Source organism: Hypanus sabinus, chromosome 19 (genome assembly GCF_030144855.1).
Source record: "Hypanus sabinus isolate sHypSab1 chromosome 19, sHypSab1.hap1, whole genome shotgun sequence".
Lineage (NCBI taxonomy): Eukaryota > Metazoa > Chordata > Chondrichthyes > Myliobatiformes > Dasyatidae > Hypanus > Hypanus sabinus.
This window is the reverse complement of record NC_082724.1, coordinates 30,562,893-30,634,981: the sequence shown is the minus strand read 5'-3', so window position 1 is coordinate 30,634,981 and position 72,089 is coordinate 30,562,893. Positions and strand designations below refer to the sequence as shown.

Below are 72,089 nucleotides of genomic sequence, written 5' to 3'. Positions count from 1 at the left end.
GAAAAAGAACTTCGATATAATATATCAAGATAAATGGGAAAAAATTTTGCAAATGGTTAATTCCTCTTCTATATGTGCTAAACATGCTTTATTACAATTTAAAATTGTACATAGAGCTCATATGTCTAAAGATAAACTTGCTCGATTCTATTCTCATATTAACCCTCAATGTGACAGATGTCATTCAGAAGAGGCCTCATTGACCCATATGTTTTGGTCATGTCCCACTTTACATAACTATTGGAAGGGCATATTTACTACTATTTCCTCAATTTGGAATATAGATTTACAACCTCATTTTATTACTGCAATTTTTGGCATACCTAATGAAGATGGTAATCAGTTTTCCCCTTCAATCAGATGAATGATTGCTTTTGTAACATTAATGGCCAGAAGGTCTATATTACAAAATTGGAAAGAAGTAAATCCTCCTACCACGTTTCAGTGGCTTTCTCAAACTATTTCTTATCTGAGCCTGGAAAAAATTAGAAGCACTATTTTTGACTCATCAATTAAATTTGAAGAAACTTGGAGACATTTTCATATGAATTAATTTGGCCTTTTCCAGACCTTTTTTCTGCTTATTCATGTTCAGGTATGGAGTTCTGGAGTTTTTTTGACACTATCATATACTTGTAAGCTATTACTATTGCCCATGTTAGTTTAGTTTAGTGTTTTATTTTTCTTAATATATACTTTTTTCACATATTTTCAAATTTTTTCTTCTTTTAATGGTTATTTTTGTTTTTTTTTCATATATAATCATATGGACTTGATTGATTAAGGTATTTTTTTCTGCTGATGTTTAATAGGATATTGTTATCTTATTATCAACGTGACTTCAAGTCTATTGTATTCATAATTTACTCATTATTATGTTATTTTTTTTATATGTATATATGAAAATCAATAAAAAAATTGAAAAAGAAAGAAAGAAAAAAAAAATTGAAGTCTACAAGACTTTAGTACGGTACGTGATGTTAAGATATTAAAGAAAGGGACACTGTAATCGTTAACTGTTTAGATACTGACTTGAATGTATAACGGTAGTACTCTGTGAAAAGAAAAGCTTGTGTATTGTGTTAGATTCAAAAATCCTGTAAGACTCTGTACGAATCCGTTTTCTTTTACCGCTGGTAAAAACCTTTAAGAAGGGAGGTTTTATGTCCGCAGCCCCCTCCTTTGTGAGAATCGCAAGAGCACTAGTTGAGGGGGGGGGGTGTCAGTAGACCCAGGAAGTGGGAGAGAGAGAGAGACGTGCCGAATACCGCGTTTCACCGGGATGCAAAATAAGGCGACGTTGACTATTGTCTCATGGAGACCACGTGTAAAGCCCTCGGGCAAAGTGGGCTGGTTGAGAGAGAGATTAAATCGTCCCAACCTGATTGACACCTGCGACCCCGTGAGGAAGTATAAAGGAGAGTCTGGGGGGGCAACCCCTTTAAACGCACCAAGAAGACACGCTAGCCATCCCGTCGTAGCGGGAAGCCATTTTGAAGGAAGCCATGTCCGTTAGATTCTGGGCCTGGAATCTGTGGCTGGAATCATGGAAAACTGCTTTTAGCTAACAACAGGGAAGCCCGCTCCCCTGATTCAATGGATTTGCTTCATAAAGACCTGGGCAAGTTTTTCTTCTCTCACCAATCTCTCTCTCTCTCTCCAACAAGTGAAAACCCAGCGGCCCACTCCCCCCCCCCCCGAAAGCCAGAAGCCTGCAGGAATTTGAGTGACTTTTAATTTTCCCTCAGACACTAATTTATCCCCTAGACAAACGATCGAGCTGTTTTCTTATTGATGGTTATTATTAGACCCGCGCTTTTAGATTAAGTAGTGACTACGTATATTTGAGTGTTTGTATTAATCTTACATTTGTGCCCCTTTCATAAATAAAGACTTTTAAAAATAGTACCATCAGACTTCAACGGACCTCTCTATCTTTGCTGGTAAGTGATCCCGTTATGGGATTTCATAACAAGAGTCAGTCTTAACTGCGGAGTGCTAGTGAGACCTGAACCCCAGAGATCATCTGCCTATTCTAACAGGTTAACAGTGATAGACAAGAACACCTCAGGAAGAGATAACACCATCAAACATGGCATACCGATTGCCCATCTCTTTCCTGTCACTGTAGTTTCCAGTTTTCCAGTGGAGAAAAGGAAAGAGAAGCGGTCTCCTGTATTGAAAAAGTTGACATTAAAGTCATTTAACTTTGATGACTCACCAATACCTGGAGGACAGGTAAAAGAGACAAGCTGAAAAGATGTCTTTTCTACTGACGAGTTTGACGCAGGTTGCTCCAAGAGAACTCACCACTCTATCTGAGTGACACATCTTTCTGAGACAGGTCTCACCGGTTAGCACCAGCGGAGGTTGAAGATGTTAGGCAGCTTCTGTTGAAACTTAAGGAAGTTGGAATTATCACTGAGTTGAGGAATACCTTAGTGTCACCTACAGTGGCTATGAGAAAAACAAATGGGAAAATACAAATGTGTGTTGATTTTAGAACACTGATAAGATGACGTACAATTCCAGACCAATATACAGTCCCACAGATCAAGGAAGCTCTGGCCTGCTTAAGTGGAAGCAAGTGGTTCAGTGTGGATGTAAGAAGTAGGTATTACCAAATACCATTGAGAGGCTCTGATAAAGAAGCACAGCATTCGTATGTTCTCTTGAATTTTTTTTTCAGTTTGAAAGGATGTCCTGGGGCTTATCAGGAGCACTGGCTACTTTCCAGTGTGTCTTGGAACAGACTGTGGGATTCATGAATCTGCTTGATATACTTGTGTACTTGGATGACCTCATAGTTTCTGGGAGAACACCTGAGGAGCAAGAGACAACACTGATGAAGATGTTAGACCACCTGAAAGCTGAAGGGTTGAAACTGTCAATGGACAAGTTCCAGTTCTGTAAAACATCAGCCAACTATGTAGGGCACGTAGTCTCTCCGATTGGAGTGGCCACAGATCTTTCTAAGATAGAGGCAGTAACCACATGCCCTAGACCCAGAACTGTGAGTGTTTGTGAATTCTGTGGTTACTACCAGAGATTTGTGAAGAACTATTCCAGAGTGAGTCACCCTTTGAATTAACTCCTGTGAGGTCAATTTCCCTCGGCGAGAAAGGCAGGAAGCCAAGGGGAAATGAAGCTAAGGCTCATCTTAACCCTCTGGAGCCTTTTGGGGAAAGATGGGATACAAAATGTGAAGATGCATTTCAGACCCTTAAAGAGTTAGTGGCTAAAGCACCCTCACTTGCCTTTGCAAACCCCCAATTACTAAATGTATTACACACAGATGCTAGCCATGAAGGGTTAGATGGTATTTTATATTAAGACCGCCTGAGACCTTTCAGCTTTCATTAGCTGAAGTTTGTTGCCATCTGAGTGAAACTACCTTGATCACAAACTGGAGTTTCCAATATTGAAATGAGAAGTAGTAGACAAACTCAATGACTATCTATAGGATGCCAAGTTCAGAGTGAGAACTGACGACAACCCACTAACTTATATTTTAACCTCAGCAAAATTAGATGCTACAGGGCATAAGCTGTTTGTGGCATTGTCTGTCTATGATTTCAGCCTTAAGTATAGACTGGGGAGTCAGAACATTAACACGGATGCATTATCACAGCACTCTTGAGAGATGCAGGTAACTGAAAAAGAGTGTGAGGACATTCCTGTTTTAATGTGCCAGTTTTCCACAGTTGGCAAATCAGAGCAAAGACAATGGCCCAATAGAGCAGTTGATTATTTGGGTGCTCCTAGCCATGCAATTCCCCAAGCATTTTGCAACCTGACCATGCGGAAAACGAGCAAACACCTGCCTTGAGCCCAGCTGAATTGTCAGGAGCCCATCAAGATGACAGGTGAAACTTAGTCAGCTGTTTTCAGGGTTGATATTCCAATAGTTGAGCAGATGAAACATCCTGCTATACCCCTACTGATGAGAGAATGGGATAAAGCTGGAGTTGAGGAACAAAGTCTTATACACGGTTACTTCTCCTCCACACAGAACTCAATGTTCTCAATTGATTTTGCCTGACAGGAATATTGTACTGAGGTCACCTCATGATGACTCGGGTCATCTGGGATTTGACAAGACTTGAGGATAATTCAGAGATTGTTCTTATTGTCCATGAATGAAGCCTGAAGTTGGAGATGACTGTAAGTCATGCATTTGTTATATTCAGAGAAAGACACTACCTAAAGGAGTTGCTTCTTTGTCCATAAGACCAGAAAACCATAAAACATAGGAACAAAATTAGGTCATCTGGCCCATCGAGTCTGCTCCGTCATTCAATCATGGCTGATCCTTTTTCTCTATCTCCTCCTCAATCCCAGTCCCCGGCCTTCTCTCTGTAACCTTTGATGCCATTTCCAATCAAGAACCTATCAAACTCTGCCTTAAATATACCCAAGGACTTGCCTCCACAGCTGCAAGTGGCAACAAATTCCACTAATTCACCACACTTTGGCTAAAGAAATTTCTCCGTATCTGTTCTGAAAGGGTGCCACTCTATCCTGAGGCTGTGTCCTCTTGTCCTGGACTCTCCCACCATGGGAATCATCCTTTCCACATCTACTCTGTCTAGGCCCTTCAGTATTTGAAAGCTTTCAATGAGATCCTTCCTCATACTTCTGAATTCCAGTGAGAACAGACCCAGAGCCATCAAATGTTCCTCGTATGATAACCCATTCATTCCTGGAATCATCCTTGTGAACCTCCTCTGGAATCTCTCCAGTGCCAGCACATCTTTTCTAAGATGAGGGGCCCAAAACTGTTCACAATACTCAAGGTGAGGCCTCACCAGTGTCTTATAAAGCCTCAGCGTCACATCCTTGCTCTTGTATTCTGGACCTCTTGAAATGAATGCTAACATGGCATTTACCTTCCTCACCACCAACTTGGCCTGCAAATTAACGTTCAGGTTGTTCTGCACAAGGACTCCCAAGTCCCTCTGCACCTCAGATTCCTGTATATTCTGCCCGTTTAGAAAATACTCCGCACATTTATTTATACTACCAAAGTGCATGACCATGCATTTTCCAACATTATATTTCATTTGCCATTTAATTGCCCATTCTCCTAACCTGTCTAAGTCCTTCTGTATCTTACTTGTTCCCTCAATACTACCTGCCCCTCCACCAATCTTCGTATCATCTGCAAACTTGGCAACAAAGCCATCTATTTCATCATCAGAATCATTTATATACAGCATAAAAAGAAGTGGTCCCAACACCAACCCCTGTGGAACACCACTAGTCACTGGCAGCCAATCAGAAAGGATCCTTTTATTCCTTCTTGCTGCCTCCTACCAATCAGCCAATGCTCTAACCATGGTAGTAACTTTCCTGTAATACAATGGGCTCTTAACTTGGTAAGCAAAGGCCAAGGCCTTCTGAAGTCCAAATATACAACATCTTCTGCATTCCCTTTATCTATCCTACTTGTAATCTCCTCAAAGAATTCAAACAGGTTCATCAGGCAGGATTTTCCCTGAAGGAAACCGTGCTGACTTTGTACTATCTTGTTCTGTATCACCAAGTACTCATCACCTCATCCTTAATAACTGACTCTAACAACTTCCCAACCACTGAGTTCAGGCTAACTGGTCTATAATTTCCCTTCTGCTGCCTTCCTCTTTTTTTAAGGAGTGGAGTAAGATTTGCAATTTTCCAGTCCTCTGACATTATGCCAGAGTCCAATGATTTTTGAAAGATCATTTCTAATGCCACCACAATTTCTAATGTTACCTCTTTCAGAACCCTAGGATGCAGTTCCTCTGGTTCAGATGAGTTATGTACCTTTTGGTCTTTCAGCTTTTTGAGCACCTTCTCTCTTGTACCCACTTCTCTTCCTTCACACATTACAACATCAGGCATAATGTTAGTGTCTTCCACAGTGCAGAATGATGCAAAATACTCATTTAGTTCATCAGCCATTTCCTTGTCCCCTGATATTATTTCTCCTGCCTAATTTTCTAGTGGTCCTATATCCACTCTCACCTCTCTTTTATTTTTTACACACTTGAAATAGGTTTTACTACCCACTTTGATATTATTTGCAAGCTTGCTTTCATATTTCATGTTTTCCCTTCTAATAATTCTCTCTGTAGGTTTTTAAAAACTTCCCAGTCCTCTGTCTTCCCACTTATTTTTGCTTTGTTGTATGCTCTCTCTTTTGTTTTTACATTAGCTTTGACTTCTCTTGTCAGCCACAGTTGTACTATTTTCCCATTTGAGTATTTCTTCAGTTTTGGAATATACACGTCCTGCACCTTCCTCACTTCTCCCAGAAAAGCACGGCATTCGTGCTCTGCTGACATCCCTACCGGCAGCTCCTTCCAATTTACTTTGGCCAACTCTTCTCTCATACCACCGTAATTTCCCTTACTCCACTGAAATACTGCTACATCAGACTTTACTTTCTCCCTATCAAATTTCAAATTGAACACAATCATATTGTGATCACTGGTTCCTAAGCGTTCTTTTACCTTAAGCTCCTTAATTGCCTCTGGTTCATTACGTAACACCCAGTCCAGTAAAGCTGATCCCCGGTAGGCTCAATAACAAACTGCTTAAAAAAGCTATCTCTTAAGCACTCAAAACACTCACTCTCTTGAGATCCATTACCAACCTGATGTTCCCAATTGATCTGTTAAAATCTCCCATGACTACCACAACGCTGCCCTTTTGACTTGCCTTTTATACTTCCTGTTGTAACCTGTGGTCCACCTCCCAGCAGCTGTTGGGAGGCCTGTATATAACTGCCATCAACATCCCTTTACCCTTGCAGTTTCTTAACTCAACCCACAAGGATTCAACATTCTATGTCACATCTTTCTACTGATTTGATGCCATTCTTTACCAATAGACCCAGACCACCTCCTCTGCCTACCTTCCCATTCCTCTGATATAATATGTAACCTTGAACATTCAGCTCCCAACTACAATCATCCTTCAGCCACAATTCAGTGATGGTCACAACGTTGCCATCTGTAATATTGCAACAAGATTATCCACTTTATTTCTTATACTATGCACACTTCGATACAACATCTTGAGTACTGTATTTACTTTCCTTTCTGACTCTGCATCCCTAATGATTTGATACTCAGCCTACTGGTTGCAACTAAGGGCTATCATCTGCCTGCCCTCCCTGACAATCTGACTGCACGTTATCTTTACCTTTTTACCATCCATCCTTTCCTGAATCCCTTCACTACCCCCCTGCCAAGTTAGTCTAAACCCTCCCCAAGAGCTCTAACAAACCTGCCCACGAGAATATTGGACCCCCTCCGGTTCAGGTGCAACCTGTCACTTTTGAACAGGTCACACCTCCCCCAGAAGAGATCCCAATTATCCAAGGAACTGAAGTCCTGCCCCCTGCACCAGCTTCTCAGCCACTCATTTATCTGCCATGCATTATCTTTGTCTCACATGCAAAGCACTGGACTACTTGATCTAGTGTGTATGGTTTTCTGTCCATAGAGCCTTGTTCAAATAAAAGTTTCAAAGGTTTCAAAGGTACAATTTAATGTCAGAGAAATGTATACAATATACATCCTGAAATACTTTTTCTTCGCAACCATCCATGAAAACAGAGGAGTGCCCCAAAGAATGAATGACAGTTAAATGTTAGAACCCTAAGACCTCCCCAGCTCCCCTCCCTCACTTGCATTAAATTGGACCTTTGAACCTTTGAACCTTAATATGAAGAAAGAACTGCAAAAGGCTTATAAAATAGTAGCAGCTTCAGCAAGAAACCAGAAATCAAGAAAACAAGAAGAGACACGATTAAAAGATTAAATGTTCTCAACTGACGCCTGGAGATAGCATTCTAATAAGAAATTGAGGAATCAAGGGAAGCATAATTTGACAGACCATTCTGCACCTTATCTAATGGACAGTCAAATGCCAAACTTGCCAGTTTTTCAGTTGAAACCAAAGGATGGAAAAGGTTCTGTCAAAATTCTCCAATGGAACCATCTTTTACCTTTAGAGCAGGGAGTACATATTGACCCAGAGTCTGGCATAGAACCTACGCCTAGTAAAAGAACTCTGCAAAGAAAAGGAAAAATTGAAAAGATACAAGCTGAATATAAGCCAGACAATAATGTGGTTTTGGTAGAAAGACATGAACAGAAACTGTAAAAGAGAACCCAAACAAATGTATTGAATACAGTACAGACTCAGTGGATGGGGAAACTGGAATGTGGTATGACTTGCCTTATTCAAACCTCCCAAGAGAAGTTGATAAGGAAATGCCTGAACCTTTCGGTCTAGACCTGGGTAAAGTGGGGAATACAACCACTGGACAACCAGAGGTGATATTAGATAGTGAGAGGGAAACAGCATCCAATGTAATTGAAGATAAAACCAAGTCTGGTCAGAGGGCAAGAGGAATTGAGTTGCAGGAAAGATTGAATGGAAGACAGGATGAGACATCTTGAAGTAAACATGAAAAGTCACACAAAAAGACTCAAACGATGAAATAGTGGCTGAGAATCAAGGCAACTGGAAATGAAGAAGCTGAAACTGAGATAAGATTTCAGTGAGTCAGGAAACCTCCTGGCATATGGTGCATCTGGAAATCAGAATGTTGTGTCAATCCCAATAATGAGATTTTACTTCCGTTTACAAATGGATTAGAGGTCTTGCAATCACTTCATTTATTTGAATGCTGTAAGCCATATTACTGAATACCATCAGAACATTAGAGTGAACATAACTCTTATTGTTGCTGAGAATAATTGTTGTGTTATTAATAATAAGTTGATAAGTTGCAAAGGTTCACCAAGTCATGAGGGCTTGCCCAATTTGGTGGGGGGAGGGGAATGTAATACCCTGGTTTAAGTCAATGATTTATATCATTAGTAATTGTTCCTTTAATTAAATTGTACACGTGATAGTACACCATTTCAAATGGGTATTTCATTTTTCTGTTTAAAATATAAATTCAGTTTATTAAGTTAGGCTTGTTGTAATTAGCCAATAAGATTTGTCTTGTTAACATTTTGGCTAATAAGACGTCCTGGAGAGAAAAATAAACAGGAAGGAGATCCATGTTCTGGAGTGAAGACAGGTTCAAAGAAGGAGAAAAATGGAGAATGGAGACGGATAATGAACATAGTAGAAGAACATGGCAAACCACTCACAGAATCCTATTTGGAAGGACAGATACGGGCGTCAGAAAATCCTCATGCATGCAATGATCTCATGGAGAATGTGCAGATAACTTTCAGTTAGCCCGCTAACACATGACATTGGAGAAAGTTCGACACCTTTTCCTTGGATGTTGCATGGATATCTTTTCGCTTTGACTGGGTTTGCAGTGCAAAACTGTTTTGGTACCATAGGTAAACAAAATGATACAAACTGGATTTTTTACACAACAATGAGCTCCAACGATTACATGCACATTATAAACATAAATATGATGATCCTTCCCTTCATTTTTGTATTGTATAGTATTATTGTGTGTTATAGTTCAAAATATTTTGTCAGTACAATTTTGATTTATAATGATGTGAGCTAAATTATTCCTTCCTGGTCAACAGTAAATTTGTAAGCTGTTTCAGTATTCATACAGGTAATTGTCTTATTTTCCCTAGAAGAAACATTTAAATTTTTATGTTTTGTGGGTAACCAAATCATATCCATTTTATTTACTGGTAAGTTGATTTACTGGAAATGACCCTTTCATTGTTATTCCCCATGCATTGTAGAGCTATGTTGCCGGTAGCTTTTATTTACAGTAATAACTAACTCATTGCGAACCTACGGTGAAACTTTTACAAAAGGTACTGGAACATTCAGAGGAGTCTCGTACTGCAGATATGCAATTCAAAGGAAATATTGTCAACCCAAAATACTGAAGTAAACAATGTCATTGTGATTATTGAAACTGTATTGAATCACCAACTGTTACCATTGATCTTAAGGGTATAAAAAATATGATGTACTTTGAGCTTGGGAGACTCTATTGTGAGTGTCTTCAAAATGATACCGGCATGTTGTGCTGAATGAAGACCTATATCACCAGTGTCTCTCTCTGGTGAATTTGACCACAATCACAATATTTGGGGGCTCGTCCAGGATACCTTCATGGACAGTGACTTAAATAGTTTAAGGAGTAGTTCCTAACACTTAGATCTGTTCAGGTCAATGACCATGGGATCACAAAGTTTCAATGAATATGGCAGAGAGCTGAACTAGTAGACATAGAAGTGTGTGTATGTGTGTGTAAGGAACCAGCTATCAGACGGTATTGGGCAGATTGGTGAGACAGGGCTACCAGTTCTGAAAGATGGTTACTGACTGACTGGGTTGCCAGAGGGGTGTGTGTATACCCATTAAGGAGAACTGTGTAGTAGCATACTTTTTTGTGAGTATGTTTGTGTATTTGTAAGAATATGTTTGAATTTTTGAGGTAATAAATTTCTTTATGGGAGGAAATATAACAGGTATCATGAGTTTAGTAGCACATAAGTGGAAGATTGCAGAATACATATTCTCTGTGGTTGTATGTATTTACAGTTTAATTTTTATTCATCACTTTTATTTTGTTTGCTATGGGAATTTGTGTGGAGATATTTGAGTGAGAGGTTATACCCAGGTATATCTCTGGAAGTCAAATAATGCAGTTCAAGAATTCTGACAACTCCAGCCAACCCTTGATCCTGACTATCACTATTTGCAGACTTTTTACCCCCCAGAGAGAAGTAGAACATTTTGTCTGCATTGTCCTCACCTAAAGATGTTTGTGGGAATTCAGGATTCTAGTAGAAGGTTGAGAAAATGATTTGAGTTCACCAGGTGCACCCCAAAGAGATACATGCCCTCACAGAACAGGCAGAATCCAGAGCAGTACCCTCTCTGTCTGGTCTGACTGCTGACCAGATTATAGAGCCGGTGATGACAGACTAACGGCTGGTGGCAGTCTCCATTGCCGCTATTGCTCACTAATGAATGTGCACACGGTGTTTATTAGGGGCCCAGCAATATGAAATGTTGTGGACACAGGGCCACCAGTGATTTGCCCTTGGCCACAACTGGAGAAGTGATTTACACTACCTGTGTGGGGAGATGAGTCAATGAGGGCAGAGAGAAGTGAGCCTCAGGATCTTGAGACAGAGGGCGTGAATCTTCCTGCAGATTTTTGGGCGTGCCCGAACAATGAGGGTACTGTCCTGGGGATAGATACATTGAGCAAGGCAAGTCTATCATAGACTCAGGAAAGGGAAAAATAACATGGGCAAAATAATGACAGCGAAGGTAATGCCTGTAGGGGCAGGAGCAATTAAAGGCTCACCGGAAAGGGGAGAGTAATTAACGGAAAGAAAATGAGTTTGCAGATCATGGAGCAAAGAGAACAACAGAAGACCCATTAGTTGACAGAAATTGTAGATATAGAAGAAGATGAGTGAGGACTCTGTTGGTCATGGTCAGGACTTAGCTGTCTAGATATGCAAGCCAGGGCAGTATGAAATAGAGAACAAGCTGTTGCCCATGTAGCAAGCTTCCCCTCTCCACACATCTGAGGATCCTAAAGGAATGGCAGAGACCGATGCTGTCTGGTACCAGCAGCGTCACAGGAATTTCCTGTCAGCAATGAACTAAATGTGGAGTTGCTTTAGGGACTCCAGCTCTGGATTTCCCCCTTGGGGTTTACTCCTGATGCCTTCCCCACAAGTGGGTACAGCCGCAAGGCAGTGGAGTTTTGAGATCAGAACTTTCCTTCTCCTGGATGAGCTTCCAGCCATGGCTGATGAGCCCCATCTGTCCTAAGCAAGTGGTTTTAAGGCATCAGTAACCCGCCTTTACCCCTTGTCCTGTCAGTAGAAATGGTTCCACTGGGCTTAGTAGCTAAGCCACACGAGAAGGCCAAGAGCTGGGCTTGGCTGTCAGAGGCTATTGGAGGTGCACGCCATTGGGAGCATTTAATATGTAGTGGGAGCTTGTCCCATTTACTACCCCTGACTATAACAACCTTAAGAACCTGAGGAAGAAAATACAACTTCCAACTCAGTAAGATTACGTGGAGATGTGAAGGACCATTGTAAGCAAGTTAACACACTGGGGAACAGAGCAACTCAGACAGTGCTTGAGGGAGAGAAAATAGTCCTCCCACAGCCCGGTGACCAAGTCAGGTAAGGGAGATGCCTGAAAAATCAGGTTTCACTCCCAGGCAGATGGGACCACAAGCGATACTTCAGACAAATGATACCCGTGTCTGTGTGCAGACCCAGCAAGGCAGCCAGTGGAAGTTCAAAGTAAATTTATTATCAAATTGCATCTATGTACCATATACAACACTGAGATTCATTTTCTTGTGGGCATACTCAATAAACCCAGAATAGAATAAAAACCATAATAGAATCAATAACAGACCATACCAACTTGTATGCAAAAGACAACAAACTGTGCAAATATAAAAAGAAAAAAAAATAGAAAAAAAGCACCAGAGACCACTGGAAAATGACACTTGAGAGGGAGTATTGGGGAAATGGTGGATGAATTGAATGTGTTTTGTGTTATGTCTTCAATGTAGAATACCCTAGCACTATACCAGAAATTTGAGAGAGTCAGGGAAGAAGTAAGTGTAGATGTTATTACCAAGGAGAAGGTGCTTGGGAAGTTGAAAGGTGTGAAGGTAAACAGGTGGCCTGGACCCAATGGAATATACCCCAGGATTCTGAAAGAGGAGGCTGAAGAGATTGTGGAGGCATAAGTAATGATCTTTCATGAAACACTATATTCTGGAAAGGTTCCGGAGGACTGGAAAATTGTAAATGTCACTCCACTCTGTTAGAAGAGACGGAAGCAGAAGAAAAGAAATTATTGGCCAGTTAACCTGAATTCAGTGGCTAGGACGATGCTGGAGCCCATTATTAAGGATGAGGTTGCGGGCTACTTGAAGGCTAGATGTTAAAATAGGCCAAAGTCAGCATGGTTTCCTTAAGGGAATATCTTGCCTGACAAATCATGGAATTCTTTGAGGAAACAAAGTTCAAAGCAAATTTATTTCCAAATTTATCACCATATATACAACCCTGAGATTCATTTTCCTGTGGTCAACTCAGTAAATCCAAGAACCACAATAGAATCAATGAAAGGCCACATCCAACAGAGTGGACAACTAATGTGCAAGTACAAAAGAAAATAAATAAATAGATAAACAATAAATATCGAGAATATGAGATGAAGATTCCTTGAGAGTGAGCACATGGGTTGTGGGAACAGATCAGTGTTGGGGCAAGGGAAGCTGAGTAAAGTTATCCCCTTTGTTTCAAATCCATGATGATTGAGGGGTAATAACTGTTGCTGAACCTGATGCTGGGAGTCCTGAGGCTTTTGTACATTCGTCCTGAGGTAGCAGTGAGAAGAGAGCATCACATGAGCAGTGGGATCCCTGGTGATGGATTCTGCTTTCCTGCAACACTGCTTCATGTATCTGTGCTCAATAGTAGGGAGGGCTTTACCTGCGATGGACTGGGCCCTATCCACTTCTCTTTGTGGGATTTTCTGTTCAAGGTCATTGGTGTTTCCATACCAGGCTGTGATGTAGCCAGTCAATATACTCTTCACTACACATCTATAAAAAATTGTCAGAGTTTTAGACGTCATGGAGATTGTGGAGGAGACGTTGTTGCCAATCTGAACTGACTGGGCTCTGCAAGTGAGGAAATCAAGTACCCAAATACACAAAGATCTATTGCGGCCAAGGTCTTGAAGCTTATTGACTAGTTTTATCCGGATGATAGTATTGAATGTTGAGCTGCAGCCAATGAAGAGCATCCTGATGTGTATGCACCTTCACTGTCCAGATGTTCCAGGGTTGAATGAAGAGCCAAAGAGATGGACTCAGGTTAAACTGTGTGACTCACCTCCTTGTCACCCTGAAAGTGTACCTAGTAAGAACGTCATTACAGAGAAAATACGTGACAAACACAAACCTGCTGGTTCACAAATGACCGCTTCTGGTGGAAGATGACCTATGGATGAAAGGGAGAAAAGAGAAAACCTGCAGATGCTGGAAATCCGAACAACACCCACAAAATACTGGAGGAACTCAGCAGGCCGGACAGCATCTATGGAAGGGTTTCGGCCCGAAATGTCGACTGTACTTTTTTCCGTAGATAAAGGGATTGGGAACGCGAATGCAGAAGACACAGGGATCGCACCAGCAAACCATAAACTGTGTATTAAAGTGTACTGGCGACTGTAAATTGTAAGGAAGACAGGTTCTGGGCTTTGTGGGAGGTAGGTGATTAGTTATTTAGATAAGAAAAGAAAGATATTGGGAAAATAGGTGGAAAGGAATCTGAGTTATTGCAGACATCAAGTTTCTTAATGTCAATGGCAAGGCAGATCAAGACACAAAAGAAATTGCACAAAATGTCTGAAGGCAAACACCCCAGCCCGAATGGGAGTGGACAGAAATGATATCTGCCTTTTCAGTGGTTGGGCTAGTGGTCGAAGAGACAGTCCATGAGAGGGTGCCACTGGGCTGAGGTCCTTGGAGCCATTCAAATAGAAACCATCCCAAACCATCCAGAAGATCGATCAAAGGGACTGGGGATTTGTCAGGTCATTCTGACAATCTTTTGTCATGGCATGCTGTGTGAACTGCTGCCTGTGAATCTGAAACAAAGGTACCTTGCTGGTGCCTCTGCGCGCAGAATAACTATTGATAGTCACTGCTGAGTTTTAGCTGTCAGAGAATAAAGAGTGAAGATAAGGATGTCATTAAACTGCAATGGAAGGAGGCAACAAGCACACAAACAACAAAACTACATTTTAAAGACTGGTTGACATTGAGAGGACAAAGCATCCAAGAAGAGGATGTAATGAAATTTCAGGAAAATTTGATTGCCACCTCTGTTAATGTCTTGCAGATAGCCAGTCAGGAATGATAGTGTACATGTACCTGTCGGTGCACATAGGGACATTTTAGGTTGGTAACTGGGGAAGGAATCTGAAGTGAAGGGTATTTTCTGCTCTATTTTATTAGATCCTCCTTAAAGTTTGGCCTTCTTGGGACAGATTTCTATCCAGGGCCCAGGTGAAGGGTATGTTAGGTAGTATTCTGGAGTTTGGTGAATATTGCATATGTTAATTCAAGCAAGAACCAATCTTCAGTCTTTATTGTAAATTGCAAGCAGTACTTTGAAATTAAGCACAGACTATAAAATACAGTTTGCAAAATGATGGCCATGCAACATTTGCATATGCATCAGCCAAACGTTAACATACAGGCAGTCCCTGGGTTACGAACGCGTTCCATTCCTGAGTCCGTCTTTAAGTCCGATTTGTACTTAAGTTGGAACAAGTACATCTGGGATTATTTAGCATCAATTAGTCAAACGTTTGTCTTAGTATATAGTACATATTTTACCTTTCTATGCATATAAAACACTTAAGAAACATATGTATTCCAATAATTAAACCACTGCGTTGCTTCATAATAATTATAGCTATCATCGGGTCAGGGCCTTTCACATACTCCATTATTCTTACTTAATCCATTATCATTTAAAATTGTTCCAATTGTTGACCGACTGTAGCCTAATGCTTTTCCAATGACCGATGGCGTTTCACCTCTTTCCAAACGCTTTATTATTTCCACTTTATTTTCAGTCGTGATCGCTTCCCGTCAATGGAACAGAAACACTGCGGGCAGTGTGACCCAAGCTCTGCTGGGTCTTAAGGACGGCTGCACTGAAATCCCCAGGTCCTAAGGTCCACTGCATTGAGACAGGTTAAATGGGACAAGTGGGGGCTGTGCTGGGTTTGAGTATTTGATCCACCACATTATTCCGCGTGGGAATTTAAACTGGAGGTGGCAGTGTTTTTTGTTATGAGGTCGAGTTGTGAGCTCGACATCAACCCGGCACAGACGGAAAGCGTGCTCGGGAGCAGTCTGTCACTGGATCAAACTCGGGAACCTCCATTTCTTGAGCCAGGCGCTGATCTCACTGTGCCACCAGCCAACCGGAAAAAGGGGGGGCAGGGTCAGGGTGAATCTTGCTGAGAAAAATTTAAGCCATATACGAAGTTACATACTTGTCAATGGCAATGACTTAAAATGGCGGATGGCATCGTGATCTGACTTAAAATGGTGGATGGCATTCTCCTTCCTCGGTTCATAAATACGAGTTGTTCGTAAGTCGGACGTTTGTAACTCGGGGACTACCTGTAATGGGGTTATGTTAATTGCCCTGCATCAACCATGTGTTTAAGGAATTTACATCATTATAACATTGTGAACATTGTGTAAATTCAGGGAAATTTGCAATTTGTTTCAGTAAAGGTATTTGAATATTCAGAGGAGAGTCCCACTGTAGATATGCAATTCAAAGGAAGCATTGTCAAACCATAGTACGTCATTGTAACTATTGAAACTGTTACACTGGGCAACAAAGATTTTGCTTCCTGAATACCTTTAGGTGTATCTTATAAATTTTGGGCTACTGTTCATGAAAATCACTGTGAAATTTCCCTATCATGCGCAATTGTTTATATAAACTTATGTTTATTATTTCAATTCATAATTCAAGTCAATTAAAATGTTGCTTACAATGTAAGCTGTAAAGTTTCCTATCTTGTGCAGGCATGCTTGGGCATGCTTAGGCAGTGTGGCTGCTGCATGGCAGGACAGGTTTTAGTAATAATTATTGGGTTCAGGACTGTAAGGATGGAATTTGCTATCACCAGGCACAAACATTTCTATGAAAAATTTTGATATTTGAGACAGATGCTTCCCAGAATAACTGATGCCAAGATTAAGGAAAGCATTTTTGTTGGTCCACAAATCAAATAGGTCACCAATGACAGGCAATTTGAAGAACTTCCAGTGGGACCGGAGAAAATCACATGGAAGGCATTCCAGGAAGTTGTTGAAATTCTTCTCGGTATCTACAGAGCGCCAAGCTACATATAGCTGGTTGAAAGCATGCTTCAAGCATATAAAACCATGAAATGCAACATGTCACTAAAGATTCATTTTCTGCATTCCCATTTAGACTTCTTCCCTGCAAATCTTGGTGCTGTTAGTGACAAACATTGTGAAAGATTTCACCAGGACATTGCGGTCATGAAGAAAAGATACCAGGGCAACTGGAATCCATCAATGTTGGCGAATTATTGTTGGACACTTAAGTGAGAAGCCTCAGACACTGAGTACAAATGAATATCAATAATAAAATATAAAACTTAGTTGAAACATTGCAAAGCATCAGCACCATTATGCAATTAAACACATTATATTCAATAAAAGTTAATTTGTTGTTTCTCCAAATTCCTATGTGATACAAGTAGTTTTATTTGTGTTCATCTTCAAGCAGTCTATCATATATAAAAAAAATTTTGAGGAAACACTTCTGAAAAAATTTGCTGTCCAGTGTTATCATTGATCTTAAGGGTGTAAAAATCTGATGTAATTTGAAGCAACACATGCAAAATGCTAGAGGAACTCTGCAGGTCAGCAGCATCTATGGAAAAGAGTAAGCAGTTGATATCTTGAGCCAAAATAGTTGTTCAGGACTGGAAAGGAAGGGTAAAGATGCCAGAATGAAAAAGTGAGGGTAGGGGAAGGAGGCTAGCTAGAAGGTGATAGTTGAAGCTAGCAGGATAGGAAAGGTAAAGAACTGGAGAGGAGAGTGGACTATATGAGAAAGGGATGTGGGAGAAGGTCCAGGGGGAGGTGATAGGCAGGTGAGAAGTGGTAAGATGCCAGAGTGGGGAATAGAAGAAGAGGGTAGGGAAAAATAATTTTTTACCAGAAGCAGAAACTGATATTCATGCCATCAGGTTGGAAACTACCCAGACAGAATATCAGGTGTTGCTCCTTCACCCCGTGGCCTTATTGAGGCCCAAGAGGAGGCCATGGACCGACATGTCAGAACAGGAATGGGAATAAATTTTTGCGCGTGCACATAAAAAAATCAAAAATGACTCTGGAAGCTGGAATGGAATCATTGGGTATCATGTTTTCTAGAAAATAAAAAATACTTCTCCGTGAGCCAGAGCCAAAACTTCTCAATCAATGAATGTTAGGGTGGAAAGCACCATTGCACTTTAAACTGAGATCTGCCAGTAGAAAATTACTGAGATATAAATAGAAACAACACTTTAGCTGACAATGTCAACAATGAAGATGCTGAATGATGCCTTAGTGATTTTTGTATCATTCTGATAACATTTTTGACAACTTAAAGGTCATTTGTTAAGCAGTATCCCTTCAGTGATTTGTGTTACATTGTCAGATCTTGAGGGCAGTGTCCTGTGTAAAGGAAAAGAAACATGAGCTGTGATCTTCAGCCTTTGTATTTGTACAACATATGATCTCTTGCTAAAAACGGCATATATGAATGCCAAGAAGCAAAGGGATTGTTGAACTGTGATGTTCACCAAGGTGTAGTAGTTTAGTATTGGCTCTGTCTCTTTCCCTAAAAGCATATTTCTCAGAATTGAATGTAATCTTTCAGTTGTAATCTGCCAATGTCTTTTATGACATCTCACCTTTGAATTAGGAGACTGAGAGCTAAAATCCTTCTCCAAATATTTTAGACCAAGATCCGATGTTGGCATCTGGATAGGTTTTGAATGCAGGCTAGATCTACTATTTCAAGTCTGGCGTAAAAGCCTTGATTCTATTGACCTCGGGAGTTCCCCTCAATGTTCAGTTTTCAATTCTTGTCAATCACCTTAACACTAGTAAAGGTTATGGGATGTGGCAGGGTTCACTTTCTGTTCATAACCTATACAGTTCATAAGCTCTCTCTCTCTTTTACTGCAGACAGAGGAAGATGTTAGGTATGCCCCCCCCCCCCCCCCCAAATTCTAAGAACTTTCTACAGGGGCAGAATTGAGAACATTCTGACTGGCTACATCACTGCCTGGTATCGGAACTGTACTTCCCTCAAGAAGGTGGTGCAGACAGCCCAGTGCATCCGTGGATGTGACCTTCCAACTATTCAAGTTATTTATAAAGACAGGTACGTAAAGAGGGCCCAAAGGATCATAGGGGACCTGAGTCACCCCAACCATGTACTGTTCCAGCTGCTACCATCCAGAAAACTGTACCGCAGCATAAAAGCCATGACCTACAGGCTCCAGGACAGCTTCTTCCACCAGGCCATCAGACAGCTTAGTTCATGCTGATGCAGCTGTATTTCTATGTTATATTGACTATTCTGGTCTACATAATATTTATTATAAATTACTATAATTGCACATTTGAACAGAGACGTAACATAAAGCTTTTTACTCCTTATGTATATGAAGGATGTAAGTAATAACGTCAATTCAATTCAATTCAAAGTCAAAAATGCATTTGTCAACTGAGTTCCCAGGTGGCAGTAAGTACCTTTAGCTCCACATCAGCTGGGAAACCAAACACAAGGAAATCTGCAGATGCTGGACACAAGCAACACACACAAAATGCTGGTGGAATGCAGCAGGCCAGGCAGCATCTATAGGAAGATGTATAGTCGAGGTTTATAGGAAGATGTATAGTCGAGACCCTTCGTTAGGAAACCATCCTGCTGATCTTTCAAATGCTTATTCATATACACAGGTATACATAAATTGGGTGTCTGTAAAGTGGGAAGGACTTGTATCAGACTCCTACAAGTTTTTAATGATTCTGAGAGCTGTTGTGTGCACATTAGCTGTAAGATTTTCGAGTACTGCAACAAGCACACTTCAAAGCGTATTTTCTTAGCTGTCGAGTACTCTGGGACGTCTGATTTGTAAATGGTACTGTATTAATGCAAATTGTTCTTTCTGGTTCAACATCACTTCCTTGATGATTACTTAGGCAATGAAAGATAGATTTTTGTTCAGTGTGTTTGGAAGACTATTATGTAACGTGCTTGAGACTGTTAACATTTTGTTGAATAGATATGAAGCAAAAGACTCCCACTTAATTACATTTTGCTTTTTATGACTTGTTGATAATAAACTCTAATGATGTATTTTTCAATTATGGGTGTTATCGTACTCCTGGTGTTGCAGCTAGTTTCCACACACTGCCCCACAAACAGAAATGAGAGAATGACCTGAAAATGGCTTGAGTAGTGTTCAGCGAAGGATAAACATTGGTCAGTTTTTCAGGGAGATCTCTTCTGCTCAATATCAAGAAGTCCGTGTGATACTTTAAGTCCACTGTAAAGGGGGTTTAACTGTGCAGTAATACAATAAATATTTGTGAATAATTGTTTGACTTTCAGTTTTAAATTCATTTCTCAATATAGGACAAATGTGTCATGGTCGACAGATGACAACAATGTGCGATGATATATCAATTTACACACTCTATGCAAACTTTCCTTCTACCTCAGGTCCCCAAGTTCAGACAACCTTATGGTAGATCTTCTTTGCATCTTTCAAGTTTAATAAATTCTTCTCTATAACAGGGTGACCAGAACTGTATACAATACTCCAAGCTCACCCTCATCAATATCTACAAGATATAACTACAAGATATCTCCTTCTCTGTACTTAATGCCCTGATTGATGAAGGCCAGTGTCCCAAATGTGGAGAATGGATTGTATTACATTTGTGCTAAAACTGTTCATGGAAACTGATGATAATTGATATACTTGGAAATGCAGATTTGCAGTTTCCAAAGTGTGATCATTTCTTTCAGTAATGTTTGATCAAATACAATATTTCCCCCACAAATTTATTCTATGTTTCTTGTGTATCTGACTGGAAAATGCTAATGTACAATTGCAGCATTTACAATGAAATAAATTCATCGTAATGTTTTATTTATCCTGAGATCCTATATATATTTCATACTGTACAAATCATATTTTTCAGAATAACCCTGTCATTTGTAGGGTACTGGAACATTCATAGTGAAACGCAGGCAGGATATCGAGTCAAAGAGTCATACATTCTTCAGCCCAACTGTTCCATGCTGACAGTGTTGCCTGGCAAGTTCACCCTGTCCGCCTTCATTTTGCCTTTAGCCTGCTAAACCTCTCCTATCCATGAACTCACCTGAATGGTTTTTAAATATTGTGAATACTTCTGGCAACTCATTCCAAATATGCATAACCATTTGCACAAATGGTGTCCCTTTTAATGCTCTTGCTTCTGATCCTAATGCCCCTTGTTTTTAACACCCCCTCCCTGGTAAAGGACTATGTGCTTTCACCCTGTCCAGGATCTTGTATACCTCTATTAGGTGGCTTCTCAATCTCCAACATTCCACAGAATAAAGTCTTACTCTATACAAGCTCTCCTTCGAGCTCAGATTCCCAATTTCAGGCACCATCCTGATAAATATTCTTTGAGTCTTTCAAGTTTAATAACTTCTTTCCTATAACAGGGTGACCAAAACTTTCTACAATATTCCATCTGCAGCCTCAACAGTCTCTTGTATGGTATAACTACAATATATCTCCTTATTCCTGTACTTAAAGCCTTGAATTTGCCAAATTGTAGAATGGATTGTACTAAACTAGCATATATAAGTCAGCACTCTGAGGAGATAACACCCTCAACTGCACACTCATGTTAGCATCTTGATTGGAGACAAAACGTCTGCACACATTTTGCCCAGCTTGGCGAATAACCAGTCTTCCAGATTGTACCAAGATTCTGTCAAAACTGTTCAGTTATTGAGAAATCATGTTTTGTATTTTGGTTCTATCTTCTGGTAAGATGAAGGTGTGCTCAGATGTAGTAACCTCTTGGGGATGAACCAAAGGTGTTTTCATCTTTTTAAAATGTCATTTTTACGATTGCAGGACAATGCTGGACATTAATAACCAGATAACTGCAGGTCTAACCCATCAGCAAGTTCAAGTCAAGTCACTTTTTTTTGTCATTTTAACCATAACTGTGTTCAGTTATGTACTGTACTGTGTACAGTACACAGTAAAAATGAGGCAACATTTTTCAGGACCAGGGCACTACATGAAACAATACAAAAACTACACTGAAACTATGTAAAACAACACAAAAACTACACTAGACTACAGACCTACACAGGACTGCATAAAGTGCACAAAACAGTGCAGGCAATACAATAAAGACAATAGGCACAGCAGAGTGTGGTAAGTTGGTGTCAGTCCAGGCTCTGGGTAGTGAGGAGTCTGATAGCTTGGGGGAAGAAACTGTTACACATTCTGGTCATGAGAGCCCAAATACTTTGATGCCTTTTGCCAGATGGCGGGAGGGAGAAGCGTTTATATGAGGGGTGTGTGGGGTCCTTCATATTGCTGTTTGCTTTGCGGATGCAGCGTGTGGTGTAAATGTCTGTAATGGCGGAAAGAGAGACCCTGATGATCTTCTCAGCTGACCTCACAATCCACTGCAGGGTCTTGCGATCTGAGATGATGCAATTTCCAAACCAGGCAGTGATGCAGCTGCTCAGGATGCTCTCAATGCAACCTCTGTAGAACGTGATGAGGATGGGGGGTGGGAGATGGACTTTCCTCAGCCTTCGCAAAAAGTGGAGACGCTGCTGGGCTTTCTTTGCTATGAAGCTGGTGTCGAGGGACCAGGTGAGATTCTCCACCAGGTGAACACGAGGAAATTTATGCTCTTAACGATCTCTATGGAGGAGCCGTCGATGTTCAGCAGAGAGTGGTCACTCCGTGCCCTCCTGAAGTCAACAACCATCTCTTTTGTTTTGTTCACATTCAGAGACAGGTTGTTGGCTCTGCACCAGTCCATTAGCCACTGCACCTCCTCTCTGTAAGCTGACTCGTCGTTCTTGCTGATGAGACCCACCACAGTGTTATCATCGGTGAACTTGATGATGTGATTTGAGCTGTGTATTGCAGCACAGTCGTGGGTCAGCAGAGTGAACGGTAGTGGACAGAGCACTCAGCCCTGGGGAGCCCCCGTGCTCAGTGTGATGGTGTTGGAGATGCTGCTCCCGATCTGGACTGACTGAGGTCTCCCAGTCAGGAAGTCTAGGATCCAGTTGCAGAGGGAGATGTTCAGGCCCAGTAGGCTCAGCTTTCCAATCAGATGCCGAGGAGTGATTGTGTTGAATGCTGAACTGAAGTCTATGAGCAGCATCCGAACGTATGTGTCTTTTTTATCCAGGTGGGTTAGGGCCAGTTGGAGGGTGGTGGTGATGGCGTAGCCTGTTGAACGGTTGGGACGGTACGTGAACTGCAGGGGGTCCAGTGAGGGGGGCAGCAGGGTCTTGATGTGCTTCATGATGAGCCTTTCAAAACACTTCATGATGATGGATGTGAGTGCAACAGGACAGCAGTCATTGAGGCAGAACAGTGAAGACTTCTTCGGCATGGGGATGATGGTGGTGGCCTTGAAGCACGTTGGAACGGTGGCACTGCTCAGGGAGATGTTGAAGATGTCAGTGAGAGCATCTGCCAACCGGTCTGCACATCCTCTGAGCACTCTACCAGGAATATTGTCCAGCAGCCTTCTGTGGGTTGCTCATTGGTGGAGAAACTGAAGAAGCTGGACTTGGTCCAGACTGTGTTACTGCCTGCTACAGGAAGGCATTGGAGTCAGTGTGCAGAAGTGGTATGCAGTCTAACTGCGAGCAATTGTCTTGGATGTTTCTCTTGCGATTGCAAGATCCTGTTAGACATTGATAATGTAAAATGCTGTAAGTCTGTTTCCCTTGTTTACTGGCAAGACAAACGGTGGGGGTTGCAGCGTGGCCTCGGTGATAGGCCTGAAGCTGTGGGCTTGCTTGTTGCAGCAGAGCAGGAGAGGAGATGCCAGATACTTCCATGCTGGGTTGGCGGCTGGTCCCGCTCTTTGGTACTGCCCTCCAGGGGTCAACTGGTGGAATGACAAGCTTCAATGCGTGCGTGCATGCGTACATTCGTCTGTGGCCCACTAAGAATTGTTTGTTATGGCCAATAACACTTCTGCACCATCAGTTTACAGGAGACTCAAGCTATAATACTGTATATTTTTCAGTGTGACTGTATGCTTCACTGCTGTCTTACATGTGCTATGAGGGCCTTGCGCTGTGTTTTGCCCCTTTGTCCCAGAGGAACTCTGTTTCGTTTGCCTATCTATGGTAGAATGACAATTAAACTTGAACTTGAACTTCTAGTTAACTATTTCTTTGCTTTTATCTCTGCACATGAAATTGATGTACCATAGTACCTGATGCACCATCAATAACTCACACTGAGACGTAGGCGAGATATCGGCTTTTATTGACTGGAAGAAGGAACCAGGAGTGAGTGTCTATCATACAAGGTCCTGGAGACTGAGGCCGATCTTCAGGCCGCAGGTCTCCTTTATACAGGGGCCTGTGGGAGGAGCCACAGGAGCAGTCAGCAGGGGCGTGTCCCGACAGGCACATAGTTCACCACATTCACCCCCCCTTCGTTTGAAAAAGTCCTCATGTAGCGAAGGTTCTTACAAGTCAAGCCGATCAGGCGGTCGAATCTGTCGCTGCGATCTACGTAGCACCGGCTGTGACCGCATAGGTGCCGGCAACATTGGCGATTGCACAGGGGACGGGGGTTGCGCGTGTTCTTGCTCACTAGGCGCCGGTGATCCCTCATGCATGTGCGAGGCGCCTGGTATAAATGCGTACGAAACGCCCGGTATACAAGTGTCGTGAGGAGTCTGTGTAGGGCCTGGTGAGTACGGTGTCACCTCTGGTGCAGGGTTCACAGTTACCGGAGAGCCTTCAGGGTAGTGGTCTGCTGCACCTGCGGGTGCCAGGTCGCGGATGGAGACCGTGTCCTCCCGCCCATCAGGTAAGACCACGTAAGCATACTGGGGGTTCGCATGGAGAAGGTGAACCCTCTCCACCAGCGGGGAGTATTTATTGCTCCTCACATGTTTCCGGAGCAGCATTGGCCCCGGGGACGTCAGCCAAACTGGTAGGGTGGTCCCAGTGACAGACTTCCTGGGAAAAGAGAATAGGCGTTCGTGAGGGGTGGCATTGGTGGACGTACATAACAGAGAGCGGATAGAGTGCAGTGCCTCAGGGAGGACCTCCTGCCATCGAGAGACCGGCAACCCTTTGGACTTGAGGGCTAAAAGTGTGGCCTTCCACACTGTGGCATTCTCCCGCTCTACCTGGCCATTACCCCGGGGATTATAACTCGTGGTCCGACTGGTAGCAATGCCCCTAGCTAGCAAGTACTGGCGCAGCTCTTCACTCATAAAGGAGGACCCTCTATCACTGTGGATATAGCAGGGATACCCGAACAGAGTGAAGAGCTGGCGCAGGGCTTTTATGACGGACGTGGCAGTGGTGTCGGGGCAGGGGATGGCAAAGGGGAACCGTGAGAACTCGTCAATAACACTGAGAAAATAGACATTGCGGTCAGTGGAGGGAAGGGGGCCCTTAAAGTCAACACTCAGGCGTTCAAAAGGGCGGGTGGCCTTGACAAGTTGTGCCGTGTCAGGACAGTAGAAGTGCGGTTTGCACTCGGCACAAATTTGGCAGTCCCTGGTCATCGTCCTGATGTCCTCCAGGGAGTACGGCAGGTTCCGAGCTTTCACAAAATGGTAAAATCGGGTGACCCCCGGATGGCAAAGTTGTGCATGAAGGGCGTACAGCTGGTCGAGCTGTGTGCTAGCACATGTTCCCCGGGATAGGGCATCAGGGGGCTCATTGAGTTTGCCAGGCCGGTACAGGATATCATAGGTGTAGGTGGAGAGTTCTATCCTCCACCGCAAAATCTTATCATTTTTGATCTTGCCCCGCTGTTGGTTGCTGAACAGGAACGCAACCGAGCGCTGGTCGGTCAGCACAGTGAATCTTTTGCCAGCAAGATAGTGCCTCCAGTGCCTAACAGCCTCCACTATGGCCTGGGCTTCTTTCTCCACCGCGGAGTGCCGAATTTCAGAGCCTTGGAGGGTGCGAGAAAAGAAAGCTACTGGTCTGCCTTCCTGATTAAGGGTAGCAGCCAGAGCGAAATCGGAGGCATCACACTCCACTTGGAAGGGAGCGGTCTCGTCCACTGCATGCATCGTAGCTTTGGCAATGTCCGCTTTAATGCAGTTGAAGGCCGCGCAGGCCTCAGCAGAGAGGGGAAACGAGGTAGACTTGACCAGGGGGCGAGCCTTGTCTGCGTAATGGGGGACCCATTGGGCGTAATAGGAAAAAAACCCCAGGCACCGTCTGAGGGCCTTGAGAGTGGTGGGAAGAGGGAGCTCTAACAGGGGGCGCATACGTTCGGGATCAGGCCCAATAACCCCGTTTTCCACGACATACCCAAGTATAGCAAGGCGGGTGGTACCAAAAACACACTTGTCCCTGTTATAAGTAAGGTTCAGAGCTGCGGCCACTTGGAGAAACCGTTGGAGGTTGGCGTCGTGATCTGGCCTGTCATGACCACAGATGGTGATGTTATCCAGATAGGGAAATGTGGCCTGCAGTTGGTACTGGTCCACCATCCGGTCCATTTCCCTCTGGAAGACAGAGACACCATTCGTGACACCGAAAGGGACGCGCAGGAAGTGATAGAGCCGGCCGCCCGCCTCGAAGGCGGCGTAGGGGCGGTCCTCTGGGCAGATGGGGAGCTGGTGATAAGCGGATTTCAGATCTATTGTCGAGTACACCTTATACTGAGCAATCTGGTTGACCATATCCGCGATGCGGGGTAGGGGGTATGCGTCAAGCTGCGTAAACCTATTGATGGTTTGACTATAGTCCACCACCATCCTATTTTTCTGCCCAGTCCGAACAACAACCACCTGGGCCCTCCAAGGGCTTGTGCTCGGCTCAATGATCCCCTCCCTGAGCAGCCGCTGCACCTCCGACCGAATGAAGGCCCGGTCCCCCGCGCTGTACCTCCTGCTTTTGGTTGCCACAGGTTTACAGTCGGGGGTCAGGTTGGCGAACAGCGGTGGGGGAGGGATCTTGAGAGTGGAGAGGCTGCAAGTGTCGGTAGCGCAGCTGTTGGCCTGGTTCTGGATGGGATGTGTGTGTCCGTGTGTGTGTGTGGTCAGTAGCGGGGTATGTGAAGAAGTCCCACAAAACTGAGGATTCTTGACAGTGAGTGGTGGGAGGGGCCCGTCGTATACCATAGTCACACTTTCGAGATGGCTCTGGAAGTCCAGCCCCAATAGCACAGGTGCACACAGATTAGGCATGACCAGCAGTTCAAAGTCCCGATATACTGTGCCTTGCACCACCAAAGTCGCTACACAACCCGCCCGGATGTCTGCGGACTGCGACCCAGAGGCCAAATGGAACCTCCGACTGACCGGCCGCGTTGCAAGTCCGCAGTGTTGCACTGTGTCCGGGTGAATAAAACTCCCAGTGCTGCCCGTGTCAAACAGGCATCCAGTCCAATGCCCCTCCACCTGGATGTCCATCATGGATCTTGCAAGCTGGTGTGGGGCGCTTTGGTCGAGAGTCACAGTGGCCAGAGTTGGATCGCCGTCGGGGTACCCGGTCAGCATCGGAGGGTCGGGGGCGGGGCGTGCTGACGTCGACAAAGATGGCCGCTCACATCCGGGGTACCCGGTCAGCATCCGAGGATCGGGGGCGGGGCATGCTGACGCCGACAAAGATGGCCGCTCACATCCGGGGTACCCGGTCAGCATCCGAGGATCGGGGGCGGGGCGTGCTGACGTCGACAAAGATGGCCGCCCACATCCCGGCATGCAAGATGGCGGCCCCCACGTTTCACCCGCAGCGCTGCACTCCGCTCGAGGTTGAGACTTACAGACCTTGGCGAAGTGGCCCCGCTTTCCGCAGCTGGAGCAGGTCGCTTCTCGCGCTGGACAGCGTTGTCGAGGATGTTTCTTTTGGCCACAGAAATAACAAAGCACGAGTTTCTTACGGGCCACAGCCGTGGTCTGGGTCGGGGAGCTCGTGGAATGGCGACTGGCGGCGGCGTTGGCGAATTCGCTCCCGGGAGCCGGCGGTGGCGGGGTCTGAGGCGTCCACGAAACCGGCGGGGAATCGCGCGACTGGACAGCGTCGGCGTTATGCCGCGCAGCTTCTAGAGCATTGGCCGTCTCTATCGCCGAGCTTAAGGTAAGATCCGAGTTCTCCAGCAGTCGCTGGCGCATGTACACTGACCTCAGTCCCGTCACAAAGGCGTCTCGCACCAGCAGCTCCGCATGCTGTTCTGCCGTGAGCGTCTTGCAGTCACAAGCTCGGACGAGTGTCTGTAGTGCTCGGAGAAACTCAGCGCACGATTCGCCAGGCCGCTGTTGCCGGGTAGCTAAGCGATGTCTTGCGTAGACGGTGTTCACCGGCCGCAGGTACTGTCGTTTGAGGGCGTCCAGTGCCCCTTCGTAGGTCGGCAGGTCCCGGATAAAGGAGTAAACTTTGGAGGAGACCCTCGAGAGTAGGATTCTGTGCATAACGGCGGGTTCAGTCGCACGAAGCTCCGCCAAGTACGATTGGAAGCATGCAAGCCAGTGTTCAAAAGCGAGAGCTGCGTCAGGGTCTTGAGGGTCCAAATCCAACCGGTCCGGACGCAAAACGGGTTCCATGTTTTAAAACTTCCAGTCAATAAAATTGATGCACCATCAATAACTCACACTGAGACGTAGGCGAGATATCGGCTTTTATTGACTGGAAGAAGGAACCAGGAGTGAGTGTCTATCATACAAGGTCCTGGAGACTGAGGCCGATCTTCAGGCCGCAGGTCTCCTTTATACAGGGGCCTGTGGGAGGAGCCACAGGAGCAGTCAGCAGGGGCGTGTCCCGACAGGCACATAGTTCACCACAGTACCATCTGAGCTTAAAACTGGATACAAATCAAATGAATTGCATTCTTGGATCTGGACAACTTTATTCTTATCTATGTTAACACTCATCTTTGACTACATGGGACTATTTTGGGATGTCTTATCACCTTCCCTTCCTGTTCTCAGTAGAAGTAATTGCACTTGTGTCACGAAATAGGTTAAAAAGTTACAATTGCAGATGCAAGTTACCTGCTAAAAAATGCTGGGAACGTTTTTGTCCGTATCCAGGCATTTTGGATTATCCTGGGATTTCATTTGGTAAATGATGCTGCTGAAGCTGGGGTGCACTTTCCCATCCTTTCTGGTGCAAGTTGGATTTGAGGCTCCAGCAAAAATAAAAATACATTCATGCATGCAAACACGAACAGCATTGCTTATGTGAAATGAGTCAGTGAACACACAGCAATGCTAGCACGTGTTTCACATCCGGAATGTGTTATTATATGAAGATGGCCAATTCAGAAGGGTTTAGAGAGCCTTTTTCCTCCAAAGTGAAGTAAATGTAGGCATTAAAAATAATACAAAATCAATCAATTAAAATCCAGTTTGTTAGAATTTGAAAATTAAGGGTGGATTTTAAATTCTGGTTGCATATTAAAAGAAGTTCAAAATAAACAGCTTGATAAATGGAGGGATTAATTAATCCCCCTTTGAGAAATGGAGAGATTAATTAGGACTTTCCTCCCAAACATCCCTGGCCACATATCACTCTTTGACAAAGAACTGTAATCCTCTCATCCTCATTTATACCTTTCATATTTGGCTTCCTTTTGGTGGAGGTTCACTCAGGTCATGGCACAAGCTGGGGAATACTACACAGGAGCAGTGAATTTGAATCTGCACGCAGGAGAAACACGTTGGATCATCAGCGCTGAACTGTTTGCATTATCGGAGTGGATTCATTAAGTGCAGGAAATTCACAATAGTCAAGAAGCAGTCATGGAATTGGCCAATTGGTAAAGGGCAGTACAGATCTGGGTAATTGCGTCTCTCTAGTTCCAGTGGTGTCACCAATTCTCTGCAGTATTGTAAGTTCTGCAATTTGCTAGGCTATTTTGGTAAATCACTGTATCCGCTTATAGTAAGCAATGATATGGTAAAAGCTGGAAGAAGAGTATATTCCCAATTTGCCATTTCCAGTCACTTGGGAGCTGCTGTATACATAGGAACATACTTGTGCAAAGCAACTAGAGTGTAAAATTGAAAGGGACCAAAATGATGATTGTAAATTATTCAGACATTCCAAATTAATGTTATGTTGCCATTCACTTATTTCATTTTATTAGGTTTCTACATATTCTAAAAATATGTTGGATTGTTGAATAGAAATGCAGAAATAACTGAACAGCATTGGCTTCTTGATAACGTTCACTCCAAACTAAGAGGACAATCTATCAACTTAAATGAACAAAATGTTAATGCATTTGTCCCATATCGCCCCAATATGAAATTCACATACAGTCTTTTATTTAAACAAAACTGTGATAATTTGCTAAGTATTTATTTGTCCATTGTGCTCAATGGTTCAAAAATGTATGGGAAGAATAGGAGTATCAATGCTAAATGTATGGCGTTGACACGAGGTGTGCTGTTGCAGCTGAGAAAGAGGGACAACAGTAGTAGATCAACAGTTCACTGACTTTAATAGGAGCTGTACAGCAATAAAGCAAAAACAATAAACTCGAGGTCAACTGGCTATTAATGATAACTTTCAAACTAAAGCCAACACCGATACAGGGGCTCGTCAGTAGTAGCTTAATATTAAGTAAATGCTGCTACTTAGCAGTGACAGTCTGAATGGCAGCCCCCGAACCAGGACTACAGTAAGCAGGGAGGATCAACACTGCTGTGCTTGTGGTCAAGTCTTGAGAAGATGGGAAAAAGAGGAAGGGTGTTAAATACCCACTCCCTAGGCACAATCCCCAAAGAAGTCCCAGATGAGGGGCATCCAGGATGCCTTAGACCAGAACCCAAGAACATTCCCCTCTCAGTCCACCAAGTACTGGGCTCCATTCTACACCCGGTGAGATGCCGGGAGGCTCTGCACAGAACAGACTACTGAACCATGCACCTAGCGATGGTGGGGAGGAGTGGGGTTGGGGCTGGGGGGAGGTGACATGAGCCAAGGGGGAGGATGTCACTGGCTTGAGCTGGGAAACATGGAACACTGGGTGAATCTTCATTGATGATGGTAGACGCAATTTGTACGAGGCTTTCTTGATAGCCTTCTCACTACGAATGGTCTCACAAAGCACAGGGTCAACTTGCAGCTCTCAACTTTCAAGGGAAGATCCTTAGACCCCAGCCAGACTCTCTCCCCTGACATGAGAGATCTCACCTGTTGGCAAAGCCAGTCAGCCTGCCAGGCATGTTGTTTCTGAGCACACAGCAGAGAAGCCCAGGCCTATCCCCACGTGTGTTGGATCAACAGTTCCGCCCCAGGAGCTCCCATGTCAGTCTCTTCATCAGGGAAGAGTGCTGGCTGGAATCCCTTCTGGCATTCAAAGGGGGACATGTCGTGGAGGTTATTGTAGGCAATTTCTGCCCAAACCAACTGGGAGCTCTAGGAGCAACATGAGGAAATCTGCAGATGCTGGAAATTCAAACAACAACACACACAAAATACTGGTAGAACACAGCAGACTAGTCAGCATCTATAGGGAGAAGCGCTGTCAATGTTTTGGGCCGAGACCCTTCGTCAGGAGGGTTGTTGGGAGCTCTAGGTTGTGGGGTTGGAAGAGTCAAGGTAGTATAGGGTTGTCTCAAGCTCCTGAATCACCCTCTCAATTTGGCTGGCTGTGGCTCCAAGAGAACAGAAGGTCTTCAGAATCAGGACATGAACTGGGGTCCCTTGATCAGACAGTACGTCCTGAGGGAAACCGTGCAGCCTGAGCACCAGCTGAACCTTGAGGATGGCTGTCCCACGAGCAGACAGGAACTTTGGGAGAGCAATGACATGGGCAGCCTTGGAGAATAAGTTCATAACCTCCAGAATGGTAGTATTTCCATCAGAAAAGGGCAGACCATTGATGAAATCTACTGAGAGGTGAGGCCAGGGACATAGCAGAATGCTGGAATGATGCCTTGTTCTGGGCACAAGTAGGACATGCAGAGATGAAGTCATGGATGTTCTGGAACATAGACAGCCACCAAAATCATCTCTTGATAAATTCCAGGGTCCAATGAATTCCTGGATGTCCAACCAGACAGGAGGAGTGTCTACGTTCTGACACAGGCGCTCCAGGGTAGGAAGAAACAGCTGGGGGGGAGGTCTTCCACCTAGGCCTGGATCAGCCCTCACCTCCGGCTCTATTCTCCAAATCACAGAAACAGCAATGCATGAGAGATGAAGGATGGGCTCTAGATTGAGATTGTCCTCAGACACGTCAAACTGCTGGGAGAGAGGACTGGAATTCGTATTCTTACTGCTGTGTTGGCAGGTGAGGGTGAAATTAAACCTGGTGGAGACAAGAGCCCAACAAGCTTCATAGGATCTGAGTCTCTTGGCATCCTGAATGCAGGAAAGGTTCTTGTGATTGGTTGATACCAAAAAAGGGTTGCTAAGCTCTCTCCAGCCAGTATCCCCACACTTCCAAGGCCCTCCTTGACAGCCAGAAGTTCGTGGTTCCCAGCATCACAGTTATATTCGGCACGAGTCAAGTGACAGGAAAGAAAGGCACAAGAGATGCAGCAGGTTATCTGTAAAAGAGCGCTATGAGAGTACAGCTCCAATGCCAAAATCTGATGCATGCTCTTGACAATAAATGGTTGGCATGCAGTGCCCGGGCAGTGGAAAAGTGTCACTTTAGTTCTGAGAATCCTTGGAGAGATTCAGTTGACCAAAGGAATCCAGACTCTTCCTGGTGAGCGCATTCAGGAGGACTGCAATGGAACTGAAGTGTCTAATGAATTGTGAAAAAAGTTAGCAAACCCCATGAAGCGCTGCACCTGTTTGATCGTAGATGGTTTGGGCACTCTGTTTCTGCCTGGACCTCACACTGGTCCACTTGAACACTGCAAAGAGTGAGTACTCTTTAGTTCAAAAACGACTCTGCTCTTTACAAAACTCACACTTCTCTGGCTTAGCTTAAAGATTATTCTCATTCAAACAGATGAAAACAAATTGAATCAATGTGTCCCTGAGCACACCGTTGACCAGGGCCTGAAAAGCAGCGGGGGTTATTGTCCAGACTGAAGGGAACCACAAGGTACTCATGGTGGCCAGTGGAAGTGTTGAAGGCTGTCTTCCACTTACCCTTGCCTCAAATATGAGCCAGGTTGTAAGCATTGTACAGACCTTCTTTGGAAAATATGGCTGCTCCCTAGAGCTGTTCAAATGCAGAGGTGAGCAGGGGAAGAGGGTAGCAGTTCTTCACTATGATGTTGTTGAGTGAGCAGTAATCAGTGCCGTGACAGAGCTTTTCATCCTTCTTGCTCACAAAAAAAGAAGGCCCACCCCTACCAGATGGATAAGACCCCAAGGCCAGTGCCTCCTTGATACACTCATCCATGGCGGCTGTTTCTAGAGAGAAAAGAGCCGACACCCAGCGAGGATTAGTACCAGTTATGCGGTCAATGGTGCAGTTGTATGGCCAGTGTGGAGGCAGAGAGAATGCCTCCTTTTTACTGAACACCTCAAGAGGAACAGAATATTCAGCTGGAATGCCAGACAGGTCCACACTGGCAGCTGGTACAGGAGGGCAACACTGACAGGACCCAGACAGGTGGACAGGCATGCAGGTCCCCATTCTTCATAGCACCTTTAGGGACTAATCAATCCATGGGTCATGTCAAGATAAGAAGGGAAGGCCAAGCACCAGCAGCAGTTCAGGTGAATCAAACAGGTAGGAGAGCTGTTCCCTATATCTGCCTTCTAGCACAAGTTGAATGGTATTGTGTATTTAATATTGCAGTAATATTTGAGTGATCCTGTGTGTGTAGTTTGATTAAGCATTCTCGTTCATTTAAATAACTCATTATGGGTTATATGTAAAAATATGTTAATTGCACACATCATCACGCTGCCGTGTGATATGTGTGCGCCTTGCTTAAAGTAAACTCAAACTACACCCGTATTTCAGGCTCCCCGCATCTTCTTTGAATTAGTTTAATGTTTTGAAGTTACAAAACAAAACATAGGGGTTCTGCGGAAAGGTGCATCTTGCTAGTGCCCGGGGCTGACCACCCAGGGCCTTGATGGTGATATATTCCTTCAAATGCCAAGTCAGAACTCTCCATCTTTGAGCCAGGCAGATATCCATGAGGTTCCCAGCTGCCCCAGAGACATTAAATGCCTGAAGCTCTGAGACACCCACGACAAGGAAGCTGGGAGCACTACACTTTCAGGGAAAGAGGCTTGCAGGGAGAACCAACCCATGAGAATTCCCCTTCCTGCTGCTGGTTATCCTCTTTTACTAGGCGCTTGGGACATGAAGCACAGAAGTGACCCGGATCGCCACAATGAAGGCAGTAACCTGTTCTGCTGCGCTGATCTCGTTCCTCCTGCGAAAGGTGCATGCGCCCCATCTGCACAGCCTCCTCCGTGAACTGTGTACAGGGTAATGTGAGAAAGGGTACGGATAAATGGTGATCTAAGGAATAAGAAGCTTCTAGCATTCTTTCTCTGTGTCACTCATTTGCCCGGTTGTCAATCTGAATGGCCAGAGTAATCAGGTTGGCCAGGCTGTCCAACTTGTCACACACTTTGATCTCTTTCCAGACACCTGCGCTCAGTCCCGCTGGAAGGCAATGATTTGGACCTCCTATTCCAAACCATCTCCACCACAAGCATTCAGGACTTTACTGTGTAGTCCCTCGCTCCCCACTCTACCCTGCCACAGGTCCAGGAGTCAGTGGGCACCCTCCTGACCCCGATCAAAAACACTCTTGAACTCAGCAACAAATTGCTGAAATGACCTGGCTGCAGGGGAACCTTGTTCCCGTAGAGCATCGAACAGGCTCAGATTCACCACGTACGCCGGATTACGCGCATCATCACTGAACTGACCAGGCTGGGCTTGGAAAGTCAGCTTACACTGGGCAATAAAATTCCTGCAGCTGTCGGGATCACTGGAGCATCAGCCTGGTGGAAGAATACAAGATTCTGGTTCAGATGGGGCAATGGGAGTCGGGGCATTAGTGGCCAAAGTCAATGAGGCTATTGAACAGGAGATGCTGGGAATGGGACTACCCTGGCTAAAGGCCGTTAAATTGTGGCAGCGAGTGTGGTAATGGATGCAACAGCCATAAACCAGGTGCCAAGAGGGACTCGCTGAAGCAGATGAACAGTTCGGCGGCTTTAGTAGTAACTGAGCAGAAACAAAGGAAAAACAATAAACACAAGGCCAACAGGCCATTAACTAGAACTTTCAAACTAAAGCTGATGTTGATACAGTGGCTTGGCAATGGTAGCTTAACAATAAATAACTACTGCCACTTAACAGAGTCAGTCTGAAAAGAAATCCTTTTACCCAGAACCAGGACAACGGTGAGCAGAGAGCATTGACATTGCTCAGCTTTTGGTCACGTCTCAACAAGACTGGAATGAAAGGAAAGGAGTTAAATACCACCACAATTAGCTGGGACGCACATTCTCACGAGCGTGATTGCCAAACCCATTTCACAGCCCACCTGTGAGGGCACACAAACCCCATGGCAGAGTCTGTGGTTGAGACAGATGTATGCATACAGCTTTAAGGATCCCATTGGCCTTGACTGTGGAAGGATCTGTAAATTGGCTCATTTGAAAATAACATTGATTATCCAACCACTCATGAGCTTCCATTCTAATGGCAGACTTTTATTATCTCAGGCATAAACCCAGATTTGAAACACTGCTCTGCTCATATCTTTTTGTCAGATTGTACAATGACACTAAATGGTTTTAACAAGAGCATATTGGCAACAAGAGAATATCCAGCTGTTGCAGTAATAAAATGAATTGTCTGCTATACTTTAAGGCTTTCATCAAAATCATACTTGAATTCATAATGGTTAATGATAGCAGCTTTTTCTTAGAACGGTCATCAGTAATGGAATAACATTGAACACTGCCAATTCCCAGACAAAGCTAAATTCATGGGTCCTCTAGTAATCTCCACAGCTTCAGTAATGTCCAGCATTTGACTAATTCCGATGAACAGAAAGACGTTTGTCCCTTAACAGTGTGTCACAAAATAAATAAATCTTTTGAAAGCCATTGAACAGCAATGATGGTTGCATAGATTCTATCAAGAGCCTATTTGCATTGGGTGATATAAGATGTGAAGTACATCACAGGTCAATGATTTAAGATAGCAATGGATAGTGGTTATGAGAGAACTGAGGATCGTCCAGAACATTTGTTAGTAATTTTGATCACTTTTGTGGAATAGCTTCAGTGATTTCCATTCCTGCATATCTGTTTATGAATCTCTTTCATTTGAAACCACGAGACGCGTTCACCAAGAGCTAGGAGGAGAAAAACACATTTACTAAACAAACCAAATGATGGAAGACAAAATGCAAATCAAAATATAAGTGAGAGAAACTGTGAACAATGGCATATTTCTTATCAGATTTCCTTTGAATTTGAAGTAAATGCTGCAGTTCATAGTAAGTGTTAAATACACACACGCACATTTTGGATTCACTTGTACTGTGCTGGATAGGAATATTATAGTTGCAGAGACTAAACATAAACAGTATCAGCTTTGATTTTTATTGAACTTTCCATTTGGCACAAAATATTTAATCAACATTGGCTAAATCTGAAGGAAAAGGATGATTCAATAACGAAGCCATGTAATGTGATGGTACAGCCTGTTTATGATGGGGGACAACTGCCTCTAATCTGTAAAGTATTGCCAAATGCAGCAATCTGTTTCTGATAGTGAAAACTGTCTCTGTAACATAGGGAACCTGCTGGGTGTCCAGAGGAGATTGAATGCTTTTAATGAAAAGTACAAATGGAAACATTGTAACAGCACCAGGACATATATGGACATGAAAGTTGTAATTAGAAATGTATGAAAAAACAGCAAAAAATATAGGAGGCATTAAAGTATCCAAAGCAAAAATAACAGGTTAAGCAAATTATGTAATAGACTACAGATGTAAGGCCCCAAAAGTCCACATGGCAATGAGTTCCTGTGTATCCCTCAGACTGCTGTGACTGACCTCAGAAAATTCATGTTGTCAGGAGAATGAATACCTGTCAATGGTTACATTTCACTAGTGGTCAATAGCCCTGAGTTGTGCTGTTGTTACACAATGCAACATTGTTCTAAAGCGTTCAAGTGCTAATTAACTCAGTAGTGCAATGTCACACGTTCTTCCACATGCAGCGTCACAGACCAAGGAACATCAGTGACTCAGATAATTTTGCATGGAATCAAACAACATTGTTTGAAAAAACCAGCCCCAGTCAGCAGCATTAAATGCACCATCTATTCATAGAAATTCCACGAGCTTTGGGAGGCAGAGCACATCCGGCTGATACGTCAATAATCAAGATGTAATGCCATTGGTGGGCTGAAATTCTGATGACTTCATTCAAAATTGATGGTATATCATCATGGGAGGGAAAAATGTTTAAATCTGTATCCTTATTTGGTGTTAGTATTATGTTTTGTACCTTCGAAACGTTAAAATAACTTAAATGAAACATGGGAGTCCAAAACTATGGGTGTAGTTCGAGTTTACTTTAAGTGAGCCACACACGTAACACACATGATGATGTATAGAATTAGCGTATTTTTACCTGTAACCTGGAATTAATTATTTAAATAAACAAGAATGCTTAATCAAACAATATATATACAAGATTACTCAAATATAAGTAAAATATTAAATACTCGACAGTTAGGGTAACCAGAAGCCATTGGAGATTCACATTCAGTTAACATTATGCGAAGCCTTCAGTGTCATTACTGCCTTATCCAGTATGACAGGTTACAAGCAGAAGCTTAAGCTTGTGCCTGGTCTTGAATTCAGTTTTACAGCATCAGGATGCAAGGGTAGTGTCATTCCGATTTAGATCTTTCAGCTTCCTTTATCTTTACTATTTTATGAAGTAGTTCTCTGCATACTAAACAAGGTAACCCAGGCGATCCCTGGAAGACTGGGACTGGGTGGAAGTGTTCCTGATCCTAGCAACGGTTCAGCTCAGAATATTTTAAACATTATTGATTATTTGTTTTTGATGTAGCAGGGCAGAGCTGAATTCTTTAAATAATGAAGACCAGGAACATATGTGTTTGCTGTAAGTGCACCATCCATTGCTGTTGCGGCCTAGCACATTCCATTAGAACTCTGTTAATGAAAGATCAAGGCATGTCATAATGCAATATGCTTCAATGAAATACTTGCATTGAATTCTTAGTGCAGGCTGATATTGATATACAATCCATCCACGCAGGCCCACTGTCCCTGCATGGTATTCTATGTCTGCATTTAGGGGCAATCAGAGAAGGGACTGAGCTTCCATGGAGTAGCTGATATAATATAACGTATCTGCTCTCTGATGTCGCAGCTGATGGAGTGCCAATGTTTTACTTTCTCTGTTGTGCAAAATAATATGCAGGTGGTGTTAAATTATTTGTTACCCAATTGATTAAAGAGGATATAAAAGATGGACCCCCCTCCACACGGCTAATTTGGTCATACCTAATAAGGAGATGAATGTATCTGGGCAACTGTGGCATAAAACTTGTTTCTGGTATACTTGCGGTGTGGCATTCAAAGCCGTTTGTGTTCTCTGCTTAACTTTACAACAGACGGAGTAATATAGGCCAATCCATACCTTCCCCAATTTATAAACACCTGATTCTTGTATAGCTTGTACATACAAATGAGTATTTGGAAGACCTGTGCTATGGGTTAACCAGTTGCTCTGGGGCTACAGGCTTCTATTGCAGCCTGGGAACTCAGTTTGCAACTGTATTTTTACCTTGTGAACTATTTAGTTATGAATAGTTCACATTGTTGGAACCCTGGCATAGCTAGGCATCGATCTCCTTCAGCATTAAACATTAAAATTATGGAAAATTCTAATTGATCTATTTCCAATGGTGCATTGGTGATGAAGGCAAAGCCAGCTAGTCTGCACTTCAATTAATCTGTAGAATCAAAGACAAAATTACCCTCACTGTTTATCTAGAAACCAGCACACCTTCTCCTTGAGTTGGAGGATGATATAACTCTCTGAGAGCAATTAATATATTTTATGAGGAAGGATCTTTGATGAAGTGTTCTTGCATGGCTCAGAGAGATGGAAGAGTAAAACAAGGATAGCTCAGATGCCATAACTTGCCAGAAGTTATGATCCTCAAAATTAACTGATTGAGGAGAATTTCAAACAAAGAGCTGTATCAGAGGACACAGAGGGGGGACAGACACATTGTGCAGTTGCTAAAAAAGATGGAGATGAATTGGGGATGTGTATATGTTAAATGCTCCCAGGCACTTGGCTCATTGCTAAGCACCAGACGGAGTTGCAAGATGCTTGTCCGAAGTAAAACTGGTGATAAACAGTGGGGAAAGAGATGATGTCTGGCCTGATGAAGTCACCAGACTTGTGCAGAATGAGCTCCAATAGTATTCTCTCATAGAAGCTCGACATCCCATCTGAGACTTGGAAAAGATTGAAAGGATTTCTGCTGCCCTAGTGATCATCCACTTGTCTGACAATATATACCTTTTTGTCAATGGCAAATTGAATTTAAAGTGACACTTGGCTCCAGTTGAGTTAAACTCTGTTGTTAGGGCAGCTGATAGATCAGGGAACAAGGCTGAAAGTCAGCCGGTATCAATTTCTAGTTATTCTATTTTCAATAGTACTGGGACAAATTAAATCTCAGCAATTTAAATCTCTAACAGCATATAGTCATGCACCAGCAAGGAGGCAGCAAAATTACACACCCGTCAGGAAAAGTAATTGTTAAAAAAATAAATGACTCTAATTTAAAAACATTATTATATTTTGTGATTATGCATTAATACACCTGGGATCAATATTGTGAAAAAAATATTTTTGCAGATATCATTTGAATAAATTATTTTTTAATAAATGAATAAATTGATATTTTGAAATCTGGTCATTTTATCATAAGGATAGAATTATAAAAAATTAGGATACTGAAAGAGGCCACTTGGGCTATCACTTCCATGTGAATAACAAAGGTTTACGCTATAACATCACTACTTGTCAGTTGTGTAACTTTGTTGCTGTATTAAAATGGAGATTTGGTTGGAATGATGGCAGATGGAAGTTAATCATAACATGTGTGAGGTACAGCATCCTGAAGTGGTTCATACTGGCCAGTCAGATGAAGAAAATCTTAGGGACCATTGGAGTTGTTGATGTACAAAGGGATCTTGGGGCGCAAGTCCATAGCACCCTCAAAATGAAGATACAGGGGGATAGTGTCATGAACAGAGCATTTAGTTTGTTTGCCTTCATAGGTAGGGGTTTTGAAAGTAACAGTAGGACATCATGTTGCAGTGATACAGTGCAAGACAAAGGTTAGCCCCACCTGGATATTATAACATGTTTCTGGTCAGAATGTGGTTCTGCAAGAACATTGCAGAAGAGGTTCATTAGGATGTTGCCTACAATGGGTGGCTTGAGTTACAATGAGAGATTGGATAGGCTTCAAGTTTACCTGGTCCATTTCTGACTCCTCCCTCCCCTTTCTTGATCTTTCTGTCTCCATCTCTGGAAACGGCTTATCTACTGATATCTTCTATAAGCCTACAGACTCTCACAGCTACCTGGACTATTCCTCTTCCCACCCTGTCTCTTACAAAAATGCCATCCCCTTCTCACAATTCCTCTGTCTCCGCTGCATCTGCTCTCAGGATGAGGCTTTTCATTCCAGGACGAAGGAGATGTCTTCCTTTTTTAAACAAAAGGGCTTCCCTTCTTCCACCATCAACTCTGCTCTCAAATGCATCTCTCCCATTTCCCGCACATCTGCCCTCACCCCATCTGCCCACCACACCACTCGGGATAGGGTTCCCCTTGTCCTCACCTACCACCCCACCAGCCTCCGGGGCCAACGTATAATTCTCCATAACTTCCACTACCAAGCACATCTTTCCCTCCCCCCCTTTCTGCTTTCTGCAGGATTGCTCCCTACGCGACTCCCTTGTCCATTCTTCCCCCGCATCCCTTCCCACCGATCTCCCGCCTGGCACTTATCATTACAAGCAGAACAAGTGCTACACCTGCCCTTGCTCTTCCTCCCTCACCACCACTCAGGGCCCCAGACAGTCCTTCCCGGTGAGGCGACACTTCACTTGTGAGTCGGCTGGTGTGGTATACTGCGTCCAATGCTCCCAGTGCAGCCTTTTATATATTGGTGAGACCCGACGCAGACTGGGAGACTGTTTCGCTGAACACCTACACTCTGTCCGCCAGAGAAAGCAGGATCTCCCAGTGGCCGCACATTTTAATTTCACGTCCCATTCCCATTCTGATATGTCTATCCATGGCCTCCTCTACTGTCAAGATGAAGCCACACTTAAGTTGGAGGAACAAAACCTTATATACTGGCTGGGTAGCCTACAACCTGATAGCATGAACATTGACTTCTCTAACTTCCGTTAATGCCCCTCCTACCCTTCTTACCCCATCCCTGATATATTTAGCTTTTTCCCCCTCCTCTTTTTTCTCTCTCTTTCTGCCCATCACTCTGCCTGTTCTCCATCTCCCTTTGGTGCTCCCCTCCCCCTTTCTTTCTCCCTAGGCCTCCCGTCCCATGATCCTTTCCCTTCTCCAGCTGTTTATCCCTTTTGCCAATCACCTTTCCAGCTCTCAGCGTCACCCCACCCCCTCCAGTCTTCTCCTATCATTTCGCCTTTTCCCCTCCCCCCTCCTACTTTCAAATCTCTCACTATCTTTCCTTTCAGTTAGTCCTGATGAAGGGTCTCGGCCCGAAACGTCGACAGCGCTTCTCCCTATAGATGCTGCCTGACCTGCTGCGTTCCACCAGCATTTTGTGTAGGATAGTCACAGTCTTTTGCAAAAGGTGAGGGAGTCTGAAATTAGAGAATGTAGGTTTAAATACAGTGAAAATAATTAATGTAGATATGAGGAGTAAGTTTTTCCACACACTGAGTATTTTCAATAAGCTACCAGAGGAGGTGGCAGAGGCAAGTATAATCACAGCATCTGGGCAGATACATGGATAGGTGGGAAAGAAAGAATATCGGACTAAAAGCAGGAAAGTGTCACTAGCATAGACAGACGTTTTACTCAGCAGGAATGAGTTGAGAAGAAGGACCAGTTTCCCTGTTTAAGGCCTTATGACTCAATGATACGATAACTGGTGTTTCTAAAAGAAAATCATTAAAGTTGAAGCCATTTTCAATTACCATACTGACTTTCAGTATTATTCTCTTGATGTGTCAAAAAACCTCTAGCTGGTAAACGCATCCAAAGGCAGGATCCATGACTCTATCCTAGCTGTCTCCGGTCTCCGTCCAGAGACTTGAGAACCAAACCTGGCTGACATTTCACAGTGGCTTCAAGGGAGTGTTGTTCTTCAAAGGCACCACCTTTCAAATGCAAAATAAAATTAAGCCCTTTATTGTGTAGATGGGAAAGATCCCTTGGCACAATTTCAAAGAAGATTTGGGATGAGGGAAGCTGCTACAAATATTTTCCCTCCACATCACCAAAACAACCCATATTATTATTATTATTATCAAGTTGGTCTTTGTGAAACTTTGTGCTATGCAGCTGTCTATCACACCTCCTAAAACATAACATGGACTATTTTTCAAACGGACTTCATTGAACCAAGATAATTTGAGACAATCTGCAGTTTCAAAAAACACTAATTGCAAGTTCTGCTTTCATTGGAAGTAGTTTCCAGATGCAGATATTGCTGGACTTTTTCAGTAGGGTGGACTGCTGTTCACTTTGTTATGCAGCCTTGTGGGTCAATGTGCTGTAGGCCACATTTTGTTGCATTAATTTGGGAGTCAAAAAATGAAGTTGCAAACATGCGGCAACCTTCTTTAAATGGAATAATTATTAATGACATAACCATCAATGATTCTCTTTCCTTCAACCAAGCTTCATCCAATTTATTATCTCCACCTCTGTGAAATGGGTACATAGGGCGTGCTGGAACCTAGTCAGTCAAGTTCACATTGGCTTCTTAAAAGCAGATGCAGGCATCAATTATTCTTACATAACTGGCTATGGTTACCATTTAATTTTGTTACATAACATCAGAAGCTCAATAAGATAATACAAAAGAACAATAGAATGTTAAGTCTTTCTGTGGTGAGATGATAGCTGAGTTAGAGTCATCTCATCTATCAGCAGGATGTCCACCTCGCACCTGATGTCAAGATATTCCTCAGTTAGCTGCAGGGTATTTGAAGATGAGACAGTCATGCCTTGACTAAAGCATTACCTTAATAACAATTACCCCCTTTTTTCCAGTGCCGTGAGGTGCATGGTCTAGTTAACCAAGGTCTCAGAGAGCATTTGAGAGGGCAAAGGTCATTGCTGCTCAGTAGACCAGATCAGTTTCATACCATCTTAGAATTCTTGAGCCTCAAATACCCTCTTCCTTCATTGACCGAAAGCGGTGCTGTTGTACTGAAAGCAATGCTAAATCTCATCATTGATATCTGTTGCTAAAGGTGATGTCTGACACATGGAAAATAGTCCACATTTTTTATATCTAACTATCAGCTTTTATTATCAGAGGGCTGTGACCATTGAATTTTCATTGTTGGAGGGAGGTCAAAACTGTCTCCACAGAATTCTTCATTTTCACTGGAATAAAAAGCAAATTAACATCAGTAACTTCTCCCAAACCAGCATCTCTGCTATTGAATTCATCGTTACACTCAGTCTGCTCCACTAGACAGGTCACGTCATTGCACAACCAACACCACACTGACAGAACAGCACACAGAAGCTCCATGTGACCAGCTAAAGTAAGGGACCAGCTCCCATGGGCCACTGGTGACCTCAAACCTTCTTTTGCAAAATGTAAGTTATAGTGATCCATAATGAGTCACTTAGTGATGAAAGTTACTCAGAATGTTAGACCATGTTGAATGACTACACTTGCAACAGTAAATTAAGAAATAATTGCTGATGAACAAACTTACCAATGTTAAACAAAATTGTACACGTATCTCTATTCCCTCAGAATAATTATTTCAAAATTCTACAGATGCTGAAATAATAGAATTTGTTTATTTATAAATGTGCTGATGTGACATATCTAACCATTCTGTAAACCGCTTATAATATAAAAATGATCTCTTCTGGTTTTGGTGCTTTGGAATATGTTTTCTTTTGATTCTGCATTTAATCAGTGAGCTGATACCATTGTTACTGAAAGGTGCAGATGCCCTAAAGAAGTTATCAGACAGCAGCTCATGATGGCTAAGGAGAAACCCTCACTAAATAAACCAATCAGACCATTTAAAAACTTTTCTGAAATGTCAAGAGACAGCATTGATTATTAAACCTGGCCAAATTATTACAGATTACACTTGTGTGAGAGAAATGGTTAGTCAGTTCTATTTGTTAATTCTACTTTCTCATTAACATAAAAATGTTATGATGTAATGTTGCAATTTATTCTCCATCCAAGCTGAAAACTTTGTAAACTTTGTAACTTTGTAACTTTGTAAACGTTGTGCAGTAATATGTTATAACCCTCTCGTTCCTATACGAAGAAAACATAATCTTTCTCTCATTGGATGGTGCTGTTTGAGGTTCTGCAATCATTATATATGGGGTTATTATAATGTTTAAACCTTTAAATTCACAACATTATTGTAAAGTTTACTGAAATTTTATGGTTAAACTTTAAGCTTGGCCAAAATAATACCTTTGATTTTGTGTCCTACAATAACTGATACTCTAGAGGGAGCTAATAGGCAGTACATACCACTACTTCAAATATATGCATGAGCAAAATTTATTTCCAATTTGATTTACAAACTTACCTTTGCTTGGTATTAGTCACCATTTCAACATTATAGATTTGAAAGTTTTGTACTAAATAAATTGTCAAAGCCCCAAATGCCTTGGTGAGTTAATCTAATGAATTTCTGAAAGGAAGTGAAAAAGGCTTTAGATTGAAAATAGGCCGTAGTCAAACATGACATCTAGCTTTGGTCCACTGAGTTCATGAGTGGACAATTGGGAAGTGTGTTGGATTCTGTTTATTATTGAACAATGCTGAAAAATGTACATGCAGGGACAATAAATTGGTTGAAGAATCGTATTCAACTGGGGCCACTTGCGAGAATAATTAGTTTCTGTAAAATATTAAGTTACTGCCTGTTGAAGAGGAAAACATTTTTCAATAGCTACTTTATGGATTCTATGTTTATTCTGCCAGTGCAGCTTGCAGAAGTACATGTTCTCAGAATTACTGAAATTGTATGTCATGTTGCTTTTTATCATCATGGTCAGACTAAATGTACAATCTTATAGTTGAATTTAATATAATTCACCATGAAAATCTCTGAAGCAGCTTTTGGCAGAGTATATTGTTGAGAATTTGAATCAATCCTATTGGATACATGATGCACCATCAATAACTCACCCTGAGATGTAAAGGCGAGATATCGGCTTTTATTGACTGGAAGAAGGAACCAGCAGTGAGTGACCACCATACTTCATCCTGGAGACTGAGAGGCCGGGCTCAGGCCTTGATCACCTTTATACAGGGGTCTGTGGGAGGAGCCACAGGAGCAGTCAGCAGGGGGCATGTCCAGACAGGCACACGTAGTTCACCACAATACAATAATTCTTTATCTAAGCATTGCAAATGTAATGCATAATAACATGAACAATCAGTTCTAGAACTAAGAAACGATGTCATCTTCTCTGACCTGGAAAATGATATGCTCTAGATTAACATGATAACTCTGATCTCTTCTTCCTAGCTGTTAGTTTTTTTGACTCAGAATTCTCCTGAACAATGTATAGTAACAAAGAAAAAGTAAGTGAATCCTTTGCAATTACCTGGTTTTCTGTTTTTATTGCTCATAAAATGTGGTCTGATCTTTGCCTAAGTCACAATAATAGATAAACACAATCTGCCTTAACTAATAACGCACAACATTTGTACTTTTTCTCGTCAATACTGAGTTCACCGTTTAAACAATCACAGATTAGGTGCAAAAGAGTATGTAAACCTCTGGGGTAATGCCTTCCACAAAAGCTATTTGGAGTCAGGTGCTCCAATCAATGAGAAGAGATTGCAGGGTTAGGTTGTAGAGGAGATGCCCTGCCCTGTAATAGAGACACCCAAAGTCAGGTTAGTGACATAGCCTGCTCTTCTCAAGAAGGATCTGGTTATGTGCACCAAAATTTTCAAACGACTTTCAGAGGACCTAAGGAGAAGAATTGTAGCGATGCATGGAAGTGGAAAAGGCTACAGCAGCATTTCTAAAGACCTGAGTGTTCATCACTTCACACTAATAGAAATTGTCTACAAATAGAGGAAATTCAGTACTGTTGCTACTCTTCCTAGGAGTGGGACTCTTGCAAAGTTCACTCCACGAGCACAAAGTGCTGAAGAAGGTGAAAAAGAACCTAAAGGTTACAGCAAAAGACCTGCAGAAATCTCTGGAACTTGCCAAAGTCTCTGCTCATGCGTCCATGATCAGAAATACACTGAATAAGAGTGGTGTTCATGGAAGGACAGCATGGAGGAAACCACTACACTCCAAAAAAAAACCATTGCTGCACATCTCAAGGTTGCAAAATACTGCCTGGATGTTCCATGAAGCTTCTGGGACAATGTTCTGTGGACAGATGAGATAGAAGTTGAAATTTCTGGCAGAAATGCACATTGCTATGTTTGGAGGAAAAAGGACACTGCAAACCACCACCAAAAACCTCATCCCAACTGAGAAGAATGGTGGAAGGAGCATCATGATTTGGGGCTGCTTTGCTGCCTCAGGGCCTGGACAGCTTGCAGTCGTTAAGGGAACAATGAATTCAACATTGTATCAAGACATTTTATAGGAGAATAACAGAATGGTTTTAAAAGAACAAAATACATGTTTTGGAATGGCCAAGTTGGAGTATAGACCTCAACCCGATTGAAATGCTTTGGCATGACTTGAAGAGGGATATTCATGCAAATTATCTCAGAGATATTGATGAACTAAAACAGTTTTGTATGGAAGAATGGTCTAAGATTCCTCCTTGCTGTTGTGCAAGTCTGATCAGCAGCTACAGGAAATGTTTCATGGAGGTTATTGCTGCTGAAGGAGGTTCGACCAGTTATGAAATAGAAGGGTTCTCATATTATTCCAGCCTGTGAATGATTGTTCAATGCATTCAATAAAGACGTGAAAAGTACAATTGTTTACGTGTTATTAGTTTAGGCAGATTGTGTTTGTCTGTTATTGTGACTATTATTATGAAGATCAGACCACATTTTACAAGTAATTAATGCAGTAAACCAGGTAACTGCAAAGGATTCACAAACCTTTTCTTACAACTTGTAAGTACTTACAGTATATTTTACACATCAGAAGACAGAACTGTGCAGGGTCTAACCCAATCGGTATTTTCTTCATTTTTTTCCCCATTATATTACGATCACTCCAATGCACTCATGTGCTTGTAAGAATCTTGATTTCCACTCATGCAGTCTTCTGCCATTGCAGCTGAGATATTTTTCAGCTCCAGTTACAGTTTACTGATTTTACTCCGTAAAATAGCTGGTCAACTTGTTGGTTGTAAATGCTATCAACAGGCTTTCAATCAGATGGACCCTCGCTCATGTTATGAATGGTGTTTTTACTGATAGCTATTATTTTCACAAATACATTGAGGCACAACACATGGCTATTGATTTCATTTTTAAGGCAGCTGACTTAAAACTTCACTTTGCAGAGAGGTTAAGCTAGCAGATGGAATTTTAAAGACTGTGACAATGTTACATTGTTGCAAAGTAGGCACACCATAACACCCGTGAAAAACAGGATAATCATATGAATACACAGATGATACAAATGCAACAGCGAATGCTTGCTTAGAAGTTACACCTCTTTCTTTCTCTAAGTGAACAATGAGATAAATAATGTAAATATAATCACTTATGAATAACAAAAATAAATGCAGTCCAGTAGTTTATACATCTTTTGAAGCATTGCATTCTGGATTTGATCCAAATGTTTTGTGTCCTTGTCAGACAGGCTTAAATTTACCTCTTCACTTCCTTAAAGTCTATGCTAGATGAAATTCTGATACGACTTAATAATTGAGTGGCACCTAGACTTGATTAATTTTTAGTGGATATCATTTGGACGACATGAACACATCAGATTCACGCTTTCAATTTCAACCCAGCAACTCTTGGCATAACAAAGAAAGGGTCCTGCTTCCCATTTGTGTGACCTCTACATGATAGAACTAAGAATGGAATTTCGTAAAGTTGGACTCAGCTGATTGCATTCAACTCCAGAATTAAATTTGGTTAAACAGATCTCAAGTATATTCTCAATCATCTCTTCATGAAAATTTCCGCAGCTGTACTACACATGGCAGTACACAGAGCTGTCCTGTACTGTACTTCAATAAGTTGCTTTCGACTAACCCTTCCAACACTTGCTTTTGACAGATTCCTTAATTATTCTGGCTGTCCTTTCATTTTGAATGATATGAAGGAAGATAATGTTTGATATCATTCCGCTTCACAAAATTTGTGAATAGAGTAAATCTAAACTGAGAGAAATTGATGGAAACAAGCTCATCAAGCAAGTCAGAATAAACATTTCTGGAACTCAACCCATTTGCTGTACATTCAATGCTGGTACAGAAACCAGTGTCTTTCATCTCAATCCACTTTAAGGGACTATTATCAATACCAGGAAACTGTCATTCCTTTTTCCATGAAGTCCATATGTGTTCTCTGAAAATAAACAAGATATGGTTACAATGATTACAGACTTCTTGATGTAATTTTGGCAAACATTATATTTGCTGACAAATGATTTGTGGTTACTGTCTAAACTGTGCCAGTAAACAAAGCTTCTTGCAATAGTCTTCATTCTGATTGTTCCTCTGTGGTTTGGAAGAAGCTCATCCAAAACCTTTCGTCTCAAAGCAGTGGGTATTGGCATTCCTTCACTCCACATGATACTCCTGCTCACACAGCAACTTGCTGTAACAACCGTGAAACAGTTTCCCCCCCCTTTCCTGAAGATCAGTCAAATTCTGTTCGTCCTGCCAATGCATCGTCCATTCCACCCTTCCCAACATCAAGTGTTGCTACTATGTCCTTTCAGATATAATTATGGGGAAGCCTTCATCAACATGCAAATCACATGTTTATTTCCAACATTAAGGTTCTCTTGTAGCAGTTGAATCCAAAAACAAAGTACTGCATCATTACCATCATTCTGTGCTGTGTTGTATGATGTAGCCAATCATAGTCTTTCCACAAAGTTCTTAGGGAAGGCTTCTACAGAAGTGGTTTGATTTTGCCTTTTTCTGGGCAGTGTCTTTACAAGACAGGCATCCCCAGCCATTATCAATACTCCTCAGAGATTATCCGCCTGGTGTCAGTGGTCGTATGGCCAGGACTTGTGCTTGCATACAACCATCCACTACCTGTTTTATATACCTTGATTGGGGCGGGGGGGGGGGGTGCTAAGTAGGTGCCACACCTTGTGCAAGGGTGACCTGCAGACTAGCAGAGGGAGAGAGCACCTTACATCTCCTTTGCTAGAGATGTTCCCCCACACTGCCACCCAAAAATACCGCAGATGCTCAAAACGTGAAATAGAATGCACAGCAGGTCAGGTACCATCTGTGGATCTCAGACTTATTATCATACATCATTTCCTCTCTTTATAACATCCTTTGCCTCGTGTGGTCCAGACTTGTCAGTGACCCTTAGAGCATCTGGCCCAATCACCATTAGCAGTATTGCTTCTTTTATCTTTGGGTGTTTCATGACATCAACTCCTCTGTCAAGGTCCAGAATTCTAATTGCTGTATTGAATGTGATGCTTGAATATACATACTGAGAATCACAATCGAGGCAGTTGGAGATGCCACAATGTTTTGTGCCATTATGCACTATGTTTGATAGTGCTCATAACTATTGTTGACACATTCTGATGTTCTTTGGCCAATGAGATTCCATTCAAGTACTCAATGGAAAATATAGTCAGAAGTTAGTTTTGTGCCACAAAATCACCTGAAAGCTGCCGAGAGAGAGTCGTCAAAGGCCTCCAGCAATCCCAAAGATAAACTATCATCTCATCGCCACTTGCAAAGACTTCCAGACTTCCAGAGCATGAAAAAAGCAATAAAGCAATATTTCAAGGCAACATGCATAAACTGGAAACCAGATATATTTCTGTTTCCAGTCAACAGATGATAGCTTTTACAACTTTATTGTCTAGGAGAGCCATTTTGTTTAAATGGGAGGGCTCTAATCCACCTACTGCTCTTTATTGGCTTACTTCCATTATGTCCTGTTTTAAGTTTAGAGAAAATAAGAAGTCAGGCATTTGATACATCCTTTAAATTTGAGGAAACTTGGCAACCTTTTATTCAATATTTTCATATGCTTTGATTTACGGCTCTTCCAGTTGCCTCCTTGAAATGTTGGATTTGATCTGAAAATGTTTCTTTTTTCTTGCTTTCACTGTCAGTTTGAGCTGCCCAGTTCCTTTTTTTATCTTTCTTTTTGTTTTTTTAAGATTAGTGGGTTTTTTATGCATATTAAAGTTATAAAAGTTTCTTTATCTTTTTTTCTTCTTTTCATGGAATTATAAGAGGAGAATCAATTATCTTATTCTTTATTACATACTATTAGATTAATACTATGTATGATCTTGATAATGCTTATTTTACCTTTTATATGAATTGTTATTGATATGAGTATTTGAGATAACTCTCCCTTTTTTTTTAGATGTACTCTTTTTTAATTAATAAAAAGATTGATAAAGAAAGAAGAACATGCATAAACCATTTACACTTTAATCTGCAGACTGAATATTCCAGGCCGTATGTGCAACAATATTAAATTGCTGGAAAGCTCATGTACCAACTGACCTTTCTGCCAACTAGTGAGTGCCACAGGGATCAGTGTTGGGACCGCATCTGTTTGCAATGTACATCAATGACAGGGAGGGAAGCAAATGTTCAATAGCCAGATTTATGGATGACACAAAAATAACTGGGAAGGCAAATTGAGAGAAGGGCATAAAATGTTTGGCAAATGGACTGTAAAATGTAGAAATGTGAAATTGTTCACTTTAGAAGGAAGAATGATATAACAGGATATTACTTAAATGGAAATGAACTGCACAAAGATACAGCACAAAAGAATTTGGGGGTCCTTGTTCATGGTTTTCTCTTAAGGATGACTCCAAAAACAAAGGGTTTGGTGTCAAAGCTTTCTCATGTTCATCTATTTAAGATGAAGTTGAGGAAGAATGTCTTCAGTGAAAATTTCAATTTTTAATGAAAAAAAAAACTATACATAACAGACAAGAGAAAATCTGCAGATGCTGGAAATCTAAGAAAAACACAGAAAGAGCTGGAGGAACTCAGCAGCCCAGGCAACATCTATGGAAAAGAGTACAGTTAACGTTTTGGGCCGAGACTCTTCATCAGGACTGGAGGGAAAATTGCTGAGGAGTATGTTTAAAAGGTGGGGGCAGAGAAAAGAGATATACAAGGTGACAGGCGAAACCTGAAGTGGGAGGGATGAAGTAAAGAGTTGGGAAGTTGATTGGTGAAAGAGATACAGAGCTAGAGAAGGGAGGTGGGGAATCTGATAGAAGAGGACACATGGCCATGGAAGAAAGAAAAAGAGGATCACCAGAGGGAGGTGATGGGTGGGCAAGGAGATAAGGTGAGAAAGCGAAATTGAATGGGCAAAGTTTGGGGGGGGGGGGCATTACTGGAAATTTGAGAAATCGATGATCATGTCATCAAGTTGGAGGCTACCCAAACAGAATATAAGATTTTGTTCCTCCAACCTAAGTGTGGCCTCATCACGACAGTGGAGGAGGTCATGGACAGACTTACCGGTATGGAAATGGGAAGTGGAATTAAAATGGGTGACTACTGGGAGATCCGCTTTTTATGGCAGATGGAGTATAGGTGCTTGGTGATGCAATCTTGCAAACTAAGTCAGGTCTCACCGATAATCAGGAGGCCACACCTGGAGCACCGGACACAGTATCTAACCCCAACAGACACACAAATGAAGTGTCACCTTAACTGGAATGACTGTTTGGGGCCCTGAATGGTAATGAGGGAGGAGACGTAGGGCAGGTGTCGCACTTGTTCCGCTTGCAAGGATAAGTGCCAGGAGGAAGACGAGAGGGGAGGGACAAGGGAGTTTTGTAGGGAACGGTCCCTGCAGAAGGCAGAAAGCTGGCGGGAGGGGAAGATGTACGTAGTGGTGGGCTCTTGTTGGAGATGGTGAAAGTTGCAGAGAATTATGTGCTGGATGGGGAGGCTGGTGGGGTAGTAGGTGAGGACGAGAGGAACCCTGTCCCTGGTAGGGTGGCAGGAGGATGGGATGAGAGCAGACGTGTCTGACATGGAAGAGATGCGGTTGAGGTGAGCGTTGATCATGGAGGAAGGGAAGCCCCTTTCTTTGAAGAATGAGGACATCTCCTTCATTCTGGAATGAAAAGACTCATCCTGTGAGCAGATATGGTGGAGACAGAAGAATTGAGAGAAGGGGATGGCATTTTAACAAGTAACAAGGTGGGAGAATCATTGGGTTTGTAATAGACATCAGTAGATAAGCTGCCTCCAGAGATAGAGACACAGAGATCAAGAAATTGGAAGATGTCAGAAATGGACCAGGTAAATTTGAGGGCAGTGTAGAAGTTGGAGGCAAAGTGAATGAAGTTGACAAGTTCAGCATGGATGCAGGAAGCAACACCAATGCAGTTGTAGTAGTGTAGGGGAAGTGCGGGTCAGTCACCAGTGTAGGCTTGGAACATAGACTGTTCCACGTAGCCAACAAACAGGTAGGCATAGCTGGGGCCCAGTGAGTGCCCATGGCTACACCTTTTGTTTGAAGGAAGTGGGAGTAGGCAAAGGGGAAATTATTTAGAGTGAGGATAAGTTCCACTAGGTGGAGGAGAGTGGTGGTGGAGGGGAAATGGTTGGATCTGGTGTCCAGAAAGAAACAGAGAGCTTTGACATCTTCCTGGTGGGGAAGGGAAGTATATAGGGACTGGACATCCATAGTAAAAATAAAATGATGGGTGCCAGAGAACCTGAAATCATTGAAAAGATCCAGAGTGTATGACGTGTCATGGATATAGGTAGGAAGGGTCTGAGCTAGGGGGGATTATACAGAGTCAAGGTATTCAGATATGAGTTTGCTGGGGCAGGAACAAGCTGAAACAATGGGTCTATCTGGATAAACAAGTTTCTGGGTCTTGGGTAGGAGGTAGAAACAGGAGGTGCAGAGTGCGGAACTATGAGGTTGGTGGCGATGGATGGGAGATCCCCGGAGTCAATAAGATTGGTGATGGTGTGGGAGAAAATGGCCTGGTGTTCCTTAGTGGGGTCCTGTTTAAGGGGTAAGTAAGAGAAGTTGTCTGAGAGTTGATGCTGGGCCTCAGCAAGGTAGGGGTCAGCATGCCAAGACTACTACAGCATACCCTTTATCTGCGAGTTTGATTAGTAGTCAGGATTAGTGCGGAGGGAGCGGAGAGCAGAGCATTCGGAAGGATTGAGGTTGGAACTGAAGAGAGGAGTGTTGAAGTCTAGACGGTTGATGTCCCATCAGCAGTTGGCAATGAAAAGATCCAGAATAGGCAGAAGACCAGGGTGGGATGTCTAGGAAGAGAAAGAAGGGTTGAAGACTGGAGAAGAGGTCTTCAGTGTGGGGTGGAAAGTCCTTGCCAAAGAAATGGACTCGGAGGTGGAGGTGGTGGAAGCGTTGTGGCAGAGAATGACTGACAATCAACCAATGTTGACAAAACTATGCAAATCAAAAAATACTGAGAACCTGAGTTGAAAAGAATCCTTGAAAGTGAGCCTGTAGGTCGTAGAATCAGTGCAGAGTGGTGGTGATTGAAATTATCCCTGATGGTTTAGGAGCCTGATGGTTGTAAGAACCTGGAGGAGTGGAATTGATGAATGAACACAATTCAGGTGTTGAGATTCTGATAGTACATTGCCTAATCTTTAAGAAGTGAAGCAGCCAGTAGAGATGGTATGGCAAAGAATTGCAAACATATTTTAATAGTCTAAGGTAATTCCCCTTTACCAAAATAATAGGTTAGATATAAATTCATAAGAAAATGTTCCACATGAAGCATGAAGAAGTATTTGTTAATAAACAAAAATGTAATGTTAAAAAAGTCATTACAAACCTTACTATTACTACTGCAGAATGACAAGTGGGTTTGCATCAGGAAGATGAAAGGAGTTTACAAGAATTTCTGAATTTAAAATAAAATTCGTATTCATAATGCACAAACCGTAGATATATAAGTCCCGCCAAATTAATATAAAAGCTGAGTTTTGTCACACATTAAACCTGGTTGTTGATTTGTAACTGAAAATCAGGACATGATCTAAGTTTAACGGTGTCACTGAACTGAATAGAACATGGCACAATAGTCATTGCTAATAATTTCTTAATGCATTAAAAGCAAAGAAAGAACATGGAAAATGGAATGCATTCTTGGAAAGGATCCATGCATGAATAAGCAAGCTGAAGCTCAGCAGGTTATGAGATAGGTATTATTGAAGGATATTTAATTAACTGTTCCTTATTCTTATTCTGATCATGAGTTAGTAACACACAGTCATATGTGACAAAATTACTGGCAAGGGAATTAATATGTCAAATGACGCTTAGTTACAGTCAGTATGCTTTGCTAAGGTCACCTTTTAATTGTGAAAATACTTGCATTAGTAAAAGAAAGTTTTATGCTAATATTTGCAGTCTGCTCAATTTGTTCCACTGAAATTTGAATTCAATATATTTCAAGTGAAACTGAACACATTATTAAATAAATGAAACTTACATTTTGGAGTTCAGATCAAGAGTAGAAAAGCTTGAGAAAATCTACATGCTTTCTATATCAATTCAGATTCACATATTAATGTTGAATATTACTTTGCAGGTATACACAAAATAATATCCAAGCCATCACAATATCTTATTGATGGTAATTTAATAGATGATATCTTATTCTCTGTTTGATTCTATGAATAGAATGTATTGCATTTACTCAAATAAGTGTTATGCTTAGATGCTTAGGGGTAAAGCTCTCAGTGTTACCTTATGAAATTTGGCAATTCTTTCTTCTGTCACTTGCTTTCCCTGACGAGATCTGTGGAACCATGCATTGGAAAGTTCAGAATTAGACAAGGATTCACCAGTCTCATAAAGCAGAACACTTTGTTCCTAAACACAGGAAGTTGTTTGATGTAAAGTTCCAGATAAAAATCTTTCATTAATGCATACACATTCCCACAAATTACTGTGTTCTGAGGCAAGCACACTGAAGAGCGGCTGTTTCCTTGAGTGTTGTGTCACATTTAGACTTTTGATTACACAGGACTACGAAGAGAGATAAAGGCAGTAAATTGTTTGTGCAGTGATTCCTCGTAAATAATGGGAAATGGATTTGCTTTGATGTCCAAGACTAATTCTGTGCTTTGCCAAGGACCTTATTCAACGTCTTTGACACATTAACATCTCTAAGTATTTTATGAAGCCATGACCTCCCCTGTTGCTATTACATTATCTCTGAGATGAGAATTGCATTTTTACTAATTTTCAGCAAACTACCCACAGTGCAAATGCAATTAAAGAACATTTTCCAAAGCTGCTAAGAAAAGGTTAATGAGTTGATTCCAGAGTCAGAAACAAATTGAACTTAGTAATAATTTGCTTTTAGCAGAATCTTGAAACAATTTCTAAAGAAAAGCCTGTAATGGTTTTAATTCCCTCTGATTAACCCAGCTGAAATAATGTTATATATAACTGATTTCCTGCAGAAAGAGCTTGGCTATTTGGCATCCTAAAGTAATCAAAGGAAACACTAGCAGATGTGCATTTTGGGAAAGTGTTATAGGATTACAGTGAAATCAAAAGAGCCACCTCAGGTACATTTAGTTTGCTTAAAAGCGCACAATATATTCTTGTTATTTTTCTTTCAGAGCAGATTAGAATCCAGTTTACTTAATGTAAGTAGAATTGTTTTTACTTTATTGAATGAGTTCTGATAGTAATCAGCAAGGGGGTGATTGTTTTCTTCAGATTTTGTATTTTCTCTGCATGTTTCTCCTTTCAGGAACATTCTTCAGATTCTATCTGGCAGAACATGCAGGTGACTGTCTCCAGAAAACTTTTTACACTTATCCATAACTAGTAAAATGCCAGCTCATGGTGTGTATCTTGCACCAATTTTCTTGACAAAAGAAAGATAGAACAGCATCTTCAATTGAACACACATCTTCTAGGCTGATGTAAACAGTTTTTTAAAATATTGTCTGAACTCCAGCCCAAATGCAGTTTCCTCCAAATTTTCTGTTTTATAAAATTGTACACTTTCTGTTCTAACAGCACAGCACAAATCAAGTGTTTTGGGGGTTAATTTTCTTCAATGTTAAAGAACCACATTCAGACTGACATTCTACATAAAATATTGCAAAATCAGTGCCTTTACATTTTTTTCCCCTGGTATTCCACAGGTGCAACCAGTAATGATGACTGTGATATGTTCTACCAAGGGTGGAATTTACTGGGATTTCCAGAATTGGATTTTGATTCTGCGAAGTGTATGGAATTGAAGCTAATTTGCCTGTTGGAAAGAAATTTAAGAATGACATACTGAAGTTAAAGATCAGAAGAGGAGTTGATGTTTCAGTTGGTGTGGCCCAGAGACAGTTGATCAAAGAAGCAAAGATCTGTGACCAAGAAAGGAATCAAATTATCCTTCTGGAACTGTGCTTTGATGGAACAACTATGTCTTGTCTACCTCCCTTCTTTTGTCAAAACTATATTTCTCCATCTTAAGTCCAAAAAAAAAGACCAACTTTCTTTTTAAAAATCCTTTTGGAATCAGCTTTCTCACCATTTTATACTGGGCTACCTCAGGATCTTTTGTTAATTATTCATACTATTAACAGACTCACCTGGAAAAAATAGCTTTTCTTTATATCTTCTAACAATACTTTAAATAAACCTAAAAATTGCATGTAAGCCAATTCTTAATCTTCTCTCTTCCAAAGTTAAAAGTCAATTTCCTTTTATAACTGTATTTCCTCATTGCTTTCAACATCTTGTTGAAACTCTTGTTTATCATTCGTGAAGTGCTGGGCCAAAAATTACCTATGATACTGCAATAACATATAAAGTTTCAGCAGGGCTTCTCCTTTAATGTTCAATGAGTTAACTCTTGCCAGGGTCTCCAAAGGGAATCACTGGCTGATGCATCATCAATAACTCTCGGAGACGGGAGGCAAACGATAGGCTTTTATTAGCTGCAAGAAACCACCACACAACATCCTGGAGACTGAGGAGGGAGCAGTGCCTCCAACCGCCTTTATACCGGGGTCTGTGGGAGGAGCCACAGGAGCGGTCAGCAGAGGGGCATGTTCAGACAGGTATATGTAGTTCACCACACCGGCACTCCCATTGAGGCGAGTTCCAGTCTTACGTGGATTCACTGTAAAATTGGAACTTAGTGAGTGATCAGTCCCACTATATGTGATGCTAGCTCTGTTCCTAGAATTTTAGTCCAACATTCTTAATGATATGCAAATACTTTCATGAATAATTTTATCAAGGGCAGTCATTAAACTTCTGCTGTTTAATGATTTAGTTCATTAAACATGATTTAATGTGTTTTGGATGTTCCTGAATTGTTTAAAATCTGTAACGGCATCCATACAGATTTGACTGTAACTGACAGGAGTTATCACTGGTGTTCTGGGAGCAGGAACTCATCACTACTTGAGGTCCACTTGTCAGTTGGACCTTACACCAAACTCCTGAATGCTGGTAATGTGTAATTCAGATGTGAGCAATCAGTTGAATTGCTCCAACAAAAATTCTGGGTAGCAGCCCCTTCCAGAAAACATCCAGGCGTAAACTTTGTAACATATGTTCTGTTAATCATCTTATCAGTTAACAAATCTACCTTTAATGACCTTTTTTTTGTATGGGTACCGAGAAGTCTCTGTTACTCTTTTCAAAATTGTGTCAACAAAATTGCTAGTACCTCTGCACTTCCAAATTTAGAATAAGCTGGACGAAGAAGATAAGGTGAAATTTATAAATCATACCGAATTAGAATGCACACAATGATTCGAAGAAGCAGCACTGACAACACATTCTTTCATTATATTCCACTTGGCTAACTGCTTTTTTGACCTACGATTTGCTATTTGAATCCTTTATTTTCCATAACAGTCTCAACAGACAGCTAATAAATCACCTGAGACTCAGGATTCTCATAAATTTTTAGTCCATTCCAGATAAAATAGTCTTCACAGAATACTCCCACTTACTTGTCCATGCATGGCTTAAAGTACCATGGGTCCTTTAAGCTATTGAGCCTAGAGGGTCAATAGAACCATAGCAACGTCCAGCCATGCACTTCTAATCACTCTACCAATAACCATTGTTCTGACACAGTTCATTCAGCAGAGGATGTGTGGGTAATGAGATTGTCTCTCTGAAATGGAACAGCATGAAACCTTCAAATGTAAACCACCTGTGTCTGAGGATTTTCTGAAGTGATGCATTATTACCATGCCTAAGCTTAGCAAGCGAGATGTAAGATAATATTAGTCATGCAGACATGTGCAGAGATAAACAAAACCACTAAAACCAGTTTTTTTTAAAAAACCTACATTGCAAAGCAGATGCTAACACAGCAGATACAAAAGACTTCACCTAGATGCTGGAACAGACAATTCCGATTCTGGGTATAGCATTTGCCTTTACCCAAAACACTATTTTCTTACGCATTTTAGACTCTTTAACATAGCTTATTGACATATCAGTCTACTTGGAAATGAATCCATATTATCTCAATGTTTATCATTATTTATATTCCTCACGTTAGAACTAGTTTATCATTTGAGGGTTCAAAAGTGAAAGCTAAGGGGATTGAGTTAAATTATGCTATTGACACATGCTTCCAATAACCACTATTTCAAGGCAGCAGCTGAAAAATCTATAGTTCCAAAATCTCATTATTGCCTTGTCAATCAGCTTTCATATCACTTGCTGTTGACTGACTTGTGAGGGCTGATAACCTGGAAGATAGATACATGTCATTTTAAGAATGGCAAAATCCTTGCAGATGTTATAGTCATTAACTTCTTGGTAAAAAAAATGGTTTTGCTCTTCGGAGCTGAAATGTTCTAGTAACAACTCTAATTTTATTTGATAACTTATTTTATTGATGTAGAACTTCATTTCAGTCTTAATTTCTTGATACAACCGCAAAATATGTTAGCCTGCATGGTGCTGTTTCTTACCAAGGTGACAAATCCAAAGTGCTTCCCCTTACCACTGCCCTTTCCCACTTACTTTTCCATTCACCTTGCAGTGTTGATATTAGATATTATGCTTTGTAGAGCCATTTTGGTGTCTTAAAAGTTGTCAGTCCTGGTTTCAGTGTAACAGCACAAACTAAAAGAAATGAGCTAGAGTAGAATTTTACCAACAGCTTACAAAATTTCTAGATTTGCAATTAGAAATAATTAAGTTTTAGAATTAAATGCATTGCATGTGAATGGGAGATGATGTACCCTTGGAAACAGTAATACTGGAAATTCACAAAATACAAATAAATCTCCTATAATTGATTTAAGTTCTAGCATCCTCTTTCCTTGAACTTAACAGGCTGTGAACTGATAATTGTTCCATTCTCTTCTCCTGTCTTACTTTAGTTGACCACTTGTTCCATTTCAATTGATTGAAAATTAAATACATATCAGCACAGTTACAATGCCCTCTGTAAGCTCAAGTTATCTCCTTTGAAAAACTTACCTCTTGCTTTTATCTAATTATATTTCAGTGAAGTCCTTTACATTGCTCATATTCTTTCCTGGAAAAAGTTTATATTCTGGGACAGAGATTTTCTCAGTTGATTTCTGGAACTCATTGGTTGCACACTTTACCCAGATCTGAAACTGTATTTCTGTGGTCAGCACTGGATAAGAGAAAGTTTCTATCTGTACTCCAGATTCTTTTCATAAAGGATTGGAGATCATGCCAATCAATTTTGAAGAGTTTTTATGCTTTTATTTAGCAAAACAGTGTATACTAAACTTTATTAGATACAACACAGGTATTAATTCAGATATAATTCAAAACTCTACAGCACATGTTCTCCGTATTATCTATCTATTTATTTATTTATTTATTTATTTATCAGATTTACACAAATTGTCATCTTTTGCACATTAACTGCTTGTCAATCTTCATTTGTGTGTAGTTTTTCATTTATTCTATTGAATGTCTATTGTTTCTATAATGAATCAGAATCAGAATATGAATCAGGTTTAATATCTTCGGCATATATCATGAAATATGTTGTTTTGCAGCAATGGTACATGGCAATACATAGTAAAAATACTATACATTTCAATAAAGTATACATACAGTACTGTGCAAATGTCTTGGGCACACATATATCGCTAGGGTGCCTAAGAATTTTGCACAGTACTGTAGCAATTTTATGCATTGCACTGTACTGCTGCTGCAAAAAAAACAAACTTAATGATTTATGTGAGTGATGATAAACCTGATTCTGATATGGGTCTCTATTCTGGACTGAAAGCGGGAAGGGAGAAGGAAGAAGGGAATCATGGCTGGGGAAAGGGGAAGAGAGAGGAGTAGAGAGGGAAGCACAAAAGAGCCATTCTGCAGTGATCATAGAACATAGAATATAGAAATTTACAGCACATTACAGGCCCTTCGGCCTCCAATATTATGCTGACCATGTAACATACACTAGAAACTGCCTAGAATTTCCCTATCACATAGCCGTCTATTTTTCTATGCTCCATGTACCTATCTAAGAGGCTCTTAAAAGACCCAATCATATCCGCTTCCATCACTGGCTGTGCATTTCATGCACCCACCAATCCCTGTTTGAGAAAGCTACCCCTAACATCCTCTCGGTATCTATTTCCAAGCACCTTAAAGCAATCCCCCCTCATATTAGCCGTTTCAGCCCTGGGGGAAAGCCGCTGGCTATCCACTCATCATCTAACCTACCAACTGATATGTCTTTGAACCGTGGAAGGAAACTGGGGCACCTGGAGGAAACCCACATGTACACAGGAAGGGATGTGCAAACTTGTTTACAGAACTCTGAACTGCCATGTGCTGAGCTGTAATAGCATTGTGTTAACTGCTGTGTTGCAATGACACCCCATGGTTTTGGAGCATGCTGATTAGTACTGAGGGTATGATGGTGTTGAACACTGAACTGAGCTGCAATAAATAAACAGCAGCCTGATGTAGATATTGCAATTGTCCAAGCGATCTAAGGCCAAGTGGAGAGCCAGTGAGATTGCATCTGCTTCAGACATGTTATGCTGATAGGCAAATTGCAGCAGCTCCTGGTCCTTGCTTAGACAGGAGTTGATTCTGGCCATAACCAACACCTCAAAACATTTCATCACTGTAGATGTGAGTGCAACTGGGCAATAGTCTTGAGGCAGCTCACTCTACCCTTCTTGGGCACTGGTATGATTGTTGCCCTTATGATGCAGGAGAGAATCTCCAACTGCAGTACAGTGAGATTGAAGATGTCCTTGATCACTCCTGCCAGTTGGTTGGCACAGGTTTCAGTGTCCTACCAGTTCACAACCAGGGTTTGATACTTGTAAGCTTCTGGCGTCAGCCTCCGAGACAGAGATTACAAGGTCATAGATGCTGCAGGGATTTGTACAGGTATAGTTTTATTCTCCCTCTCAAAGGGTGCAGAAAAGTCACTGAGCTCATCTGGGAGTGAAGCCATTCATAATGTTAGGTTTCACTTCGTAGGAAGTAATGGTCTGCAAACCCTGCCAGTGATGATGTACATCTGATTCTGTCTCTAACTTCAATCAGAATTAATTTTTTGCTCTTAAAATAGCTCTCTGTAGGTTGTACTTGGACTTCTTGTGTGTTTCTGGACCACCAGTCTTGAATAGGACAAATCCAGAGAAAATGAATCTCAGTGTAGTATATGTACTTTGATAATGAATTTACTTTGAACTTTTATAATGGATTTATTTTGAACTTTGATATAATTAGGAAGAAGTGCAATTCTTTCTTTTGATGTTTCAGTGATTGAACTACAAGAGTAAGAAGTTGAAAATTATTAGGATGCGTCGATGATAGATTGCTCTGGAATAATTGACTAACTCCTGCCAGTATAGTGACCCAAGCAGAAATCCTATACATATGTACTATTCCAAGGAAAATGCAGAAAGTTTTGAAGAGCTCTTTGGAGATACACATATAATAAAGTGCAAGAGGTTTTGGCTTCTCAATCCTACCTCCACCCCAAAGGGCCAGGGAGATCATGATATGTTAGGTCGTGAAATGCAGAGAATGGACATGTAAGAACAGTAAGCAATTCAAACTGAAAATTGTAGGTTCGTCTAAGGTAAGAACAGCTTATGTAAAGTGAGAGCACACCTCATGTGTGTTTTGGTCTTCATATCTGATGAAAAATAGATTTCATTGGAGACAGCACAGTTTACATTCACTAAACTGATGCCTAGAATGAGGGTCAAATGTATATGGAGATATTAAGAGAGGCCTATGCTGATTGGAATTTAGATGAAGGAGGAAAGATTTTATTGGATTGTATATGATCCTGAGGCAGATTGTAAGGGCAGATTTAGAGAGCTGATTCCTTAGGCTGGAGAAACTAGAAAAAGAGGAAGTTGCCTAAGCATAAAAAGTTGGTCATTTAGGACTGGGATCCAGGGAATTTTTAAAAACTCAGTTGACTGCAGACATTTGGGAATTTCTATCTTAGAGGCTTTAGGATGTTCAGGTAGTAAGACTTCAGTCTTTTAAAGCTGAGATATGGATCCAAAGTGGGGATTTGATTGGAAGGTGGATTTTTTTTTTCAATGGGCATCTCGGACCATGTAGCCTATGAGAAATAAGTTCTTATTTCTTCTGAGTTACAGGATATCTTCCTACCTGGTGTACAGCAGCAGGAGGAGTGGGCTAATGGAAATATGCAGTGAAGCCAGACCTTTTCTGGATGTGGTCAAGGAGTATTTTATCACTTTGTGTTTCACTTGAAGACCCAAGATAACAAGTTGACGGATGCTGGCATAGAAATTGGAAAATACACTGCCTATTTTAGAATATAAAACAGATGTGAAGCATCCAATATTCCAAATAGCATGAACATGAGTCCGTTTCAAATATAGATATTTAAAACACAAGAAAACATTAGTTAGTGTATTGCATGCAGTTGATTTCCTTTTCTTAAAGTAAAAGTACAAATGTCTTTTTTTATGACTGCAATGCCTTTCTCTAAACAAACTGACTAACTTCTAAAATATTCTGTAACTGATTAAAATAAAGAGATCATTTCTAGACATTCAACCTAATCATATAAATACAGGTTTCCAAGTAGAGAATTAAAATTTCGCTTTCAGTTAAAGGTGGAACCTAAAATCTATACTTTTTGCTCTCCCTACTCATTTCAGTTTTGTTTTACCTCAGTGCCAATTTTTACAATGGCAGAAGGGCAGTAGATTGGTATCCTGAAACATGACCTCAAAGAAGAGTGAGTATAAGTAAAAAGAGCTTGTATAACTCAGCTGCAATGGTTTTCATCAGTCTCACTGTATTCCAGAATGGTAAATAATTACCACAACTTAAAGACCAAAATCATTTGTAAAAATGGACTATGTTACAAACTGATTCAGCAATAACCATTGCCAGAAGAAAACCACAGTGGCAGAAAATATCATGGGAGTCAATGTTAAAGGAACAAGAACACTGAGATACTAAATACAAATATGGCGAAACAAAAGTGTACGTACAAAACATCAATTAGTTCAACATGTATTCCAGGATTCAGTTAAATTCCCATCTGTTTTGTTGGAAAGATCAGGAAGACAACCTAGCTGGATAAATGATAAAATAATGAATCTACCCTCATGTTACACATGTTAAATATGTTATAATGTCTATGACATTATTTTAGGACCCTACTTGAAGCCTTTTAGATGGTAGAAAAGCTTCATAGTGTCCAGAGTCAAATCCCTCCATAGTGTGGCATGATCAAGTGTCTCAATAATTAACACATCTTCCCCATTCCTTCCTGTCCTGAAGAAAGGTCTTGGTCTGAAACATCAACTGTTTTTTTCATTTCCAGAGATGCTGCCTGACCTGTTGAGTTTTTACTGCATTTTGTGTGTGTTGCTTTCAGTTTTCGGCATCTGCAGAATTTCTCATGTCAATAATTAGCTGTTTGTTTTAGATTATTTCCTGGTCGATATTAATTCCCAATACATTTCTATCTGAATAATAGCACGTATAACGTCTCCTATTGTCATGGGAAATAGTGAGATGTTCGCATAATGGTCACGGTCATTGCCATCACCTGTATGGCGAGATGGTAACCTGCCACTTAAAATTGCAATGGTATGGTGAGAACATCTTGCTGCATTCAGTCTGTTCCACCTCTCTGCTTATATCCAGAGTCAAATCAAGAATAGGGAAGAAACTGCATTTACTAAAATCAGAAATAAACACAGTAAATTCTCGAAATGCTCAACAACTTGGACAGTGTGGGCGGAAAGAGAAAATGAGTTAACATTTTAGGTTAATGGCCTTTCAAATTTGACATTAAAAATTATAACACTAGACAGTGTGTTGAAATTAGGTTTAACATTTTTAAGTTGTTCCCATCCCAGGCTATGAAGTTTGATTGTGGTTATACAAGTCAATTCCATTTTAAAAGGCTTTTGATAACCTATGGCTCTGCTATAAGTCTGCTCACCTCAACCCATCTGCAGCTGAGAAACCTGTCTAATCTAGTGACTGAACTTCACAGTTCTGCTTATTTCTGCAAACCATGGGTTGCTGCTAAGATTCGCAATGTTACTGCAACGCTAACCAAATCTCTTGGCCTCCATTCTCCAAACAGAGCCACCCTGGTGGATGCGAGCAGTCTCTTGGCTTTTGATGGCATTGTAGGAAGCTAGAGTCATGCTTGGCACCCAGATTGTGTTGAGTTATCAGAGTTTTGTTTTGGGTCTTCCTCTTCATTGTTGTTCTTCTTCTTGTCCTCCACTTTCTCTTCCTCCTCTTCATCCTTCATCATTCCTTTCTGGTCTTCAGGCTCAGGAAAGTCTTCCGTCCACTTTGGGTCACTATCCTAAAAGAGACCAAGCTGTTTATCCCTGGATACCATCCTTTATTATTCCAGATAGGGGAGGTTGCAAACAGTCCTGAGCCCACCATACTGATGCAGTTACAAATAAGACACAACAGCAGCTTTATTTTACAGGAGTTTGAGGAGATTTGGTATGTCACCAAAGACTCTCACAGCTTTCTGCATGTGTACTGTGGTGAACATTTGAACTTGCTGTATCACTGTCTGGTATGTGACAGGGTGGGGGAGCACTGCACAGGATTGAGATAAGCTGCATAAAGTTGTAAACTCAGTCAGCTCCATCATGGCCACTAGCCTCCCCAGCATCCAGGATATTTTCAAAGACCAAAGCCTCAGGAGAGTGGCATCCATCAATAAGGACCCCTATCACCTAGGACTTGCCTTGTTCTCATTGCTACCATCCGGGAGGAGGTACAGGAGCCTGAAGGCATGCACTCAACAATTCAGAAATAGTTTCTCTCCTCTGCTATTAGATTTCTGGATGGACATAAAACCCATGAACCCGACCTCACTATTATTTCTTTTCTCTTTTGTGCTATTTATTTAATTTAACTTGTAAAAAAATATATATACTTATTGTAATTCACAATTTTGTGCTATCATGTATTGCAATGTACTGCTGCCACATAACAAATTTCACAACTTTGCCGGCGATACTAAACCTGATTCTAAGAGGGAATGCTGGTGGGGAATAGCATTGTTCTCTAAGCCAGAATCAATTCAATAGGCAGAAATGGCTATAGAAAATGTGGGAGCTAGCCCAATGATATTCCATTGACTGTACAATCTCTGTTCTGACAAAAAAAGTTTTACCTTGGGGAAATTATGTGTTGATCTGTGGAGAAACTTCTACACTCCAAATATCATTAATTAGTATTTCAAATTGAATTCTGAGCTACACTACATATTTAAGGCAATGAAGTAAATTAGTGACAAAACACAAAATATGTACCCTAACCTTTAAAAATATATATAAGAACTAGGAGCAGGAGTAGGGCACCGGGCCTGTTCTGTCATTCAATAAGATCATGGCTGATCTGACCATGGACTCATCTCCACCTACTTGCCTTTTCCCCAGAACCCTTAATTCCCATACTTTGCCAAAACCTTGTCTTAAATATATATGCTGAGCTAGCCTCCACTGCTTCATTGGGCAGAGGATTCCACAGATTTACCATTCTTTGGCTGGGAAAGGCAGTTCCTCTTCATCTCCATCCTAAATCTACTCTCCCGAATCTTGAAGCTATGTCCCCTACTTCTAGTTTCACCTACCAGTGGAAACAACTTTCCTGCTGCTACCATATATATCCCTCTCATAACTTTATATATTTCTATAAGATCTCCTCTCATACTTCTGAATTCCAGCAGGTACAGATTTACCTGCAAGTGCAACCAATGTGTTGCGTTTTTGTCAATAAATCTTTGCCAAGTGCATTATTGATTGAAATAGGCTTAGAATTACATATGTGAAAAAATATACAGCAGATATTTAAGTTCTTTGAAATGACTTCCATTAGTAATTTTCTGTAATATTTAAGCAGATTTATATAAAAACAGCTAGACTGAAGGAAATAAATGCATAAGTGTAATCACACTATACAAATTTGATATCCTTTTTCACTTAGTTTATGATTTTCAAGAAGCCAGAAAGTGGTGTACAATGTGGTTTCATTCTGCTGTAATCCTTTGTCGTTGGCGATGCCTGCTTTAGGTACTAAGCTCTTTCGGATGTGTTAGGTTCTATTAGCTCAGCACATTTAGCTGACTTCAACTTTTGCATTCAGATAATCTACCACAAGAGCAGTTTGGAAAGATTTGATTCATAATGAGATTCCAGTTACTATACAACCACAGATGATGAAAGAAAACCTTATTTTTGCAACCCACTGTGGACTCCTGTGGTCTTCCATATTCAGACAAATTGTTCCAAGTCTGCTCTAAAAGGAACCATCTGGTGAGGATTCTTGAGCAGTTACAGATAAGGTGGACAGCTATCAACTTCTCTCAGGATGTAATTTAAACAATCTCTTTGCACAAAGCAAGTCAATCTCTGACAAAAGATAGAAAAACAATGAATATAACAGATCACAGTGATGTTTTGCTGAAACCACTTTTGAAATTATGAAAAGAGTAGCTTTATATTAGCCTATAATTTTTTGTTGACTGTGGTTGGGGAAGTTAACATGAGAGCTAGTTTATGTTTTGACCAGAATTATTTGCTTCATTCAGGAATCAGACAATTGAAGAAAGGCGGCTAACAGTGTCAATCACCCTAGATCTCGAAAATAATGAGGAACACTATTGTCATGATAATCTTGGACTCATTCTACTGTCATGAATCACCTCCTGGGTTCTTTCATCAGAGCCTAGATCATCAATGTTCTGAGGAAGGACATTTAACTCGAGACAGTAACTGATTCTCCTACCACAGAGGCCACCTGAACTGGTGAGTGTTTCCAGCATTTCATATCATTGTGATCGAAAATATCAAATTAAAGTGAAATAAATAAAAATAATTCAGTCACTATCTGCACTCACCTACTGTTCAGGGTCTGCGACTATTAAATGGTTTCACTCACCTGCATGTGAAGAGCTTCTCGCCCTTGTCCTTATATCATTCAATTGTGCTGAACTCAAGGGTGCAGGCAATGGGACAAAGGAAATTAGAGAAGCTGAGTCTGAGTTGAGCTACACCGATGGCAGCTCTCAGTTTACTCAGCTCAGTCCATATAATATCCAAAACCTGCTCAACCCTTCCTTTTCATTTCACTGTTAACAGTCACCAGATAAGTTATGTAGCTGATGCACATAAAGAGGACTTTATAGTGTGAGGGGCTCTGGCATATTCCAACACAAACCGAACACATAACAAATACATAGTGATTTATTATTCTCAGGTCCATTTACTCATACAGAGTGCAGTATTCCATATGTATTCTCATAACTTACAGTCTTCCCTGAGTCTGGGCTTTCTTAAGTATAGTTTGCCATGGTTCCATGTTATTTTCCTTTTATAATTTGATGTAGAGCAAAGTATTTTTTCAGATGATGGCTATCAATGATGTCACCAACATGATGACATCAGGACATTCCAGACAGTCCATGTCATGACAACTTTAAATTTGGTAAGATGTTCTCTCTCTTTTAACTGTTGTTGTCACAACTTTTTATTAGCCAGGTGGTGGTACAAGCTCAACTCCTGTCTATCAACACCTGTCAACTTAAACCATAGCGTAGTCTAATTTTCTAAATTGGCAATTCACCTAAGAGTTAGATATTGTCAGGAGTTGAAAACTACCTTCTAGATATGCAGGTGAGCATTTTGCACATCACTGTGTAAGCTGCCTTGTATTTGTCAGCTTATCTTGTGAATGAATACCTAAAACTCGCTTGACATCTTAAACTTCATTCAGCAAAAAATGCAAATGTTGGATCAAGTTTCTAAAGTTGGTATATCATTTTAATTATGAACTGTTCATTACCTTGATTTCTAAATAACTTAAAAGTTACTGTATATTACTTTTAAAATATTAATTATTTGGTTCCATTATATCCAAAGAAGGACATTAAGAGTTTAAATAATAAAAAAGCACAAATGGTTCAACCAATTGATGGACTTCAATTTGAATTACCTACCATGTATTAAAGCTGTACTTTTTCCATTCTCACTACAGAAACTTATCAATTTTTTCAAAATTAATTAAAAGTGGATTAATGATGCACAGGTGTGTGGACTTACCGAAGAATTAGTTCTCATCTCCTGCCAAAAACAATATTGAAACGAGAAATGTCACAACAAAGAAAACTTTTGTGATTTATTTGTATAACCCACAGTGTAGCAAATTTAAAAGGCTTTGAGAAACAAGCAAAGGGGATGGATAAAATGGGGAGCTTGTTTGTGGATGTAATAAATGGAATACCCTACTCTGCCACAGAGTTCTGTTTCCTGCATTCTGTTTATTGGATGATGAGTGAAAGTGTTGAATTCCTTTTTTCCCTTTTTGTTGATGAAGATCCCTTTATGAAGATTTCTGTCTTCTGATGAACACGGGGAGAAAAGCAGTTTCAGTTTTTCTTCTGCTGAGGCTGCAGTTGAGGTCAAAGCTGCACAACAGTAATAGTGAAATCCACTTGTTAGATTTGTTGAACAGTTTCTTGTTTCCTTAGTACCACTCCTTTACATTTGTAGTATTCATGAACTTATTTGTATGTGCATAGCACTTATGTGTGAAATATGTAAATAATTGTGAAATTACTTGAATTTATGCAACACACACAAATTGCAGGAGGAACTCAACAGGCCAGGCAGCATCTATGGAAAAGAGTAAACAGGTGACTTTTCTGGCTGAGATCCTTCAACTGCTGAGGGTCTCAACCCAAAACATCGTCTGTAGAGTCCTGCTGAAGAGTCTCGGCCCAGAACGTCAACTGTTTACTCTTTTCCTTAGATGCTCTCTAGCCTTCTGAGTTCTTCCAGCATTTTGTGTGTGTTGCTTTGATTTCCAGCACCTGTAGATTTTCTCATCTTTGTGACTGGTTTGATAAGGATTATTAATAGTCCTCTTAATAATGAGTGGGTAATACAATCAAACCTATATAAGTTAAGGCTAGAATATGATGTAACTTGGGAAGCTCAGACAGAAATTTCCTCAACATCCAAAGGTCCAGGGTACCAAAAAGAACAGAAATTCCTGTCATGTACTATTTCTCCCTTACTCACTTGGCAGCGTTAACATCAATTGCTTAACGCTGCCATTCAGCCTGGCCTTCATAGCACTAGCCTATAATCAAAAATGTGACTTTTTAAAGGTGCATTCTGAGCAAGTGGAGGAGCTAATTTGAGCTTTAATAGAATGAAAAATGTGAGATTCTATTTATGAAACAGCTGATGTTTAATAAAGCATAGATCTTAAATAATGGAGTTGGAGCTTCTATATTAAGGTGATGATGGCTCCTAAACAAAGTCTGCATTATGTATAAATGAACCAGCACTTCACTGCACCTGAAGTGATGTTAGCCAGGTCATTTCTTTCAATCTTTTTTCATTAGGATGATGCAGCTCCTAACGCTAAGCAGATCAATGCAAAATAAACACCAAATCTTGGAATAAGTTCATAATATCACAAAGTACTATAGTTGGAGGATTATTCAACCCCCATCCCACTTTCCCCACTTCTCTGATTTCTCATGTGTGCATATTATTCCAAAATGAAGATGAGATAACAATAGCAATGATAGCCAAAATGATGCACATCTCCTCTAGAGATAAGAAAATTATGAAGAGTTGAGTGAGTTGTGTCCTTTTGAAGACTAATTGACCTATTACTATTGTTTTTTCAGTTTATTCAGTCCGCTGCATACGCTTTGCTGGCATTGGGCACGTAGTTGGTGCCATAGCTTTACTATCTTGTTAACAGCTGGGAGGTGATGAAGAATGACACAAATATTAATAGACCTTTAGAGCATTTGCAACATTTTCCAAATAGTGTATTCTTAATAAAATAAGTTAGGTGTTTTCTTCCTTTTTTCCATTTTGTTTTAAATACTTGAAGGCTCTTTTTGAACACAGCTTCAATTTGACAAAGGAAAATGGATAGGAACCTGCCCTGAGGTTAAGTCAATTACGCCTGTAACAAGATATGCTTTAAATTTAACTTCAGCAACACAAATTGACTTTCTCTTGCTTTCATTCATAATGGCTTTCTTGTATTTTTTGACATAGTGAAAGGATATGATAGTAAATAAGATTCATTAAAGGCTCTTCAGTTACTGCTGCCAAATAGCAATCTGGAATTTACTAATTATCTTCTGTACATTATTGTTGCTACGGATGCATGCATTCCTTTTATACTGATATGCTTTCAAACTATTATCCACATGTATATGGATTGCATTAATGAGGTTTTTATCCAATACCAATGTGATTTTTGCAAAACATCTGAAAATAACATGTTGTTCTGATGCTGGCAAAGCCACAAGTGTCCTTTTACAAATTTTGAGGAAAGAACTATCAGTTCTTGTATGAAAGAATATCATTGTGCCCTGAAGACTTTACTATCTGTGGTTCCTGCATTCCTTTTAGTATTGTCAAGAGACATTCATGAGCCAATCTCGTGAATTTGAAAGGAGAAAGTAGTTTAAAGCTATTTGAGTTTGATCCTAATCTCTGAAAATTCTTAATGAGCATGTCAAAGAATAGCCATTTGGTCTGTAAACACCGAAGGATGATATTAATTAATTAATTTCTATTTACATTTTTAATGAGGTATCAATTGTTCCAGATACTGCACAGAGACATAAGGCTGGGGAAAAATGCATTGAGATAGTGTCCAAGGCATTCAGAGTATTCTGAAAGGAAGAGGTCATTTTCTGAAAGAGATCTTTTATCATGTGCTGTATATGTTTGTCAGACCTATGCAGGGGAAATTCAAAAATCTGAAGACAATTTCTGAAATAGTTCCAATTCCATACAAGAATAAAGTCAGAGTGAAGGGCTGCACCTCATCAGAAAGTTCTAGAGGTTCCAAAGAGAACCCCTGGCATTTAGCTTTTTAAAGGGCATGACTGTGGGAAAACACCACGTTTGTCTTGCCAAATTTGGAAGTCCCGAACTTACTGAATGACAGATGGTGCCACATCTGTCAATACTCTCTCTTACTGAAATTTCAGAGCCCTGTGCTGCTGAAAAGCTCTAGCACTTCCCCTTTGGAATTGCCTTCTGGATTATTCTGCAGGCTAGTCCTGGCACAGGATCTGGAAGGAATTAATTTTAAAAGGGACTGTATCTGTGCAGATATCAAGCAATTCTTCTATTTTAAAATTACTTATATTTTAATGTATTTAATTAATTATGATTATTCTTAAATTATTTTCTACCTGACTTTAATTTCTTCATTAACAATTAATGATTTCCTTGATCTCCAATATATATTTATTTATCCTATTAATAAAATAAAAACTATTAAAATCTCCTCTCTGTTTTTTAGGCTGCACAAGTTGGACTTTACAGCTGCTAAGGGTA

At 41.2% G+C, this 72,089-nt stretch overlaps 1 long non-coding RNA gene across 2 annotated transcripts; it reads right to left on the bottom strand.

Moving 5' to 3' along the window:
- Positions 1 to 42,534: 42,534 nt before the first annotated feature.
- On the bottom strand, positions 42,535 to 55,025 carry LOC132377846 (uncharacterized). Of its 2 annotated transcripts, none has more exons than XR_009506799.1 (4): positions 54,961 to 55,025; positions 48,466 to 48,588; positions 45,262 to 45,389; positions 42,535 to 43,466 (listed from the first exon to the last, which is right to left on the bottom strand). It is a non-coding gene; the product is annotated as an uncharacterized LOC132377846 (long non-coding RNA). The 2 variants fall into 2 exon arrangements; XR_009506800.1 differs by having other exon boundaries at positions 42,536 to 43,466; positions 48,545 to 48,588; positions 54,961 to 54,983.
- Positions 55,026 to 72,089: the final 17,064 nt, after the last annotated feature.